General features: G+C 40.2%; 1 protein-coding gene across 2 annotated transcripts; it reads right to left on the bottom strand.

The window, feature by feature from the left end:
* Positions 1-39,648: 39,648 nt before the first annotated feature.
* INSIG2 (insulin induced gene 2) lies at positions 39,649-60,598 on the bottom strand. 2 transcript variants are annotated; one of them, XM_003275183.4, is made up of 6 exons: positions 60,475-60,598; positions 52,843-53,231; positions 46,350-46,474; positions 42,780-42,946; positions 42,494-42,593; positions 39,649-41,402 (listed from the first exon to the last, which is right to left on the bottom strand). In XM_003275183.4, exons 2-6 carry the CDS (start codon positions 53,084-53,086, stop codon positions 41,361-41,363), a joined length of 678 nt encoding a protein of 225 aa, XP_003275231.1. In that variant the 5' UTR covers positions 53,087-53,231; positions 60,475-60,598; the 3' UTR covers positions 39,649-41,360. The 2 variants fall into 2 exon arrangements, with proteins under 2 accessions (XP_003275231.1, XP_030657005.1); XM_030801145.1 differs by having other exon boundaries at positions 53,224-53,231.
* Between the last annotated feature and the right edge of the window lie 11,491 nt (positions 60,599-72,089).

Genomic DNA, 72,089 nt, shown 5'->3' with positions numbered 1-72,089 from the left:
ACTATGAATCTTGTATCACATTTTTAAGATATATAAACCAGAGTATCATCTGCACAGATTTAAAAACTAGCATAAATATCTGTGTGACATTATATATTAAGCATACAGACAATATTTGATGTATAAATGGATTTTCAGATCCCTTGAAATAATTTCCATCCTTTGTTCCTTATTCTCTCCCTCCATCCCCTTTGCTCACACTTCCTTCATCCTGTGGCACTCTTCCTCAAGGACATCATCTCCCTTGCGTTTCAACCTGATTCTTTTCTGCCTCTAGAAAATATCAGGCCTCTTCTCCCTTTTTTGCCTGGCCTGCCCTTCCTGCTCCTTTCCAATAGCCATTGCTTAGCCATCCCTTCCTTTGAAACCAGATTTTTCCCTCTGACCTTTCAGAGGCCTCTCAGACTTCCTTAGCCTTGTGCAACCTTCGCCTGACTCCTGGCTATCAGCATCTCTCACTCACCCTGAGTCCACCGAGCATAAGAAGAGGTTTTCTTAAACTATCCTTGTTTGATTGCCTGTTCTGGCCCCAATTAGTTCTGTTTTGCAGGTCCTAATTTTGCAGGAATTCATCAGTGAATAGGTGGAGACCTCTAGTTATAACTATGTCTGTCCTTTGTGAGCAACTCAGGTCTAGGCCCTGCATCTTGAGAGGTTTCCATAAATATTTACTGGAAGGGATAACATTATAAAGCGAGTGACATTTGTATTCTCAGATAACCACTATTTACAGAACCTAATGAATCCATGCAAATTAGATGAGCATGAGGCCATTTTGTGGCCTTCCAGGGAAGCTGCCCTGGTTTTATTGTCTAGGCCAACCCCAGACCAAGAGTGTGATAGCAAAGGGCTGAACTTTGCCATCTGTAAACTTCACTCCTGTAGGTTTTATTTTGTCTCATGGACCCCACAGAACTAACCTGTCCCCTCTTTCAGAAGGTAGTCCTCCACAAATTAGACAACAATTTTTCCCCTTTGTCTTCTCCCACTTCTGAAGTTGGTGATCATATGGTCAGACCTTAGTGGTCTGACTGCTGACCTGATCATTCCCCAGTGAACATTCCCTTGTTCACCTACATCCCTCTTAAAGTGCAGGGCCCAGAATGGAAAAGTACTGCTCAAGATGCAAAGAGGTGATACAGAGTGTGAAGAACAATTGCCTCCTCCACACTGATCATTATGGCCTAAACCCACACCTCAGTTTACAAAAGCAGTGTTGGCACAGGGTGTCATAAGAACCGCCATTTATGATTACCTACTGGTTGTATGTCTTTGGAGAGAACTTTAGCTTTTCTGAGCCGCAGATTTCCAAGCAAAAAATATGGCCAATTCTATTTGTCACCAAGGAAGTATAAATTTAAATCCATAGTGCAATATACTAGAACTACTAGAAAGATTAAAACAACAGAGGTAACATCAAGTGATGGGGAAGATGTAGAGCAACTGGAATTCACAAACATTACTGGGAGAGTAAACTGGTCATCGCTTTTGAAAAACTGACATCTTCCATAGCTGATCCAGCAATGCCATTCTTAGAGATATGCTCAAGAGAAAAAACTACACAGGTCCATGAAGAGACATGTCCAAGGATGTTCACAGAAGCACTATTCACAACATCCCTAAATGAAAAACAACCTGAATATCCTCCAACAATGAACATAGTGATGTAGTCACATGATGAAATACTACAGGAAGTGAGAGTAAATGAACTCCATGTACAGGACTTAGTATGAATGAACCTCATAAACAAATGCTGACTGAAAGAAGCCAGACACAAAGGAGCATGTGGTACATGGTTATATTTACATACAGCCCAAAAGCAAACAAATTTAATCTCTGCTGCTAGAAGTCAGAATACTGGCTACTCGTAGGGTAGGAATTTTGATGAGAAGAGAGCATTACTTCACTGTATCTTCCCAATAACTCTGTAAGATGCATAATCTCCACTACCAATGAAGAAAGTAATACATAGAAAGATTAAGCTATTTGCACAAAGGTAGAGATACTGAATTAGAACTTGCATTAGAGGTGGGACTGACTCATGCTCTTACCCACTAGACTTTTTGTCTTGAATCATGTCCCAGAAGTGTTTGGATTGATGAAGTCTGACCCAACTTGCATGCCTTGCAGGACTCCTGAACTTTGGTTTGCTTTTTGCCCACATGTCTGCCTGCATACTGCCCATCTAGTACTGATGCTCTGCCTTTTCCTGATCTCCAATGACAGCACAACTCTAGGCTCCTGGCTGGAAAACGAGGATGACTGTGTGCGGAATATTCTGCTCCTGCCATTCATCTAGTGGGCCCTGTTCACAGGTCTGGCATTGACAAGATGCCAAGAAGAAAATGAATAAAAAGAAAAGGTCATCCCCTGAAAGGAAGCCTTTGTATACTACAGGAAGCTCCAACTTTAAACCTGCAAATCTCTGTGGAGTTTTCAACCTTCATGGCTGAGTCCAGAGAAGAAATCTGGCTGAGCGCTTGAGACCACCCCTCAAAAAAAATTAAATCAAGTTCTCAAATGTTCCTGGTTTTGGCTTTCAGCTGTATGGTATTTCAGAGATTTCTGGCTCTTCTTAAAATCTGTTAGCAATCCCCAAATCTACAAACAGGCTTTAGAAGACAGGGATGGGGAGGGCAGTGAGAAAGATTGTTTCAGGAGCAATCCATCTGTAAGGAAAAGCTGAAACTGAAATTAGATACAGCTGAAAATATCTCAATCCTACAAGACGAGTCTTGACACAAGTCCTGCGGTAGAAGCATTCTGTGTGCCGAAAGAATTACTCTAAAATGCTTTTCCCTTCTTATTGCCCACTTACTTGCTTGAAAAGTCCTCTTTTGAAACTCTGCATTTTACATCAACGCAACACCTTTTTGGGTTACCGTCCTTGATGGATTCTAACAGGAGACATTTTTTTCGGCTGGAGCGGGGGGTGTCCCTGGAATTTTGGCTGACCTGAGCCAACGTGAATCATCAACACTCTGAGAAGACTCAGCCGCAGCCAATCAGACCAGAGTGACCACAACAAGACTAAAAATCATCCAAATTAAAATTGAACAGGACCAATGAAGTCATTGGTTTTTCCCTCCAAGAAGCAGTCCAGATTTTCTGTTTTACCTCTTTGGGCTCATAATGATCAAATACTTGACTTCTCACCACCTCCTCTTTGAAGTTCCTACAAATTTCAGAGTTTTGCAGACAGGGATAATGTTTGCTGGGTACTGATCCACGTCAGTGAAATAATCCATGCACTTTTATTCTCAAGAATCCCTGTTCTCATCTCTGGATTTCAGTTTTCCAGATTTGTAAAATGGCAGCTAACTAAAATGGGTTTGAGTTAAAAATGAAAGCAATGAAACTTCAGTTTATCGGGATGTTTTCTCTTATTTCAAAGAAGGTCTGGGTGACACCAGATGACTTAAAACCAAGTAGACCGCAGGATATCAAGAAATTAAGGGACAATGTTTGGGGATCCAGTAAAACTCCAACCCTCCCACACGGTTTAGTCTCTCAAAATGCTGGTTCACTTCTTCCATATGCAAAAAACAAACAACAACAAAAACAAAAACAAATTCTATTTGCAAAATCAGCCAAATCTGATCTGAACTCTCCTGTTTGTCGCAGCTATCTAGAGTTATTGTGCTCCACCAACAGACCATTTCCTCAGACACATTCTTCGGGAAAATCATATAATTTATTGGCATAATGGTCTTTTTTCTAAAGAAGTATTTCATTTTAATAAAAATGTGTATCACCATATTTAATCAATCAGGCTGATTGACAACAGCAATAGTTGAGTCTTGCAGCAGATGCTGCTGCTACCTCATTCTTATTCCAGTTTCATTTCTCAATCAAATCCATGTGTAAAAAACATAATGTGCTGCCAACACAATGTAATAAAACCTCAACTGAAATGCACACCAGCACGTCAGAAACTGATAACTCAAAGTATGGGAAAAATTAACTTCAGAAAAATCACTTATGACACCCGGGTATTCAAGTTTTATGGACAAGAGATGCATCATCTCACTATAGCTAACATGAATAGGCCAAATTCATGGATTTGTCCTGAAACAGAAAATAATAATCTCTAAAGCAAGACTTTCCAAAAGCTGGCAGTAGAAGCCTTTTTAAGCAGCCCAGAAATCATCCTTAAAATTGGCTGAGTTTGTAAGAGATGCACCATTTGTGTCGTGGAGCAATAAATTAGGACTTAAGCAATATTTTTTTTGTGTGTGGTGGTACAGACTGATTAAAGATGATGTATCACTGGTTGTCACAGATAGAACCAGCAGTTTTCAAAGTTAATGATTCATAAAGGAATAAAGGTAACCTAATTATAGCAATACCAGGGACAGACCCAGTTACTCAAATTCTGAACTCCTCCAGATTTCAGACTGGGGGATGTACTTCTGTAAGACTTTATTCTTGCAAAACCTGAGTTAGGGAGCAGAGATATGAGTCCCTACAAAAAGTAATAGATCCATAGTCCAGAGACCTGTAAGTGTACTGGGTTGAATGATGTCCCTCCAAAATTCATGTTCACCTAGAACCTCAGCATGTGACCTTATTTAAAAGTAGGATCATCATAAATGTAATTAGTTAAGACGAAGTCATACTGGAGTAGAGTGGGCCCTATATACAGTGACTGGTGCCCTTATAAGAAATCCACATGAACACATAAACATAATTGAAGACAGACATGTGAAGACAGAATCAGAAATTGCAGTGACACAGCTACAAGCTAAGGATTGCCAAGAATTGCCAGCCAGCAACCAGAAACTAGGAAGAGGCAAAGAAGGATTCCTAGAGCCTTAAGAGAGAACATGGCCCTGCAGACACCTTGACTTTGTACTTATGGCCTCCAGAACTGCGAAAGAATAATTTCCTGTTGCTTTAAGCTATCCAGTTTGTGGTTGTTTGTTACAGCAGCCCTAGGCAACTAATACAGTAATAAGCAAAAACGAAGACCAAATGTCCAAGACCAAGGCAGGGGGCAAAAGTCAGCCACAGGGATCAGAACGCCTTTTAAGGATAAGAAATGTAGGAAGCTGGTTTCCAAGGATGGCTTTCATCATGCTGTTTCCTTACCCAGAAATATGTCATGGCCCACATAACCTAGGGAGAAACTCTTAATTCTTCATTTAAAAATTCAAACCTTCCACAACGAAGGTTCTCAAACCACATGTCTCAACATGATAAACAGATCATAACACAACGTAATAATGTAAGCATTTAAACAATATCCACAGCTCAGCTAAGTAAACCATTTGTTTGTTTGTTTGTTTTTTGAGATGCAGTCTCGCTCTGTCACCCAGGCTGGAGTGCAATGCCATCACCTCGGCTCACTGTAACCTCCACCTCCCAGGTTCAAGCAATTCTCCTGTCTCAGCCTCCTGAGTATCTGGGATTACAGGCATATGCCATCATGCCTGGCTAATTTTTGTATTTTTAGTAGAGACGGGGTTTCACCATGTTGGTCAGGCTGATCTTGAACTCCTGACCTCATGATCCATCTGCCTCCGCCTCCCAAAGTGCTGGGATAAGCAAACCTTTTATAGAAAAATGAAGCCTGAGACCTTTTGCTGTGTTAAAGAACAGGGATGTGAGTCATAGATAAGAGAATGGATCCACAGTCTATCAGGGAAAACCACACATCTACAGCTGATTGTAATCCCTTTGTGCACGATCTGATCACACAGAAAGACACAGATATATTTCAATATTTATACAGATGTATAATCTCCTGCCACAGCTAGTTTCTGTGTGTAACAAACTCTTACTGAACACTAGCCAGGCACTGCCTGGGACTTTCACAGACATCTGACAGTGCCGACTGGCTTCACTCCCTTTCTGTGACACCACTGGTGTTCACAATAAGCATCTATCTGAGGGCTGCCTATGCTCCCTTCTGGAACCAATGGGAATCAAATAGGGCAGTCTATAAAGAGCCTCAAGTTCACAAACCAGCTGTGTTTTGCAGTACATTTTGGTTGACCTATGCCCAAGGTCCAAGGTTCCAGCATGCCCCTGCAGTAATGTCAGGTGTAGCCAGGCCCTCCTGTTCTCATTTTCTTGGGTCATCCAGACCTGTTATCCAGGGCATGTGAAGGCTACCTGTGGAAATAGGCATGACTTTTACACAACTGGGGACTTTGGTCAGCATTTATTTGCCAGTCTTAGGTTCTCTATTAAAGCTACCAGCACCCCTGATGCATGCACACACCCATGCACAAAACATTCGTACGTGCCTGGAATCATTTTTTCTGGACTTTTGTCCCCTCCCTTATCAGATGTATCCCCTTGGGTGTCATCTTATGCCCCACTTTTCACGAACCAGACTGGTTGAACCACAGTCTTTGGTGGGAGAAAGCTCTGCCTCCACATTCCACTTGCTTAAAGTTTTGACAGCCCCAACGGGATGAACAAATCTCCAAAAAGAGGAAAAGCCCAAGAGACTTTGTCCCTTCTGGGCTTCAATAGGAAGAAAGAAAGTCTAACTCAGAGGCGAAAGAGAAAATCTAGAGTCAGAGGCTTAAATGGACAACTCGCGTTAGAATAGGACCAAGAAATATAAGAACAAGGTAAAAGCCAGGACACAAGGACACCAAGGGCTCCCTGCACAAGCACGGCCCTGGAGCTCCTACTTCTTACCTTCCTGCCAGAGGCTGCATTGAGCAAGGGACAGGCATGCAGATGACTATGCATCCTCATCCAACAGCATGCATGAGAGCTGTGCCTGCCACACACACAGACAGATAGGCATCACCTGTGGAGACCACCGCGGCCTAGAAAGATTTTGTCAGAAAATAGGAAGGAGGAGAAAGTTTGGAGCAATAGTTGGGGACCAGGAAGGAGATCACTGAGTTTATCACCCTGGTCGATGCCTTACCTTGCTGGAGTTCAGTTTCCTCACAAATAAAAGGAAGTAGTACTTGTCCAAAAAGGATTGTGCAGTGAAAAGAGCTCAGCGTTGGGGTTTGATAGACCTGCTATTGCACTTAAGCTCTGCCATTTCCTAGCTTAGTATCTTGGACATTTTTTGTAATTTCTGAGCCACAGTTTATTCATCTAAAAGTGGAGGTTATAAGAAAACACAATAAATCATATATGTAAAGTTACTGGCTTTACAGAGTAGGTACTGTTAATGACAACTTTCATTATCTACCTCACAGTGATAATTTTTATAAACAGCAAAAAAGGTAACGCATGCTGGGTGATTATAAAACAGTGAGGCTCATTTTGTACATCGACTTCAGTGTCATCCCTTTTATAGTGCACACCTTGGGAAAGAAGACACTTCAAATGATGCTGCCATTACTCACCAAAAAAAAAAAAAGGAGATCCCCCACAAGAACAGAAAACCAAACATCACATGTTCTCACTCATAAGTGAGAGCTGAACAATGAGAATACCTGGACACAGGGAGGGGAACATCACACACCAGGGCCTGTCATGGGGTTGGGGGCAAGAGGAAGGAGAGCATTAGGACAAATACCTAATGCATGCAGGGCTTAAAACCTAGATGATGGGTTGATAGGTACAGCAAACCACCATGGCACATGTATACCTATGTAACAAACCTGTATGTTCTGCACATGTATCCCAGAACTTAAAGTAAAATTTAAAAATAAAAAAAGGAGATCCTCTCTTGTGGTTTTTATTCACAGCCTACAACTTTGTGTGAGAGTTTCAATAGCTATTTCAGAGACGTTCAGAAAGCAGTAAGAGAGAAATTAGGGAAGGAATTTAGCAAAGTAACAATTAACATAATTCCAGGGGCTGAAGAGAAACACAAATATTGATCAGAATTAATTAAAAGAAGGCTAAGACCTTGCCATGCCATGGTTAAATAGCAAATCACCCAAGATAGCACCCCTGAGATACTGGATGGCCATGGGGAAATAAACAGGTAACTGTAAAGAAATTTGAATCTAACTGGACTGGACTTCTCACTAGCAATGAAGTATGCTAGAAGACACTAGAATACAGGCTTCAAAATATGAAAGTAAAATTATTTTGGACCTAGAGTTCTATATCCAGCTTAAGAATGAGAAAAATACATCTTCAACATCTTATGGCTGCAAAAAAAAAAAAAGAAGGAAGAAAGGAAGAAAAAGAAAGAAAGAGAGAAAGAAAGAAAGAGAGAGAGAGAAAGAACCATAAAATAAGAAAAAAAAACATAATTTTCAGACAATCAAGGGTTCAGAATACTTACCTCACCCATACATTTTCTAAAGAATTTACCTGGGCTAGGCATGATAGCTAATGCCTATAATCCCAGCACCTTGGAGGGCCAAGATGGGACAATCACTTGAGCCCAAGGATTCAAGACAAGCCTGGGCAATATAGTGAGACCCCCGTCTCTAAAAAAATAAGAAAATTAGCTGGACACAGTGGTGCATGCCTGTAGTCCTAGCTACTTAAGAGGCTGAGGTAGGAGGATTGCTTGGGCCTGAGAGGTTGAGGCTGCAGTGAGCCGAGATTGTGCCACTGCACTCCAGCCTGGGTGACAAAACAAGATCCTGTCTCAAAAAAAAAAAAAAAAACTATATCTATATCTATACCTATAAATTTACCTGAGGATGTACTCCCTCAAAAAGAGGTGGGAGGGAAAAATTAGCAAAAACCAAGAAAGAGAGAACTATGAATTATAGAAAAGCGTACAGTCAACCAGAATGTCGATGAAAAGAATTCCCTGGATAGGAAGTCTACTGAAAGTCTTGAAAGCAATTATAGAAAACTACTGAGTTTCAAGAAGATTGTCTTAAGGAGAACAAGTCTAAGAAATTAATAAAATTTCTACAGAGCTGGATGATATTTGGAATATAGTCAGACAGATGTATGTTCTTTCTTCTACAAGAAAATATGGAAAGAATCAAAACTCATGGAAATAAAATTTGTACAAGAGCATTATTATATAAATAGAATACCAAAGGAAGATAAATTGTTATATCAAAAAGACACCTGTACTCATGTTTATTGCAGCACTAGTCACAATAGCAAAACAATGGAACCAACCTAATCGGCAACCGATAATTAGATAAAGAAAATGCAGTGTATGTACACCATAGAATACTATGCAGCCATAAAAAGAATGAAATCATGTCTTTTGAACCAAAGTGGATGGAGCTGGGGGCCATTATTCTAAGTGAACAAACTCAGAAACAGAAAATCAGATACCCCATATTCTCGCTTGTAAGTGGGAGCTAAACAATGGGTACACGAGGATATAAAGACTAAAATAATAGACATTACCTGTAATACCAGCATTTTGGGAGGCTGAGGCAGGCAGATCACTTGAGGTCAGGAGTTCGAGACCAGCCTGGCCAACATGGTGAAACCCCGTCTCTCCTAAAAATATAAAAATTAGCTAGCCGTGGTGGCAGGTGCCTGCAATCCCAGCTACTCAGGAGGCTGAGACAGGAGAATCACTTGAAGCTGGGAGGCGGAGGTTGCAGTGAGCTGAGATCGCACAACTGCATTGCAGCCTGGCCAACAGAGCGAGACTCCATCTCAAAAAAAAAAAAAAAAAAAAATAGACACTGGGGACTCCAAAATGGGGGAGGGAGAGAGAGGTGAGGGTTAAAAAATTACCTATTGGTTACAATGTTCACTATTTGGGTGAAGTGTTCATAAGAAGCCCAAAACTCACCATTACACAATATACTCATATAACAAACCTGCACATATACCCCCATGAATCTAAAATTTAAAATAAATAAATAAATAGAAAGAAAGAACAAAAGATCTTTAGTTCTTTAGGAAGAACTAAAATATGGTATAATTTTGAGCAATTAGAGGAGTGGGGGGAAGTACATTTGGCCCTGATGCTAGAAATGTTCTCTTTGACTAGCAAACGGATTGTGATATTATTAGGCCTGGAGAAAAGAAAACACACGCTCCTTAGTCCTGTACTAACCAATATCAGTATAACATAGATGTTCATTTCTGGCTCTTAATTTTCAGAAACTCTCACAGACAAAGCATAGAAAACTGAGTGGCTACAAAACAAAATGTACATGTTCTCCACACTCACTGTGTAAAAAATTAAGGTTTACCTTAACAGAAACATGGAGGTGAGGCCGGGCGCGGTGGCTCACGCTTCTAATCCCAGCACTTTGGGAGGCCGAGGCGGGCGGATCACGAGGTGAGGAATTGGAGACCACGGTGAAACCCCGTCTCTACTAAAAAATACAAAAAATTAGCCGGGCGTGATGGCGGGCGCCTGTAGTCCCAGCTACTCGGAGAGGCTGAGGCAGGAGAATGGCGTGAATCCCGGAGGCGGAGCTTGCAGTGAGCCGAGATCGCGCCACTGCACTCCAGCCTGGGTGAGAGCGCGAGATTCCGTCTCAAAAAAAAAAAAAAAAAAAGAGACACGGAGGTGAAAAGGGAAGAAAGAAGGTTGGGAAGGAAATACCTTCATTTTGCAAAACGGGGGGTCAAGAGATGCAGTTGAAAGCAACAGAACAAGAAATAGTAGTTTATATCTACTCTTTAAATGTATGTGGTAAGCAGTAGAGGAAGTTTAAAATACTAATATAGCTATCAAAAATTGGGAGGAGAGAGGAAGGGAAGGTAGGGGTGGTGCAAGTGAGGCAAATCCTCATCTAGCCCATCAGGAGAAATGGATAATGTCTCCAGTTGACATAGCACTAAGAGTGGCCTTAGTGTATTATTTTGAGGTATGGAGGTAACCATCAAAGGTAAAACTGAAAAGAATTAAAAGTTCTTGCCTCTAGGCATTGATTGGGAGGAGGGACAAAGAGTGTTTAGGGAAAAAGATTGGTGATTCTTGTCATAAGTCCTTTCTGATGTTTTCACTATTACTACATGAAAATAGTTTTCAAAATTAAAAACAAGTTTTACTTCACTGCTTTAGACTAGGCAGGGTTCTGGTAGGAAACAGATGATATTCTCAACCCAAGTAACTGAGCAGAATTTTAACAGTTTGGTGGCAGCTGTGTCCTCACTAGACCAGGTCCATGGAGTGATTTTTCACTCTGGCTCCTCCTGCCCTTCCTCCCTGGTTCCTACCCATTTTCTAAGCCTCGCTCTAGGAATTCTCTGAACTTCCAAACAGCCAAAAGATTCCCTTTGCTAAACACCCTTATGGATGCAGTGACCATGGGGAAGTTGTTTAACCAATTTTGGAGATAATATTACTGGCTCATTGTTTGTTGTGACCTTTAAGTGATAAGTGCCTATCCAGAGTTCAAAACAGTGCCTGGCAGGTAGTAAGTGTTCTATACATTTTAGTTACAATTTCTTTGTTTCCAGGTAAGGGAGGAGGGAATTTAGAGGCTTGAGCGCGTTTGACCTCTACAGCCTCAGTGAAAACGAAGCCAAGTTTCTCTGTTGTGTCAGGGATTAGGGCTTGGAGAAAATGGGCAAGATCTCGAGAAGCCCCTGTCGGGCATGGAGGAGATACACTGGGCAGAAAGCTGTGAGGGGGGACCTGCGATCAGGGCTGGATGGCCCAATAGGAGGACTGGGCACCTGCCCAGGCTCAGGGCACTGGCAAGGCATGGGCCAAAACAAAGTCAGAAAATCTAAAGAACCCCCTTTAATTTCAGCAGACAGGAATGTTTTGTATCATTTCACAGAAGTAAAATTTTATTTCAGAAAAAAAAAAAAGAATTTTAACAGGACCATTTGCAATTGTGTGGGCGGGCTAGGGTAGGCAAACCTACAAGGCTGGCACAGTAGCCACCAGCATTAGGTTGCATTGACCACCCCTCGTCCTCAAAGGCCAGGAGAAGGAAGTCTCTGCTGAATCTGGCAAGAGAGTGGCTGTATGGCAAGGGATGTCTGACAAGAGCTGAGGCCTTTGCAGAGGACATGATGACCCATGGTAACCACACAGGGAGAGGTCCCAGGGAAATAAATAACCTTCTTCACCCTCGTTCTCCTCTCCAGGATTCTCCTGTTGCTTCTTACTGGCCAGACCCAACCAGAAGCCAGAACTGTGCTGCCCAGTAAGAGAGCCACTAGCCACATTTAGCTATTTAAGTTAATCAAAATTAAATAACGTTAAAAATTTAGTTCCTCAGTGCTTAATAACTGGTGGCTAGTGGCTGCCATCCTGGACAGGGTAGACATAGGACATGTTCATCATCAGTAAAAGTTCTACTGGGCAAAGCTAATAAAGGGTAAAAGAGGGTCAAGACCTTGTTCATGAAGCTCATCCTCTAGGGCACAGAGGAAAAGGAGAAAGATGGTGAGTGGATCTGGAGGGACAAACAGAAGATGTACAGCATGTACAGCACATTGAAATGAATCTTGCAAGATGCTCTATTAAAATATAATAAAAAACTGGAGTTTGGGAGTGTGTGTCAATGGTCAAATAAATGTGACAAACTGTACATACTGTTTCTTGCTCATGGAGACTCAAGATATACATCAGCCTTTTAACAGCTCTGGGAAATCCTGGAAATTTATTTAATGTTTGTTTAAAAATAGGTGTTTCCCAAACATTTTTGGCTAAGAAACTTCTTTTCTTAATGAGAAGGGTTACAATATCAATTCACAGAGTTCTTTTGATAATGGACATTTATCATTTGTGGACTTCCAAGATCCAATCATTCTCCTTATTTGGGATGGAGGATCGCAAAGGAGACAGGAAGGTTGGATCTTTCTCCCCAGCACAGAAGGTGAATAGTAGCCAAGAAGCCTGCTACCAAGGGACCCGGGGTGGAGGGCATCAGATCCCCCTCAGCCATGCTGTGGTTATGAAAGGCACCACTCGGATCTCCTGCCCCGGGGGTATGATTGACAGCTCCAGCTGCTGCCTTCCTGATCCATCCTTGAGTTCACACTACCCTTGCCCTGCTGCTCCCAGCCAGCGACCGATGGCAGCAGGGATATTAAGAGGCTTGCCCGCTCCCGCAGACACGGGCTGCTTTGAAAACATCTTTGGCTTGAGGACTCCTCGATGGCCTGAGACCTTCCTGCAGCCTGAGACGCCCCTATACACTCTCTCTTCCCCTGCTCCATTTCCCAGGTGTTACACCTGTACCTCTATTTAAAAGCTCTCCCTGCCATTCTGGCTTCCTCTCCTTTTTCCTTCACAGGCATTTCCCCCAGTAACTCTCCCACAAGTCTAATCATGTCTTAGGGTCCGCTTTCTGGAAGACCAGAACCAACACAACTCAAGATCTGGATCTTGAGTAGTGACTCCAATATGTGGGAACACACAGAAATAATCCAGGCCAGAGTCTAACTACATGGGGGCGGGGGGGCGGGGGGGCGCGGGGGCGGGGTTCTTGGATGCAGCTTGTTTGGCACGTCCGGTGTTTTCTTTTAGTTTGCTTTCACGGAATCTGAGTGTCTTTAAGTGTGGTGTGTGTTCTGCCCCAACCCCCACTACCCCCTATTATCTTACACCCATGCAAACTAGTTGTTCCTATTACCTGCCTGACACATGCAGGTATTTGAACTTGAAATCTCTAACTTAATGTGTGCATCTGCCTAGGCAGTGAGAAATCACAACAGATTGCTCACAGCTTTTCGGAATCCTAGGCCAGTGACCCATGACTCCTACCCTCTGCCCACTATTTTACTATGATTTAGAGGCCATTATGTTTTAGGCAATGTAATTGCCCCAGTTATCTTTTGGCCTCTTCATTGGGCCTGGCTTCAGTTATTTTACTATGTTAGAGATTCTCTTTGAGACACCTCTAAGTACCTCCTTCCCCCTCAGAACCTAATTTCTGGTTTCCAAGCCCTGGAGACATCATCCCTGAGTATCTTCTGTCTTCTTTTCTCATCAAGCCCATCCCTACTGCCCGCCTCATATCTGCCCCATGGTCTACTCCTTCAAGCAGCCCCTGCCAATGAAATTCACCTCACCATGGGCAGCTCATATCACTTTGGCCCTTAGCATGAATCCTAGTGGTCTAACTACGCTCTCATTACATGGTATGTGCCTTTATATGGAATGGATATAATTTACCTGCAGTGAAATTTAGGCAGAGCTTGGACATTATATTAAACATCGTTGAATCTTATGTTGAGAAAATATTTTTTCAATTCTGATTATATCAAAGAGAAAGTCCTAGTTTGATGCTAATTTGGTGGTTAAAAACACCACTCCAACTCTTTCTAATTTCCCTTTTCAATAAAGAACAAGCTGGCCTCAGACTCAGGGGCTTGGGCCAACAACATTGGTCAGAATTTGATCATTTTTATTGTACTTATTTTTGTCATTGTACTTATTTTGTCATTACCTCCTATGGCAGGGATATTTGTTTTCCTTTAGAGTATTGATTTAAAGCTTATTTTTAAAGTAAGTTTATTTAGGAAAACAGTAAATCACTTTAAGAAGATATTGCTAATAGCACTAGTGGTATTAAACCGTTGCAAAAATCCTGAAAGGGACAGATAGATAAATCAAACAGGAGGAATATCACCCTAATCAACCTGCATAGCCACAGTTCCATGCCTATGTGCCTTCCATCTGGGTGCCACTAGGTGATCTTTATTGATGAAGCCTGTTTGAGTTGGGTTTCCTTTTCTTTCCTTTTTTTTTTCTTGTTTTCTTTTCTTTTTTTTTTTTTTTTTTTTTTTTTTTTTTTGAGTCAGAGTCTCGCTCTGTTGCTCAGGCTAGAGTGCAGTGGCATGATCTCGGCTCACTACAACCCCCGCCTCCTGGGTTCAAGCAATTCTCCTGCCTCAGCCTCCTGAGTAGCTGGGATTACAGGTGCCTGACACCACGCCCCACTAATTTTTGTATTTTTAGTAGAGAAGGGGTCTTGCCATGTTGGCCAGGCTGGTCTCGAACACCTGACCTCAGGCCATCACCCGACTCGGCCTCCCAAAGTGCTGAGATTACAGGCGTGAGCCACCATGCCCAGCTAAGGTTTTCTATAACTTATAACATAAACAGTCCTAATTAATTGAGGTTAAAGGAGTTAGAGTGCTTCTGCTCTCAGGGAGTAAGCAATCTATCTGGGAAGCTCAGAGCAGAGACTGGGTCTATCTACTGTTCTAACCTTAACGCCTAGCACTAGGCATAGAACAGGTGCTCAATAAATATTGTCAAAAAATAAATGTAACTACAATTTGGAAAGAATAAGAGAAGATGTAATATCAAAACTGTTATGTGCTAATACAGTCATTCCTCAGTATTCAGAGGGATTGGTTCCAGGACCCCCTGAGGCTACCCAAATAAATAGATTCTCAAGTCCCTTATATAATATGATGTAATATTTGCATATAACCTACACACAACCTCCCATATACTTTAAATCATTTTTAGAACACCTATAATACTTAATGCAATGCAAATGCTATGTAAAGATTTATTATATTGTATGTTTTATTGTTGGGTTGTTATTTTCATTGTATTGTTTTCTCGAATATTTTTGATTCACAGTTGAAATCCTGGATGTGGAGTCCGAGATATGGAAGGCCAATTGGCTGCCAAATAAATGGGAGAGACAACACGTGCGGTGGCTTCAAAGGAGGAGGGAGAGTTGAGTTTAAACTAATGAAGTAAAGGCAGGGATGGGAGACCAAAAGGAAGGAAGATGCTAACACTTCTTCAGTGTGATTGTATGCCACACACTGTGCTGGGTGCTGTTAATACAACAACCCTTCTGGCTATGTACTGTTTAACCCCATTAGAAATAAAGCAACAGAAGTTCAGAGAATTTAAGTAACTCAGTTAAGGTCACTCAGCAACTAGCCAGGCCAGACATATACCCAGACTGATGGATGGCCAAGCTCATTAAGTCAGGCAGCTAGAATTGAGATCAGTGGTGAAATAGAATGAAAGCATTGATATGAATGTGATTTATAAACTTTTAAGGGCTACAAACATCCTTCCAGAGGAAGATAGGAACAAGGAGAGAATTGTGTCAACAAAGACTGGCACATGGCAGGATTCCACTCATTTTCCACAAACTTCGAAGGAAGAAGTAGCTAATTGAATCTGAAGTTTCATTCACTAGAAACTAATAGAGAATTTACAATAATTTCTCCTGCATGGAAAGTAAGATCCATCATGTGCATGTTAGACAAGAGAAGCATTTGATCCCTTATCTTCCTAGTTAACATTCATCTTGAACACTGATTATGTGATAGTCTTCCTAATACAAATAGAAAGGGGGATGGGGTAGGGGAGCACACAGATAAGAAAAAAGTTTTGATGAGCTTTATGGAGACAGGAGATAATTTGTTGATATAAAAATACAACTATAATCCCAGCACTTGGGGAGGCTGAGGCGGTGGATCACTTGAGGTCAGGAGTTTGAGACCAGCCTGGCCAACATGGTAAAACCCTGTCTCTACTAAAAATACAAAAATTAGCTGGGCGTGGTAGTGTGTGCTTGTAGTCCCAGCTACTCATGAGGCTGAAGCAGGTAAATCGCTTGAACCAGGGAGGCAGAGGCTGCAGTGAGCTGAGATCACGCCACTGCACTCCAGCCTGGGCAACAGAGCGAGACTCCGTCTCAAAAAAAAAAAAAAAAAAAAAAAAGAGATCCTTTTGCATGTACTTCCTTTCCACCACCATCTGTCACCTAGGAAAACTTCTATAATCACAAAGCTTATCTGAAAATCTGACTATATTCAGGCAAGATTCAAACCAAGAGAAGTCAAACCTAGAGACGCACAGTTATGAACTATAAACTGTTCATAAGGCCCTGGGGTTTTTTGGACCACTCGTGCCCTAACCAGCCTGTGGGCTCCCACGTTCATTATCCTCCCAAGTGTTAAGGCACATGGTATCACGCATCGGGCAGTTTTTGTATTAGGAAGACTATAACATAATCAGTGTTAAAGATCAATGTTAACTAGGAAGATAAGGGATCAAATGCTTCTCTTGTTTAATATATACACGATGGCTCTTACTTTCCATCCAGGAGAAGTTATTGTAAATTCTCTATATTAGTTTCTAGTGAATGAAACTTCAATTAGCTACTTCTTCCTTCGACGTTTATGGAAAGTGAGTGGAATCCTGCCATGTGCCAGATTTTGTTGACACAATTCTCTCTTTGTTCCTGCACTCCTTTGGAATGATCTTCATAGCCCTTAAAAGTTTGTAAACCATGTTCGTATCAATGCTCTCATTCTATTTCAGCACTGATCGCAATTCAGGCAGTTTTTGTTGCACAAAACCTCAGAAGCTAAAACAATGAACATTATTTGGCACATGTCTGCAGAGCCCAGCACTGCTCTACACTGGGCTTAACTGGACAGCTCTGCTGATCTCGGCTGGGAGAATTGAGGCATCGGGGGCTTGGCTATGGGTTGGCCAGTCTAGGCCAGCCTTGGCTGCAGTGACTCAGCTCTGCTCCGGGTGTCTCTCACCCACCTCTGGAATCAGCGGGCTACCTCAGGCATGTCATTCTCACAATGATGGAAGCAGGGCAAGAGGAAAAGTGAAACATGCAGGAGCTCTTGAGGCCTAGTCTCCAGATTGGCACACCATCTTGTCTGCCTTATTCCACTGACCAACATAAACCACCAACTTGAGCCCAGAGTCTGGGTAGGAAACTGCTGCACAGATGCATGGCAATGGACATGAATATAGTGAGGGTGAAGATGGGGACCATTACCGGCTCCAATCACACCTAGTCTGAGAAAGACTTGGCTCACTGGTTGGGCTACCAAGAGGTTCCCTGAGGACAATGACTATATCTATTTATATTATTTCATCTTTTCAATCACTCTGCAAAACAATATCATGGCCTCCAACTTATAAAAGAGGATATCAAGTTTCCAAAACATGAAGAAATAAACTACTTAAAATCATCTGTCCTTTCACATTGGATAGCCCTTGAAATTGAACTCCAGCACCATTAGCAGTTGCTAAAGTTCCCTAACCATTCCAGGGAGGGACCTTCTTAATAGTCCAAATCTCAGCCAGGCATTATTATTGTGATTTCAGGGAGTGCGCAGCTCTGGGCTGAGGCCACTGAGACTTGTATTCGATGGAGAACCAGGCTTTAAGGAGAAGGAAACAATATTTTGAATACAAGTTGCTGCTCTTATCTTATATCGATAGATAAAGTTTTGGGATATGAACCTTCCACTAAGGCTCACAAAGGGATTGGCAGCATTTTGAAAGGGCAAAACAAGTTTTTCTTTCTTTTCTCTCTCTTTTAGGGTGAAGTAGTTGCATTGACAGCCACTCTTGGCTCCCTACAGTGAAGTCACCTCAGACTTTGAGGGTTTTTCTACAGAGGTGGAGGTCAGGATGGGTCCTGGGAGGTGGGAGGTGGGTGCTGTGTCCAGCTCCCCAGCAGGTGCACTATTGTGGCTGCTCTGGGGAAAGGCTGAGAATCTATGGGGAGGGTTGAGAAAAAAATTTCCAGGAGCTTCATGGTGGCACCAGGCAGGAGGGAGTCCAGGGCCCTCCTCCACACATACCATGCTTCTGCCTACGATCCACATCATACTCTACCCTGAGTGCATATCACATACTGAAGGAACCAAGCTTCAGTTCAGTTTGTTTCCAGCACCTTCAGCTGCTAATGCCATGTTAGGCATGGGAGATACTAAGATGAACCATAAATGGTTCTTGCCTTTAAAGAGATTACAGAGTAGTGGAAACATCAGGAAAAAAAAAACAGAAAGGAAAAGAGAAATGCAGTTGGGTGGCATAGATTGAATAGCCGAGGCAGCGTGTAAGAGGCAGTAAGATCCTCTGGAATGATGACTTCGAAGCTAGGAGTTGAAGTACAAGTGGAAATTTACCAGATAGAATCTGGAAGAGAGACTTCCAGAGAAAGAGAAAATGCTGACTCAATCTTGGCTATTAAAATGTCCATATTCCAAAAGCATGAGTATTGAATTCAGATGGCTGTCTAGAATCCTCCAACATATTGGACTCATCCAGGACTCTGAGCCTTAGTTGCTTCATCTGTGAAACAGGAATAATCTTAGGTACCTGACAGCAGTGTGCTGACAACTAAATGAAATACAGTATGTGAAAACATTTTATAGGCTATAAAGTGTAACCTCTGCAGATGTTCATTGCTCTTATCATCGTTAGTGCTATTACTATTAATCATTAACTAGGTACCGGGGCTTAGTTGGAAACTATGGATTCAGAGATAGATAAACCAGATCACCTCAAGATGATCACAGTCTAATAATAACGTCACATTATCGTAGGGCTTATTGTGTGCATGTCCTGTTCCCAGCACTCTATGGCTATTACCTCATTTCATCCTCATGCCCACCTGAGAAGCAGGTGCTATGGTCATCTTCATTATTCAGTTGGAGGAAACAGAGACACAGAGGGGTTAAGGAACTTGTAGAAGGCCACTCAGCTGATGGGTGGTAGTGCCCAGATGTGAACCCAGACAGGGTGGCTCCAGAGAATGCACCTTCACCACTACCCCACACAAGTAGACAGTCAGCTAAGAGACAACCACAATATGATGTCATAAATGTTGTGAGCCTGTTACAATGCAGCAAGTGTGCCTGATGTTCCTGGGAGAATAAGGGGGTGTGTGTTGAGTGAGGGGTTGGGGGAGTTGTCAGCAAAGTCTTCTTAGAGGAGATGGTTCCTGAACTGAACTGAGTTCTGGCTAAGAGGTGGAGCAAATTGTGCCCTGCAAGAAGAGCAATATGAGCAAAGCCCCCAGGGCTGAGAGCAGAGCTGCTGTCCTCAGTGTAGGAGGGACAGAGAGAAGGGGCAGGGTATGGCTGAAGATGTGGCAGGAGCCAGGTCCTGAAGGACTGGGGCAGCATGCTAAGAAGCTCCAACTGTCTTCTGAGGGCAGCACAGTGCAGAGGCGCACTGTGTGTGGAGGGGAACCCTGGATGCCTCCCTCCTGCTTGGTCCCACCATGAAGCTCCTGGGCATTTTTTGTCAAACCTTCCCATCAGTTCTCAGCCTTTCCCCAGGGTAGCCCCATAACACCTCTGCTGGGAAGCTAGACAAGCACCTACCTCCCACCTCCCAGTACCCATCCTGACCTCCACCTCTATAGAAAAACCCTCAGAAGACAGTTGGGCTTCCTTAGCATGTGTTGGAAGGCTCACTCCAACTACAGTGTGGATGACATACCAGGAGAGGGGATTATGGGCCATAGCTGGAGGCAGACAGACAGTTCAAGGTCTGATACAAAAATCCAGCTGCTAGGACTGGTATCTGAAGGTGGAGTTGTGGCAGAGGGGACGGAATGTTTGAGAACTGCTAAGATACAGCAATTGATGAAAGAGAAAGAGGGAGAGGAATCAAGAGTGACTACTAAAGTCCAGTCAACATAACGAAACTTTGTCTCTATTAAATGTGAAAATAAATTAGCCAGGATACATGGTGCATGCCTGTAGTCCCAGCTACTTGGGAGGCTAAGGTGGGAGGATCATTTGAGCCCGGGAGGAAGAGGCTGCAATGAGCTATGATCACACCACTGCACTCTAGCCTGAGTGACAGAGAGAGATCCTGTCTTAAACAAACAACAAAAAAAAGGTCCCTGTTCTGGGTGACTGGGTGGGTCAGGATGGCAGGCAGCAGGATCCAAAGGTGAAGATCTGGGAAATGCTGACATTTAAGGGAGGGCCAAGGAGGCAGAGCCCGGAGAAATCTGACACAAGCAAGCAGAAGAGAAGGAGGAAAACATGCGAGGATCCTCCAAGAATTCAAAGGAAGTTGAAGGGTGACAAATTTAGGTTAGACATCAAGAATTTACTTCCAACAAGAGTTCTGAGTCCTTAACCTAGAGGAGCCTTTTTCCTTGTGATAGAAAAAGTCCTTGTTTTTAGTCTTATTTTTTGTATTTGTCTTTGTCTTCCCAGACTTCACATTTCACTGCCTCACTCATTTAGTACTGATTAATTAATTTCTCAATATCTTTGTCTACTCATTACTGCTCTCTGCACACATAGACATAATGGGATGGAGGAGGAGGTTCTGCTGATTGGTATTTGGAATGTGCTGAGACTGATGAATGAACCGCTAAACACTGTCACCATCACCAATAATAGTAGCAACTGACTCAGCCCCCATTTATTGAGCATCTATTACGTACAAGGTGTTCTGAGTTGCAAAAACATGACCAATAAACAAGGTGGACATGATGACATTTCTCTTTTGCAGAGGGAGAAACTAAGCCTTGGAGAAGTTAAGTGAGCAGCTGAATATCACACAGCAAATAATAAATAACAATGGAATATATGCATATAGCCCTCAGGCAGCCCCCTAAAATTTTCACCAAAAGACTTCCTTGCCATCCTTGCTGATTTGTGAGCAAGAGTGAGTTATGTGTGGAACGCAGAGAGAGGGGTGGGGGTGGAGCAAAGCAAAGAGGGATAAGAGGACCCAGGTTAGGGAATGACTGTGCTCAACCCCAATATTCTAAGTCATTAGCTGTGCCTTCACACACTTAGCACAGGCTCTTTCAGAAAACAATAAGCACCTGAATGGCTTTTCATGCTAGCCACAGGAGAAACTGAATACACTGATGCAAAAATTCTGGCCAGCTTTCCTTCAAGAAAACAACTTATAAATCATTCATTCATTTAACAAATATTTACCAAGCACCTACTGGATTCAAGCATTGAACTGGGCCAGGGATACAAGGACAAACAACAAACCAACCAATCAGTGGGTGAGAAAGAAGAGGGTGTCTTCTTGGGTTGTCTCTGAGGAGGGGACACTTGGAGAGTGAACATGGTTGGCAGGGGAGGTGGAGGGCCCTTTGGGCAGAGAGGCAGCTTGGCAAAGCCCTCTTCTCACACTGGGTTTGCACCACTCCTCACCTCTTTCTTTATCTTGCAAACTCCAACTTATCCCTTAAAACTCTGGGAAGGTTTGCCTGACCTCCCGGGCTAGTTTTGCAGGTTTCCTGTGGGCTTCTTGTGCATCTTTAGTGCAGTTCTCTAGCAACAGGTATTTGCAGGTGTCCCAGCCTGTCTATCCCTAAGTCTGAGCTCTCTGGAGGAAGGGGGCGTATCTTCTAGCTCTATGTCTCCAGTTTGGGCTCAGAGTAGATCCTCGATAAACACAGTGGAATTACTGCAGCATGCTGCAATACATGTCTAAGGATACATCAGGACCCTTTGGGTGGTCTTGGGCAATACTGCCCAGTTAACCACTTTGCAGTTCCTTTTTGAGGAAAGTAATGGAAAGGTCCAGGCTCTGCCAGAAGGACTTGAGCAAATCACTCAAGGTTTTGTTTTCCTCTTTTATCCAATGAGAGTGTTAGACCAACATTATGGGCCTGGGATGGTATATGGTTTATCAGAACCCATGTGTAGGGCTGTTTGCACAAGAACAAGTCCAAGTTAGCCTGAAGTTATTGCTACTTTTTGACATTGTGATTTTCTTTGCAATGGTCAATGGTAGGATCGATTACTGTGGCAGTTCCATGGGCCCTTGAAACTAAAATATATTCCCTGTAGTCCACGTGGAGCAAAGAGACCTTATGGAAGGAAATTAACAAGCACATTTGGTCTTTATTTAACTCTGACCTAAAATTCTGTGACATAATACTGCTCTTGTCTGTGATTCACTTGGAGTTTAATTTTGCAACAAGAACACAGCTCAGAGTGCCTGGTATGAGCTAAAATGGCAGCTAAAATATTTAGCATTGGTGAGGAACTTCAATTTTTGAACAGGTAAAGTGATTACATGGCTCAAAAAGGAAAATGATATAAAAAGATGTACATTGAGAACCTTGCCCCACTCATGCTTTTACCTGCCCCATTTTGTGCCCCCATGAGTCACCAGCATCATTAGTTTCTCATCTGTCCTTCTAGAGCTTTTTATGCAAATACAAGCATGTGTGGGATTTTGTCAAATGCATCTTTAGTATCTATAGAGATTATTAGATATTGTTGTGGTTTTTTTGCATTCTTAGAATAAGCTGACTTAGTCACGAAGTATTATGCTTTAGGGACGCTGCTGCATTGTGATTGCTAATGTTTTAAGATTTATGAATCGATATTCATGTGTGAAATTCATTTATCATTTCTTTTTGTACAGCCTTTGTTATCAGTGTTATCTTTTCTTGATAAAAGAATATAGAAGTGTTTTTTTCCTTTTGTCTAGGCTCAGAAATGGTTGAAATAATGTTGGAGACATCCGTCTTTATTTATGTATTTATTTATTTATTTAGAGACGGAGTCTCACTCTGTCACCCAGGCTGGAGTGCAGTGGCGCGATCTCGGCTCACTGCAAGCTCCGCCTCCTGGGTTCACGCCATTCTCCTGCCTCAGCTTCCCGAGTAGCTGGGACTATAGGCGCCTGCCACCACGCCCGGCTAATTTTTTGTATTTTTAGTAGAGACGGGGTTTCACCGTGTTAGCCAGGATGGTCTTGATCTCCTGACCTCGTGATCTGCCCGCCTCGGCCTTCCAAAGTGTTGGGATTATAGGCATGAGCCACCGCGCCCGGGCCCGTCTTTAAAGATTTGGTTAAATTTGAGAAACTTCTAGTCCTGGTGCTTTTGAATATTAATTCCTTCTTAATTTTCTCCAACTTTTTCTATGAAAATCAGTCTATTTGCATGTTCTGGAGTTGGTTTCAGTGAATTATATTCACCTAGAAAAGTAGCCGTATCTTTCAGATTCGTAAGTTTATGTACATAAAATTGTGCAAAATAGTTTTAAATATTTCCTTTGTTTCTGCATTATCTTCTTCTTGTTACTATGTTTGTTTGTTATTTTGTTCTTGATTTTTGATAAGACTTATCTATGTTGCTGTTTTTATTCCCCCAATGACCCAGTTATTCACTTATCATTTAATTTGCTTTTCCCTCTGTTATTTAACTCACTTATCCTTCTATTTCTACTTTCTTCCTTCTGGTTTTCTTTGGTTTATTTTGTTCCTCCTTTTTTTCTAATTTTGAAGTTTCATTCTTAATTTCTTCAATTTCATTCCCTTTATAAAATTATGTTAGGCTATGAGATTTCCTATGAGTACTGCTTTCGTTCTATCCTCTAGATTCAGAACATAGTATGTAGTATTTTCATTATCATTGTCTTTCAGGAATCTGCAAATTGGATTTGTAGCCAACTTTGACCCAAAAGTTGTTTAAATAACAACTTTCATAAAATTCTCCAATTCTGCATTAATTTTTAATTTTACTGCATTGTGAACAGAAAATGATGTCTACATTATTGCTACTTTTTGACACCATGATTTTCTTTGCAATGGTCAATGGTAGGATTAATTACTGTGCCTGTTCCGTGGGCACTTGAAACTAAAATATATTCCCTAACTTCAGGGCACATAGTATGACATCTATCCATCATATCTACATTTATGATTATGTCACTTAGGTCTTTTTATATCTTTATTTTCAGTCGAATTGATTTGAGAGGATGTGCTGCTTTTTCCAAACTGAGATGTGGAGAGGCTGAGGAGGTGCCAGTTCCTGGGGGAAAGTAGAGTATGGAGAAATCACAGGGTCTCTAGATCATCTCCAATCAAACATCACTCTGGCCATAAAGAAAGGCCCCTGCCCCAAAATTCAACAAGGTCTATATTTTCTCATTTTTATTGGTATTATTTGAAAGGAGGAAGAATCAACTTTTTATTCAATCAGGTAATTTTTTATTATTTTCTATCTTTCTATACATAAATTTTGTTTTCCAAATCAAGTTGGAAAATTCAGTCCTCCTTTTATATCTCCATGGTGGGTAGAACCAGGTCCTACTCATGGCTTGGTGGGGGGATTTTAAATGGTGATGTTGCTCATAATTACACCTAAGCACTTACTATGAGACAAGTTCTCTTCTAGATATTTTGCATGTTTTAGATTATTTAATTCTTACATCAACTTATGATGCCACCATTTTACAAATTAAAAAAAAAAAAAAAGCAAGGAACATGGATATAAAATAACTTTCCCAGGTCAAACTGCTAGTGAGCGGGAGAGCCAGGACCCCAGCCTGAGCCACTGTGCTCTGTTGCCGCTTTTAGAGACCAACTCACCCACTGGCTTCACTACATGCGTGAAGAAACAGGGACCTGAGTCTGCTAAGCAAGCTGCCGGGAGAGCTAAAACTAGACCCCTGGTATTTGGACCTTTATCCAGAGCCTTCCTGCTGTGCATCACTGCCCCTCACAATGCACAGAAGCTGTATTTGTGGTAGCAAGAGGTTGTCATTTGCTGGATGACATGGGCTAATGGTTTAATAGCAACCCCTGCCTACCTCACCTCACAGGACTGCAGAGCCAGCACCATAGGAGAAATAAAGATGATGTAATCAAATATTATCTAAATAATGTATACTTTTTGAGTCCTGACTAAGTCACTCAGCTGTAGAATACATTCATGTTTAATATTACTAGGATATATAAAATGATTTAGGATTGGGGGGATTGTAAGTAAAGAAAACTAAAATTCCACAAGGGCTAAATCCTTCTAGGTGGGAAGACTTGTATTTTTTATAAGCATCTCCTCTCTCTCCAATTCCCATGCACATGACCTTCATTCTTTGTTTATAGATTGTGGGTGTCACTCTTGGAAACAGGCATTTTCCCAGAACAAGTAAGAACTAATGTTAGCCAGTAGGAGAGAATACTAGTCAGCCCTCAGGGGAGAGGATGGCCATTAAAATACAGTACATAAAGGGATGAGCTGCTGGTATTTATCTCCAAGTCCAGCTCGCAGAGCCTTTCTCTGTTGCCAAAAGTGATCTAACATCTCCCTGCATAGCTTGGCTTCAGATGGTAAGATTTTTATTATTTTTTCATTCCATTCCACATTCATTCCGGTAATTATGAAAAAAGAAAGGAGTTATGCATATTTGGGGAGACTGACCCAGTGTATCAACTTTACTAAGAAAGGACATAATGGTTTTGGCAAGATAAGAGAATTTCATTCGGAAATTCCGAAGACATCCTATCCCAATGGAATTACTTGACTTGCCAAAAATCAAAGTTGTTTAGCTGGGTGGGGCAGGGACCTAAGCCAGATGACTAAGGGTGACACTCCTGGACAATCCACACAAGAGGCTTTCAGAAAGGCATTCTGATGCTGCAGCTGGTGGTGTTCCACCTGCATTCATTCACGATGAGCCAGCAAGGTGAGATCAACAGCAAGCCCCAGAAACCTGGCCCTCTAGTGACACAGAATCTCTGTGAGGTACGGGAACAGAAACAGTGGTCTTTATCTCAAATCGTGACACTATAAAGTAGTCCCACTACCTGCCTACTTTGGTCCCTACAGCAGAAACTGAATAAAATGCATTCCTATTATCTTAAAGAACAAATTGACTCCCAAGCCCTCTAACCTCATATTAGTATGTGGTAAACGCCAGATGAAGATGAAAGCAGCTAAAAATCTGGGATGAATTTCCTGGAGAGATTCTAGAATTTCCTTTCCCAGTTCTCCTAGTTTTCATTTCAAACAAGATTCTGAAATGGTTTCCTTGTGGTTCAGCTCAGATTCAAGAGAATTGTTTAAATGGTGTCTCCAACCCCCATGGCCTAAATGTTCTCAATTGCAAAGAAGATTTCACCTAAGGGGATGTGCAGCCAGTTAATGCTTAACCACAGCAACTCCTCCTTCACACTAAGTGAGAAAGTTGGGCTGGGTGGAAAAATGGCTGAAAAATGGTTAGTTCTGCATGAAACTGAGTGTAGGTATTGTTTGAAAACCACAGAATCCCAGAACCTCAAATTTCATGGGCCTCCAAGATCATTTATTCCAAACCATATCTCTAATTACTCCAAAAAGGAAAAAGATCTCTGATCTGTTTGGCAAGCAGGTTTCTCTTCCCACAGAGGGACACAGTCAACTGTAGGGCCTCTACAACTTACATGTCACATGGAATCCAGCCTTACTTGGTAAAGGGAACATTAGCAAAACATCTCAGTCATGGTCATTTGGTTACAAAGAACAGAAAACCACTCAACTTTTAAATCATTTTTAAAGAGTTTGTTGGAAGGAAAGCACAGGTTTCAGGGGAAGTAGAAAGATGTCAGATGCTTTCTGTCTCCCTCCCTCCCTCTCGCTCTCCCCCATCCTCCCCTTTTCCTCATCTCCAACTTCTGTTTCTCTCTGTAACTCATGCCTTTCTCTTGCTTTTGCAGCTTCCACTTCATTATGATTTTTTTGGATTTAACATAGGACAGTTTTTTTTGTTTGTTTTCTGTTTTTTACATTTACCCTCATTTTTGTCATATATTTTTTTTTTCTGTGGAGAACCAGCCATGGGAATTGGTTTTCAGCAATGGACACCTGACCTGACCAAAGCCAATAAATCATGAGACTTTTGCTGGGACTTCAGAGAGGTGGGATGTGGAGGGGAGAGGACATGAGGCTGGAGCTGCCAAAGCCATCCTGCCACTGTGAAGCACAAGACTAAGGCCAACACAGCAGAAACGGCGAAGGGCTGGAAAGAAGATAAGTCCTGATGGAGGCTTTCTGAAGTCTGAATCCCAGCTGTCCACGAGACCAGTCCTGCTTTTCATTTCTTGAGCCAATCACTTTATCTCTTGCCTAAGTCATCCATTAGCACAGCTGTCAGCCTTGGATTGCCATTGAGTCAACCCCATTCCTCCACCTGGCCTTGTGCTCCAGTTTCATGACTAGCCTAGTTAGGAAGGATGTGCTCAGGGAGACGTGCAATTTAATGTGGTTTCTAGGATATTCTTTCCAGGGTAAAGGGGGACAGAGGAAGAAAAAATATTCTTTCCAGGGTAAAGGGGGGCAGAGGAAGAAAAAAATAACCAACCTCTTCCATTTATTTTCATTAATCAGAGTCCTTGATCTGACAATTAGCCTAATCATATTTTTACTGTCCTGTCTTCACTAAGGTCATGAATGTCAAAACATAAAAGATCAAAGTATGCAGAAATCACTTCAAACTTCATAAATAATGCTTGTGATTTTTTTCATATGCAAGTCTAATGAAAATTGAGAAAACGATGTGTGCATTTCATAGTTATTCTCTTGTGGACATGCCAACTTCAGTCTTAAAATTGAAGACTATATTTAATGACTTAGAGGTTCAAATTTAAGTCATAAATGAAATTGCATCTGGTAAGGTGTACCTTACATTCTGCTTCTTCATTGTGAGACCATATAACCCAATTCTTTGATTTAGAAATATTTCCACTTTAATAAGTCATGACGCAAATCTTTCTCCATACCTCTTGTTTCAAGACATCCAACTTACTGCACCACAAAATAGTAAATCTCAGGCTCAGAACTCCTTTCTTTGCCAAGAATTATACTAGTGAAGTTGTTCCTTGCCTCAATTAAAACTTACATTTGTTTAGAAAGGGCAAGAGCGTAACTTCCACATATGTGTTTAAGTTCCACATCTAACATTGCATAGGAATAAACCAGATTCCACCACCTTTCTGTGCTGACACCCACAGGCAAGTTTCACATCTAACATTGTATGGGAATAAACCAGATTCCACCAACTTTCTGTGTTGACACCCACAGGCAGTACAGACTGCATCCTGGGAAAAAGAACAAGGGCCTGACTCTATGCCCAGCTGTACATACTAGCTGTGTGGCCTTAGCAGGTTGTGTATAATCTCTCTAAGCCTCTGTTTCTTCACATATGAAGTACTGACCTTATACTTTATAGATAGTAATATCAACCTTATGGCTTGATTGGGGTCATGAAATGAGGTGGTATATGTAAAGCACATAGTAGACATTCCGTGTTCATTACCAGTTACTACTTAAGGTAATAATTGCCCTTCATAATAGAAACATTCATAATTCATAAATGCCCATTTCCTACCAGTTGTCAACATACATGCTATGTTGCTGTAAACCTTGCATAGTTATAAAATTAAATTTCCATCTTTCATAAATTGAAATGTTAACATCCTGCTAAAGCTACTGAAATGTCTGATTCTGCCACTGACGGGTTGTATAACTTAGGACAAACATGTAATCAATTTATGGCTTTGCTTCTGCAGTTGTAAAATGACAAGATTGGGCTGTTCTAAATGAATTTTAGTGTCTCTTCCAACTTTACCATTCTTCTGAGTCTTATATGTCAGTTAAATGGCTGTTTATTTAACTCATATATGAGTCATCATGGGATAATTGCATGTTTATTGTAAAGAAACCCATACTCCTCTCGGAGGAAGACAAACTGTTGACATCTAAAATTAGTCTCTCAAATAATATTACCTCATGAAAGAAAAAGAGGTGATGGTAGTACAATTCATGCTCAGATTTTGTAATTTGGGAAATCTCTAAAAATTGAGAGATGTAAGAGGTGATGACAGAACAATTCATATGCTCACATTTTGTAATTCTGGAAATCTCTAAAAATTATTCTCAAAGGTAGAAAGTGAAATTGAATTTAGGGACATAGAGATACTCACAGAAAAGTATGTAGCAGAACACACCATTAGGTTTACAATCTGCAACTCCATATATAAATAAGCCTCCAAACCCAAGTTGCCTTAGTTATTGGAAACCCAAATGACAGACGTATTTCTATTTTTCTAGAAATGCAAAACAGACTTGTGTGATTAACCATTCCTTTGGTATTTATTTTGAAACCAACTGTGCATTTCTTGGCCTCTTCACATACAAATAATGCCAACGCCTACGCAGTTCCACAGAATTCTTGAGCAGTTCTCACTCACTCTGCCCATTTTTTTCTTGTCCTCCTCTCCATTACCTCATAAATGGTGAACATTTCAGAAATAACGATCCCATTAGAAGAAGGTCTCTACATATTGCCTATAAGGCTTGAGAGGAAAAATTCAAAAGATGCCTTTGCATAAAAGTGGGAAAAGAGCAGAAATGAAATTTCTAATGGACATAGCAACACAAGAAAGCACTGTGCATGAAGAACCCAGCTTCTCTCTAACAGATGGTACGCCGTGCATGCAGCTAGATGAGCAGTGTTCAGGGGCTTGCTCCATTGCAAATACAGACGCAATAAAAATGCATGTTGATTTTTAAAGAGATGTGTAATTAAATATGACATTCTAACTGATAGAGGTTTACCAAGGCAGAACAGCTGGATGTGAGGGGTCCTAATATGGGATACTGTTTAAGTTATTTAAATGTGATTCCTAGGATGGCAAAACTTCAAGAACTTCAACTTGTCTGTGTGTGTGTGTCTTTGTGTCTGTGGGTTTATGTCTGTGTGTGCATGTGTGAATACAATGGCTTAAGGTGGTGCATACCCATTTGAAATTTTCTTGGAGCTTAGAAAAGCAAAGGTTGCAACCCTTATACTCAGTTGCCTTGGGCAAGCAAGAAAAATATCTGTCAAGACCCAGGTCTTGCTGTTAAGGCTGGAGTTGAGAAATGCCCTCCAAATGCCTTCAAGTCAACATTAGCTATGACAGAAGCAAGACTATTATTTAACAGTAGCAGCAAACGTCAAAAACAAACTCTGCCTGGCATTTTGACAAGACACTATTGAAAGAGAACCACTTTTTCAGCACTTGTGTAACCGTGGGGGAGAACTCGACAATTAATATCCTGAGGTCTGGTAACAGGATTTCCAGGCTGCTTGGTGGTTTCCTTCTGCTACAAATGAAAGGAGTAGGCAAGTGGGGGACATGGGCAAAAATAACCCGAAACAATGAGGCCTGGAGAAAAGGACTGATACATCAGAAATCAGGTACCTTGTGGCTAATTAAAATGTAACTCCTCCCTCAGGAGACTGCACTCTCACGGTGGTGACACTATAAAGTATGAGGACAGAGCCATCAGCCCTAGGTGAAAATAAGATGCTGACAAAACCTATCTCCTACCTCCCACCTCCTTTCCCCGCTCTCCAGCAGCCTCGTGCAATCCTGTGGCACCCTACCTGAGCTTCCCTCCATGGAAGCAGCCCCTGCCTGAACTGGTCAAACTCTCATCCCTGCTGTCAATCAATCAATTAATCAGTATAATAACAACCAGCCAGTTTCTGTCCTATGTCCTTAAGAACTTGCTCCCTGTTAACTAACCGATGAGTGGAGCTGTGGCAAGGTGTCAGCAAGCACAGTGATTCGTGTACTATGCTTCCTTTCATTTTGACAGAAACATTAGGGAAGCAACCTAATCCAAAGAAAAATGTCAATGTGCTGGCTCCACACTCATGAAGTGAATGAGGAGAGAGGGAAAGGAACTAATATTTCACTGGAAAGCCCTTATGAGCTAAGCCTTTGAAATGTTATCACAGTTAATGTTAACAGCCCTCAGACAAAAGTGGTATTGTGTCTCCATCTTACAGGTAGAAACCTGAAGTTTAGAAAGCATGAGGAACGTGCCCAGCATGCCAGTCTGTGAGTAACTCACCCAGAGTTAAAGCCTGTGTTATCTCTCTCCCACAGCTGACTCTTCCCTGGCTCTCTCCACCACAACCCAAGATTACACACCTTGATCAGACTCAGAATGTTTTTTTTTTTTTTTTTTTTTTTTTTGAGACGGAGTTTCACTCTTGTTGCCCAGGCTGCAGTGCAATGGCGTGATCTTGGCTCACCACAACCTCAGCCTCCCAGGTACAAGTGATTCTCCTGCCTCAGCCTTCCGAGTAGCTGGAATTACAGGCATGTGCCACCATGCCTGGCTAATTTTGTATTTCTAGTAGAAACGGGGTTTCTCCATGTTGGTCAGGCTGGTCTCAAATTCCCAACCTCAGGTGATCCGCCTGCCTCGGCCTCCCAAAGTGCTGGGATTACAGGCGTGAGCCAACGCGCCCAGCCTTCTTTTTACGGAAGAGCCTGGCAATGATGCTGCTTAATAAAGGGAACACCAGGAACTGTGGTGGATGTGGCAGTCTTACTTGCAGGCCTCGTAAAAGGAACCCCCATGGACAGCTGTAGATCCTGCCTGAGCAGAAGCATGCCCTGCCTGAGAAGAAACATGAGTGCAGGAGCCATTTAAATCCTCAAAGAGAAGCCAATCCCTATGTTTTAAAAGTCTTCCCTTCCACCCATTTCCTCTACCTGTGACCTTTACTACCACCAAACCAGACTTTCGGTTCTTGAGACAACATGCACGAATCTGTCCACATGGGTTTCCTGTCCATGGCCTCCTCCAGCTGGGTCTGCTCCTTCCTTTGAACCCCATCGGCACCTGTGTCCACACCTTTCGGCGCCTTCCTGACCAGCGTCAACACGCTGCTCTTCCTCTTACAGAATGCACCATCAATACAGCCCAGGCACACGGCTCCCACAAAACTAGCCACTTATATAGTATGGGTCACATCAAAAATGACACCATCCAGCACAATCATTCATACAGACTTCTCTCACACTAAACCTTTGCACAAGGTGAGAAGTCAAAACCTGTGAAAACTGTCTCTTCTCAGCTGGGCGCAGTGGCTTACTCCTGAAATCTCAGCACTTTGGGAAGCTGAGGCAGGAGGATCGTTTGACCTCAGGAGTTTGAGACCAGCATGGGCAACATAGTGAGACCCTGTCTCTTCAAAAAGTAAACAAAAGTAAACAAAATTAGCCAGGCACGCACCTGAGGTCCCAGCTACTAGGGAGGCTGAGGTGGGAGGAGTGCTTGCCCTGGCTGAAGGTTGAGGCTGTAGTGAGCCACGATCACACCACTGCACCACTGCTCTCCAGCCTGGGTGTCAGAGGAAGGCTCCATCTCTCAAAAAAAAACAAAAACAAAAACAAAAAACTATCTCTTTCCTATCTATCAGATTTCCACATGGGTCTGGGTCTCTGGAAGCTGCAGCAGGGCAGAACATCTGCTATGGAAAGGGGCTTGAGGTCCAAGTCAAGGACATTCCCAGGCTTTCTAGAAATGCTTTTTATTAACTTTCTAAAGAAACTCAGACTCCAGAGTGGAGGAACACATTCAACATGAATACGTCTACAAAGTCTTACACTTTTCTACTAAAAAGCTAAGATTGCATTCCTATCAGCAATGCCTACGATGCCAAGTCACTTATTCTAAGCGACGGCATTAGAATTCCATCAGAAATGCATATGCAACATGAGGCAGGAGCAGCGAAGGGACTTTCGGGGACAACAGACAGGTCTATGGTGATGAGGAAGGTCTTTGGTCACTGGAGTGAAGTCAAACCAGGGTTTGAAACTCTGCTGTGCCACCCAGAAAAATGTGGATGTTGGCAGCCGTAAAATGGGGTCAATACCCACAGAAGTGTGCTGGGGATATTCCCAGGAGGCACCAGAAAGACACTTGGTTCATTCCCTCCCACACAATTCTCCTTTTAGGTGAGAGGAAAAGATGAAAGTGAACCCCTTTCTTCTTTCTCACCACTCCAAGACTTAGATACAAAGTTTACCTTTTACGTATTTTAAAGACCATAATTTTGTGTTAAACTTTGCCACCAAAAAGTATTTTCTTATAGTCATGTTCACTATCAATCACTAAGGGAAAAAGGTATTCTACTGTGAACAGAGCACCGCAAAACGTTTTACAAATGTGGCAGACATTACCAGGGATCACCAATATTTGGTTCTCCTCTCCCTTTGGAGGAGGGGTTACACATCCCAGCCCCCTTGCAGTTAGGGCCACAGGATTAGTTCTGGCCAATGTGCAGAGCAGAAGTGCAGTACATTCCTTCTAGGCCCAAGCAGAGAAGAGTGAGTATGAGAACCCATGCCCATTCTTCCCCTGCCTTGGCAAGCGAGTGAGGCTGCCTGTCTGCAGTGGGGCACAGTCTCCCACAAACCGGACTGTACATGTCACGTACATGGGAAATAAACCTGGTTATTGTAAAGCCAAGTTACACATCAATGAAAACAAGCTGCCATTTCAAAATCAGATTATCAGACAATATTTAAGGATCACTAACTTAATTCTTTCTGGGGAAAAAAGCTGAACCAAACTCAACTTTAGTATGAATTTTACACATATTCTGGGAAGACACGCTTCAACATGCCCTGACGTGCCTTCTCAAGGACAGACATGATCTTGATATGCACTAGGATCTGGGACTTTGAAAATTCCACAAAGATTTGTCTTTATAAACATCTTTAAGTTTCATCTTAAATTTGTCAGTCTGCAAGCTTCTCAAGCCCAGGGTGTGAGACTACGCACCCCAGGTGCATCCAGCTGATCCTGAGGTGATGGGCCGGCACTCTGCCTCTCTGTAATGTCCTGCTGGAAAATCTCAAGCTTTTTTATTAATATAAGCAGAAAGAATTGTTTCAAAACAGAACTGCCACAGTCATACTTTGGTGGAGCAGACATTCCCAAAAGATCTAGGAGTGACATGTGATGACTATAAAGGGAATAGAAATGAGTTTGATCCAATGGCAGAAATTCCCAGGGAATGCATTTTAGAAACTTTTCTTCTGAAACAAACAGTTTTAGCACTTGAGTTATTTCTTTGCTTTGTCTACTCAACTGCTCATCACAATGAATTGGTCCATGATCACATTCTGTGCAAGTTTCCTCAAAAAGTGTTTCTAAAAGAGAAGCAAATCTTGCAAATGAAACAGTCTCATGGAAGCACAGTAGCAGTAGGTGGATTTATGGTTTTTGGAATGGCAATCAAAAATGATTGTTTTTAAATGGCAATATGTTTCCCAAGTGCTCATTACTTTTAAAGCCCACCTTCGGGGAGGCCACAGAATGATTAGCAGCTACAAATGCTGCCATGTGAAAGCAGCAGAGGACACAGTTACTAGAGCACAATTTTGATTTGGAATCAAAACTGCCCTTGTTCATGAAAATTCTCACAGAAACTGAAACCAGGGAAACAGTGAAAAGGAAAAATCGCCCATATATGGCAATCAGTTTTGACACGAGGCTCATCAATAGCCCAGTCTTTCCAAGGCACAGCATTATCTATCCGATCTGCCAAATCTGATACTTAACAACATTGTCTTCAGAACAGTTGACACAGCCTGGAAAAGTCTATCTTGTAAATCACAAAGAAAGATGACAGGTTTCACAGATCTCATCAGTGATAAAAAGAAGGGAGGCATAAAAGAGCAGATGCCAGTATACTTGCTGGCACAATGAACTGAATGAACTATAAGTATTTCAAGGAGGAAAAAACCCCTCTACATCCCAATTTTTGTTGAGGCCCAGTAAGAAACCACTGACTTAACCTATTTATCTCAGCTCCTAACTAAACCGAGTTTTTGAAAGGTAAAGACAAATGACCAGGGAGATGGCATGATTTTGTGGTATAAAAAACTGGTGGGGAAAGCTGAAGCAGGTCAGCCAGGTAGGCATGCTGCAGCTTCTTCCAGCTACCCTAAATCCATAGAAATAACACAAAGAAAAGAGATTTTTAAAAAGAAAAGGAATCCACAACTATACTGCAAAATAAGTACATTCTGTGAACTAGAAACTACAAGGAATCCCTGAAAGCAAGAGTGAGTAGCTGGATGGAGGGAAACCACAGCTTGAAATATTCAAGGAGAGGACTTGCTAAATATGAAACCAGCAGCATCCTAAGCTCAGAGGTAGCTGATGCTGGGAGATGGAAATGTCAAGGGCAATTGACCTTGTGGGTTCGACCAGGCTTCTGTGAAGGCAGCCAGTCTGGCTAACCCTTCTACACTTCTCCTACTTGCCAACCTTGGACCAGGCAAAGACAGCATGGTATCTACCCCATGATGTAAGTGTTAAGTGTGGACAGTCTCAAGAGGCATTGCGATGTGCCCAAGGCAAACCAGGGGCACTCACATTTGGAGATCAGCTGGTGGCAGGCTCATCCCACCCTTCCCTGCAATGGCTCTTTAGAAGTGCTTAGAACTTTAGAAGAGCAATTAATATCCTTAGAAAAATACAAGAATGGCAATATACTTCCATTTCAAAGTACAGTAATCTTAGAAATTAAAATTGTTATAAATAAAATTAAAAACTCAACTGACGGGCTGAATGGATGGATACAGCTGAAGAGCAACTCGCTGAGCTGGAACAACAGTTATGTAATTCTTCTAGAAGGTTAACACAACATAGAAAAGCTAAGGGCTATATAAAAAAACAGAAACAGAAGGTCAAATATGTCAAGAATAGAGGACTTTTAGAAGAATAGAGAAAGTGAAAAAAGGAACACTAACAGCAAATATAGAAGTAAATTTCCCAGAATTCAAAAGATGTATCTGACTGAACATGATTAACAGAGAAAGACTCACTCCTAAACATATTGTGGTAAAATTTCAGAACACCTAGGATGATAAATATCTAAAAAAAAAAAATAAATAAATACTCAAGCCTGTAATTCCAGCACTTTGGGAGGCTGAGGCGGATGGATCACCTGAGGTCAGGAGTTCAAGACCAGCCTAGCCAACATGGTAAAACTCCGTCTCTACTAAAAATACAAAACTTAGCCGGGCGTGGTGGTGAGTGCCTGTAATCCCGGCTACTGGGGAGGCTGAGGCAGGAGAAACGCTTGAACCCGGGAGGCGGAGGTTGCAGTGAGCCGAGATCGTGCCACTGCACTCCAGCCTGGGTGACAGAGTAAGACCTTGTCTCAAAAAAACTAAATAAAAATAAATAAATAAATAAAAGAGGGGGAAAGGGATTCTAATTAAAATCCCAATACAGTCAAGGCACTGAGATAAGTACCTGCTCAAATGGTCAAAAAGAGTATAGATGACACCCTTCCTTCCCACCTGACCTTTGAGATCACTTCAGGTAACATCAATACCAACATCAAAATCTGTTCACCCACGCATTGGACCTCTACTCCACTGCTGTTCATCTCTACCCACTTCAGTGAACTATGTAAATACAGTTGTTTAGATCACTCCTTGGACCTTATCAAGATCTGGAAATGTTCCACTACATTCCTCTCTGCTTACAAACCCCAAACTTGCCACCTTTACCCTTAAACTGGATTTTTAATCTCAACACTTGCAATCATTTGACTTCACCCTATTTCCTCATGCCATCAGGTCAGCACTGCTGATTCAACTTCCTTCCCCAATTTGCCTGGATCCCATGATAACGTCTGTGGATATTTCACTGGGAGCCTCTATTAATTTTTCACGTATCCTTGTGCCATGCCTACCAGTGAATTCTCAGCCACAATCAATGTATTTCATCACGACAGGTCTACACTCCTGGGCTGCTGAGCCCACTAAGACGTGGCATAACAATATCAATTGGCTCTACTGCAAATATCTGACCTCTATCCTCACATGGATCTTTGATGGCCTCAAAACTGTCTGGCAATTCTTTCTTCATCTTTAGTCAGTTACTATGTCCATTCTTCATAGACATTGTCCAAACATCTATCATTCTTTCAAAGTTCCCTAGTTGCCCCAGATCCCCTCACTCCCAATAAAAGACTCAGTATAAAATCAGGCTTTTATTTTGTGAGCTATTTTATTAGTATACAGGGAGGTATTTTATATGTTAAGAAACAGCAGCAGGTTAGAAAAACATTTGCAATGTAAAACAACACCTTCTCTTTTATCATCAGGATTAATTCATCCTTCCAATTGTACTTCATTGTACCAGTTACTCTCTGCCTGAAACTTCCTCCTACCGTGGCTTCATCCCGTCACTCTTTTGGTTTTCTTTTTGTTTTTTTTTTTTTTTTTGAGACTAAGTCTCACTCTGTCTCCAGGCTGGAGTGCAGAGGCACAATCTCGGCTCACTGAAACCTCCGCCTCCCGGGTTCAAGTGATTCTCCTGCCTCAGCCTCCCGAGTAGCTGGCACTACAGGTGCCCGCCACCATGCCCGGCTAATTTTTGTATTTTTAGTAGAGACAGGGATTCACAATGTCAGCCAGGATGGTCTTGATCTCTTGACCTCGTGATCCACCTGCCTCGGCCTCCCAAAGTGCTGGGATGACAGGTGTGAGCTTTCCTCCTACTCTTGATCGCTCTTCTCTTTTCACCATAACATGTTCCCTATGTGATTTCATCCACTTCTAAGGCATCATTTATTATGGTCACATGCTGATGACTCCACATTTACATCCTACAGCCCAGACTCAAATATCCAAGTGTTTATGATACCTTTATCAGATGTGCCCTACATAACTCAACCTCAACATATCAAACCAAACTTGTTAACTTTACCCATTCACCTGCTTCTCTACATTCTCTTTTAGTTTATGGAAATATCATCCACCTAGTTTCTCAAGATAAAAATACGAACTTACCACTGACTCTTCCTCATCCTTAACCTTCACACCCAAGTCGCCAAGTTCAGGTGATTTTATTCCAAAATGTGCCCCTCATTCTTCATTTCCAATGTTACTACCCATCTCATCTCTCTCACCTGGACTCTACCCCTTATTTTATGCATAACCACACCAGTGAGTGGCAACCTGGGTTGCACATCAGAATCACCTGGGGAACTTTTAAAACTCCTAATACTGAGGGCATACCCCAAACTAATTATATCAGAGTCTCTGGGGGTGGAACCCAGACACCAGAATTTTCTATAGGTCCCCATGTGTTTCCAATATGCAGGCACATTTAAGAATTTTCCAGAATTGAAAACATGAGCCCACACATTGAAAGTACATACCAAATACCAAGCAAAAAAAATAATAACAAATCTACAACTAGTCAAATCATAATGAAGCTGGAAAATGTTAGAGGACAGTGAGAAAATCATGCAAATATCCTAGAGTGAAAAGATAGATTATCTACAAAGGAGAGAAAATTACGGTAATGGCAGACTTATCTGTAACATTAGGTGACAGAAGACAATGAGTTAAAAATCTTCAAAGGGCTGAGGGAGGGAAAAAAACTATGAACCTAGAATTCTACAGCCTGCTAAATTATTCTTCAAGAATGAAACAGACCTTTTCAGACACACAAAGCTAAGACTCTACTACTCAGACCATCACTGGAAGAATTACCTTACACAGAATATACTTCATTATAAAGGTAAGTGAGCCAATAGGATTACAGAAGTATGTATTGGTATTAACCAAGTCTGGCTTCTGCCTGGAAAATACAAGATATATGAAACATATGCATCACTGAGAGGTCCCAACGGCCTTAAAGAAGGTAAAATAGCTCAGTGCAAATAAATAAATTTTACATTAAAAGTTTTAGCAGGGCTCTGGCTAATTTGAATTGTTTTCTTGCACTTTTGTAGAATTTATCCCCAGTTTTCAACTGTGCAAATTTCCATAACTTGAAATAATAAAAGAAAGCACTGCCAATCTAGCAATGTTAAAAAATGTTTCCCATTTTCTTTCATTGAAAAAAATAGGTTCTATACATTTATATATTTATCAAAATATCACAATTTTATTTTTTGCTATAATTATCTTATTTTCTAGATGACCTAAAAATAATTTAAGAACACCAACGATAATCATTCACTCTCACCAATACTATATACAGTTGACCCTTGAACAACATGGTTTTCAACTGTATGGGTCCACTAATAACACAAATTTTCTTCCACCCCTGCAACAGCAAGACCAACCCCTCCTCCTCCCCCTCAGCCTACTACGCAACATGAAGATAGTATGAGTGAAGACTTTTATGATGGTCCACTTCCACTTAATGAAGAGTAAATACATTTTCTTTTCCTTAGCTTACATTATTGTAAGAAAACAGTATATAATATATATACCATACACAATATGTGTTAATCAACTGTTTCTTATTGGTAAGGCTTCCCATCAAGAGTAGGCTATTAGTAGTTAAGTTTTGGAGGAGTCAAAAGTTATACATGGATTTTCAACTATGTTGGGGAGTGGTGCCCCTAACTCCTGTTGTTCAAGGGTCAACTATATTTAGTTTCATCATTTCTTGGTAACTTCAACCACAGTAATTTCATTAGATTAATCCACAGTACCATATTCTAAGACTTACCACAAAGAAGAAAAACAGACTCTTAACCCAGATGATAATTACATATTTAATACATGTTGCTTTTAATAGCAATTTTTAAAGTAAACACATCATAGACCTTATAACTTATTAAAGATTTTATAGTGCTTACAAAGTTGATTCTAAAAAATATACCTTATTTGCTCTAAATGAATAACATTATCTGGAAGATATAATAATAAATTATAGTAGTATGTTTTCCACCACGACAGTTAAGATTGTGTACACATATTCAATATGAAATCCTCTTAGGATTTTCACTCCTTCAGCCTGAAAACATAAAAGCAGATTAAAGTTTGGCATACAAGATCTCAGTCTGATAGTAATTGTTTTAAAACTCAAAGTGTAAAAATATCTACTTGACATTCTAGGAAAGCATGGCCACATGCACAGACACGTTCTCTCACTCACTCCAACACACATGCGTGCACACATACACACACCCCAGAGTACTCAGAAGATCTTGCCCTTGTGGATCAGACAACTGCCATCAATTTCAAAAACTAATGGAAAAAATTAGCTAAGAATATGTTTAAACCATACTTAAGAGGTGCTGGTTGCCATCAAGATCTTTAACATGCAGAGAATGCCATCTCAATACATTCTTAAACAGACTTGAACTATTCACTAATGGATACACGAATACATAAGAAATTATGTATTCATCTACTCCCCAGACTGCATGTAAGATGAAAAACTAGGCATTCCACTAACAATGAGTCATATGACTGAACCCAGCTAAAGCTACAGTGGTTTGCTTCATAGAACCCAATAGATGACAGAACCCAACAGAATTAGAAACTTCACTGTGATCTGTTTGGAGTTTCCTATATGCTCCATGTGCAAAAGCAATGAGATTCTGTATTGCTGATGACAGCTAGTATCACTTTGCACTTTTGTGGCACTGCAAGAGGTCACTGTATTTCCAAAACATGTATTTATTCTAATTAAATCCTCTAATGGTCCTTACTTTTAATTATATATACTGTTCCAAATTTAGAACCAATACAATTTAATGCTAATGACCTCTTCTGCTCATCACATATACTTCCAGTAAAATCTGTCAAAACAGAAAATTACTCTTTGGGCTGTCTCCAGTAATGCAGGTTTGAAACCAGAAGTTCATTTTCACCCTGTATCAAAACACTCCAAACTCTATGAAACAACATTAAATTAGAAACTAACCACAAATTAGGGCACTCATAACTCATACTGCTGTGATTAGAAAAATAAAAAGGCACAACAGTAAGCTAAAGAGAAAATACCAGCTCCCCATATGCTTTTTGTTTGTTTGTTTGTTTTTGGCTTTCCTCTTATTTTATTTCACTAAGTTTACAAATTGTTCAAAGGATTCTTATACTCTGCATGACAGGAACAATATTTTGGCACATTAACATTGTGATACAATGTATGGCATGTTTAAAAAATTAATTTAAAAATTTCATCTATTAATCAACACTTTTTAATGTAGTACATATATATCTTACAGTTATTTAAGTCAAATACGTAAAGGTTTGCAACTGATTTACAGATGAAGCAATCACAGATTGCAGTAATATGTGTGTGTATATATATACTTATCCATATGTACACACACGCCAATCAAGGGGAAAACTGCATCCTGGCAATTTTACAGTCTGAAGTTTTGTTTGTATATCTACCATTTCACATCCTTTTCATCTTGTTTTTCTGTACAAACGATATTTTTTGCCTTCTTCATTCCTGATGAGATTTTTCTGCGATAACTTTACATTCGTACTGCAAAAATTAAAAGGTTAAAAGGTTAACAGATTAAGATTTCTTTTGAATAGCAACTTCCAAATAAACTGAAAAGCTCTAAAAATGAACGTTTTATTACTATGTGCCCATTTATTCCTCAAATAATCCAAGAGTTAACATAATTACTATGATTAAATGACAAATGTGACAGGGAAAAAATAATTCACATTCTGGAAGTGAAAAAGCCACAGCCAAAGGCAGGAGAAAGACGAGATTTCTGCATTACAAGCAAATAGTGGCAGTATATGATTTAGAATTTAGATCAATCTTTTAATATTGAAAGGAAGCAAAGCAGATTTCTTTGAGTACTCAATAAGGCAAATTAGCAAAGAATAGTTCATGAACTTAAGGATAGGGCTGTTGTGGTGAACTCAGATCACTGTATTTTCAAATTACTATATGATATAAAGGAAAAAATCTATTACATTAACAAAAGCTTCCAGTCAAAACAGTATTTTTAAAGTACAGCTATAAAAATGTACACCCACAATTCAAAATAAAGGAAACCAACAGGGTAAGATAATTGGTTGGCTATTTTACCAAAAATACAGCAAAGTAAATCACTCAATTCTCCTAACCTGGCTAAAAAGGTAAAAGTGACAGCATTTATTCATAAAACTGCTGTGGCCTCTGAACGTCACTCCCCAACCTTTTCTTTCATAACTAAAATGATCAAACGTCTTGATTTGTTAGAGATGGTCCTAATGTATACCTATTGTAGCAACACACTTATCAATAGTGACCTTTTTAACTTTTAAAACTGTCCTTTTTTGATATAGTGGAAACCTGTAGATTAGTTTTTTAAAAACCACTAATATCCCCCATATGGTCAATAAATCATATTGCCCCATCCATAACACATTTTGAGCTTTTCTCTCCAGTGGCTCCTCAACTTTTAAAACACCTGTGATTAAATTCTTCCAAATGACTTATTTCAATGGAAGTGCAAAAAAGCAATCAAAGAATGTTGTCTTTACAAATTGCTTTCCCTTAAAGGACTATCTTTTAGAGAAAACTTGTCATTTGTCATACATCTCATTCAGAAAAGTGATTAATAAGCATCAGCTTACCATTGCCAGTTGTCGACCAATGTTTCCCATTGTTATGCCTCCAGCAAAAAATATACATGGTAACCAAGAACGAACATAGAGGAAATCTGGAGATGTATATCTAGAATAACAGACATGTCTTTAATACCCACAGAGGAACTGCAATGACACTTAAGATAATTACAATGAAAATAAACTACTCTGTAGATTAAACTGGCTAACCTCATTTCATAATCTCAATTCTGAAAGCAGTTATCATTTATTTATCTAGCAAACAAGCACCAAAAATTGAAGGATTAATACTTACTGATAAACACCATTATATACTAGCAATTGGGTGACCACAGTTGCCAAGAAGGCGATTCCTACTCCAAGGCCAAAACCACTTCTAGATCTATCAAAAGTCCACCACAGTCCAATGGATAGTGCAGCCAGTGTAAGAGACAACTGTATGTTGTTATCAAAATCCACTTTCTGAGATCAGTGTTAAGAAGTCATCTTAAAATTTGTAACCAAATAATATCACCTGTTCATTTTTCTAAATAAGAGATGCCTCCGTTGAGAAGGGAATTAATTGCTTCTACTCAAGTACATTCAGTCTCTTAGTACAATGTATGAAGCTAGGTGGGATTAAAACTGTCTCCAGTATTTACCCAATACCAGATACACAAAAGACATTAATCAATAGATCCTACCAACTGTAACCCCTTCAAAACAAAAAACAAAAAGAACAGTCTACATACATTCCCAATTACAAGCATTTAAGAAATGCTTTCTTTGCTAAAAATGTAACTGGATGCCTCAGAACACAAGTATCGCTAAAGGAACACACTTTTGCAAAAAAGGAAACCAATATTACTTCTCCAACAAGTTTAGAATTACTTGAGAATCATACAGGAACTTGAAAATAGAAGAGTTGACAGCTATTTAACAGGGTACCACATTCTCTCTATGATTTACTGACAGACACATTTTATAATAACGCAGTTCAGAAACAAGAGTACCAAGGACACAGTATCCCTTTCTATTATGTCAACTGTTCTAGTTTTAATTTGTTGAGTATAAAGCCTTGAAGAGAACATTATCTTACAACCTGCCAAGCTATTTTGGTGCCTGAGACTTTCTGGTATAGGACAGTTTGCTCAAATGATATTTTATTTTCATCACCTACTTAAGCATCTATTCACAAATGTATGGCCCTTTTCTACACCAAAATCTCTGGGTAAAATTAAGCTTTACAAATTCAGTTTTCTCATCTCTTTGCTAGAGGATTACACTAAAGGAATTAATTTCAAGTGTCATTAAAAGGGCATTATCTATGTCCCAAAGGCCACATCTTGGCTCTATAACCAGCTACTGGGGAAGGCAGGGGAGGTTTGAGAGAACACATATCACCAAACTGACCATGCTGCAAGTATAGAGAAGTCCAAAAAAAAAAAAAAAAAAATGCATACGAAGCCATTTTCCACTTCCTTTAACACTCTTTTTCACCATTTCCCCACCCCTACCAAGCAAGTATCCTAAACACCCAGCTTGCTTATTTCTCAGAATCTCAGGACTATCGTGGGCAACTCTCTCAAGGTCCTTCCTTGTAAAGGCTTGATCTAAAAAGAAACCTACAGTTCATATGGGTATGCTTCTGGAAAAGCTTTTCTTATTCTTTTGCTGTTATTATACTTAAAGTTCAAAGAAAAGGTTTAGAGCTCTGATTTCCCTATGAAATAAACACTCATGTAAAGAGTGGGATTTGGTATTAAATGAGTTTCATGTTTGCTAACTAAACTTAATTAAAAGTCACAGCGAAGTAAGGAGGCTTCCAGAGTAAATAGATATATCAATCTTAAAATAGTGCCATATGGGCCAGGTGCGGTGGCTCATGCCTATAATCCCAGCACTTTGAGAGACCGAGGCGGGCGAATCACAAGGTCGGGAGATCGAGACCATCCTGGCTAACACGGTGAAACCCCATTTCTACTAAAAATACAGAAAAATTCACCGGGTGTGGTGGTGGGTGCCTGTAGTCCCAGCTACTCGGGAGGCAGAGGCAGGAGAATGGCGTGAACCCAGGAGGCGAAGATTGCAGTGAGCCGAGATTGTGCCACTGCATTCCAGCGTGGGCGACAGAGCAAGACTCCATCTCAAAAAATAAAAAAATAGTGCCATATGATTTTGTAAAGTCTAAGTAACCTAATATTAGAAGTGTATGCTATAAATTTAGTAAAGCTTTTGGGCTTAAAGGACAATAGTATATCTAAGATTGCTATATTTAAGTATTTCATTGAGAAAGAGAGTGAACAAAAGCAAAGAATTTGAACTTATTAAGTTTTCAAAATTTCAGAAAAGGCCTTTTAAATTTCTCTACTTAAAAACAAAAATCAAAGTGGAAATGTCTGAGAGAAAAAGATCTAATCCACCAGACAGAGAGGAACTGACACAGTTATGAGGCTCCTGGGTAGGAAAATGAGATGTTTCTACACTTTAGTCAGGCTGTCTCGGGTCTGTTCTCAGCTCTGCTGCAATGTCGCAGTATAAATAACTTAGTAAATTACCTAACCTCTCTAGCTTCCATTTGTTTTATTATCTTTACAAAGAAAATGTGGAACTACGTGATTTCTAAGTTCTCTTCTAGATATAATAGTATATGATTTTATCTTTTTAAGCCCTCCTGACCACTAGATTTTTTATAAAATCTTAAATCTCAAAAAGTTCACCAAAATAAACATGTGGAAATGTCCTCAATACAAAAGGAAATTAAAAATAGTAACAGCCACTAAGGGACTTCCAAATTCACAGACCTGCAACAGCCAGCACAACTGTGCAGAGGAAGGCAGATGTGTTTTCAGAATCTAGGACCTTGCTCTTTTCTATGGTTTCTGCCCCCAAGCTTATCCAAAACACCTCACTACTTTTTGTGAAAGACACAGGGATCTACTTGACACATGACCCACCCTCTCTCTCCAGCTAGCTAACTCTGCCAGCCCCGAGTCCAGTGCAGAGTTATAAGAGCAAACTTTTGGCAGCCTGAGTCACACTTCTTGCTTTTCCAAGTACCCAAGGCTCCTGCCACCTTCATTGTCTAAACCACATCTCCTAGAAAAAGACAGGAATAGCATTTCCTAGTTCCTCTTCTACCAAGGAAAGTCAGAACGAATGAGGAGGAAGTAGAAGAGAGGAAATAAGGAGGATGACAGGAGGAAAATCTTATGAGGGCAAACATTTTTTTCTGGACACAGAAGGTAGAAAGGAGAAGGGGAATAGGGGCTACCTGAGACACTGTAAAAATACTCATTAACCACTAAATAAAATGTCTGAATATTCAAACAATAAAACTTTAAAACTATGTACTAGGGAAGAAACTTATTTTTGGCCAAGGTCTAAGTTGGTATTTCTACTTATGCCGTTTACGTGGTTTGTCGGTATTGATTAAAACCAATGCGTCTACCTTTAAAAAAAAAAATAGCTTCTTTAAGTTAAGAAAAACAAAAGACAAAATAGCACCTGAAGCTACATGTCCTTATTAGCAAGTCTTAACAAAGAAAGAGAGGAAAAAACTCCTCTGAAAATGTACCTGTTCCATTTTTGGATTAACTACACAAAAGTAATTAAGTAACCAAATTTAAGAAAAACAAGTAAAGCTTTTAAATTTGCAAAGTTTCTAAGTGATAGTGAAAAATACGAACTGAAATGAAAGGCTATAACCCCACTTTATAATTGCACAGCTGCTACACTGATGTTTCAACAATATGGTTCACATTCTTCTTCTGACTAAGTGGGCATATCATAATTCAACAACAGTGAATTTGTAAGGGGCTGTTTAACCTTTGGTTTGTTGGAAGCTGCTTTGTTATTACGCATTTCATTACAGAGTAAAGGATACAGCACTGGCATGATTTATACCAACAAAGACTGCTACACACCGCATTACACTGGACCACTCTCTTTTAAATTTATGTGGTTCTCCTAGATGTCTGTCAATGCAGGGGTATAATAACCCAATCACAGCTGTGGGGAAAAAAGAAAAAAATTAAGTTACCTCCAATGTTATACTGGCAACACTTATGCTAAAAGAATCACTACCACCGCCACAAGCATTTTAAAGATTCTTAAAAAAAACAAACGAGTTATTTCACATCAATCACCGATATTTTTTAACTTACCTTCCAAAAGAAATGAAATGAGGATAACACCAATGAAGAAAGTATTGCAAATGATTACCACAACATTCTAAATTATAATCAACAAAATACTCTTCAAATGTATGATTCACAATTTAGCAGCCTGGACTAAATGATTCATGCTACTTTTCTACTACTGATACCTACGAGACCTGAAAAGTATCAAACCAGTTAGCAGTTAAGTAATGTTCTCTCTAAACTCCAAACCATAAAATATGTATTATATGCCACAAATCTAAAGAGAATCTAGAAGCATAAAAGTATACAACAAGCTCATCATACACACAGTGTTCTGAAGGTTCTGACTGGCCTCTTACGTAGATCAGTCTCGCCCCTGCCAGCTTCCTGTCTTAGTCTTCCGCATCTAGCACCTTTTACTGACACTCCTTTCCCCTCTAGCCCTTTAATGAGGCTGTAGGTCATATTGTCAAAGCAGGAAAACTCACAACAGAAATCTACAGGTAAGACTCATTCTGCACATAGAAACAATGGAGGAAACAAAGTGTAGAGTAGAGGTATTTAAAATTTTCAGTTAAATTTTAAGTGCACTGTTAGAAGAAGAAATCATCTTAGTACTTCTCTTAGTTTTGGAAAGAACACCTTGAATGTTGTGTCATTAATTATATATAACTGTATATAAAATGTCAATAATTGAGTCCCAAAATATTCTCATCCCTTTCTTAAATATTTCTCAAACCTCAACATTTTATTCATTTAGTGGGAAAGAATTTTAAGTGCTAAATTAGTTATTAAAAAGACGAATGAAAACATTCTAATCTTCCTAAAAACAGGATGATTATGTTGTGCCATTCTGGCAATAAAGACACTACTGTCACATCAGTTGAAAAGCATGTTTAAAGTATCCAATACCACTTAAGAGGAATCATGAAATTACAATGCCAAAATCTAAGTGCCTGAGGGAAAAGAGGCCCTCCCCCTACCCAGTATTAGCCAGCTATATCTCACAGGCAATGCATTCACTCTTCGAAGAAAAACAGAAACCAATTAGTATCAAAAATCACAGCCTAGCAGACCAATGGTGCAGCATTTGAAAAAGGCTGTGTGACCACCCTTCTATCTCGAGATGAGATGCTGCAACACTGTATGCATTTTCTAGTCCACAACTCTTTTGAGTTAGGCATTTGCTGAGTATAGATGGCTCACAGAACATCAAGAGATTAAGAACATATCTCGGCAATGCAGAGCTCCAATAACTATTAGTAAATCTAGAAGTTTCACACTATATTCCTATTTAAAAGACTGCTCCAAAATCCTGAAAAGATTAACTGACAGGATTTTTAAATTTCTATACAAATAAAACGGCCACAAGCATCCATAATAGTTGAAATGTAATTAAACGAATATCACCTCTTTTTTTCTCAAGGGGTCATAAAACTAACAGCTCATTTGTCAACCCCGTCCTCCCACCATATATATCCTCCCTTTGCCTGTTGCTGAGTAAAGTCAACTAAGAGCAGACATTCCAAGTCAATTTTCCTGAGCAACTGATGCCTAGGTAAAGAATTATTACATAGAGAATACTGACATGTATGTGCAAAGATATAAATAAGTAAAATTGACTATATTTTTATGCATGTGATGTCAGACTTGCAAGTGAGAGACAACTGAGGAGAGAAAACAAAAACACAAAAAGAAATTTAAACTGCCACACTGCCAACCCTGGGATTTGCCAATAAAAATCAAATCCATTGAGTATGCATGGTTCTCAGTTGCTCACTGAGAGGGAGAATTCGAAGAAGCTTGTCACTTCCCATTAAATGTCTTCTTCCTTCCTTTAAGTAAAGGCATGGCAGAGTCTGATAGCAATATATACAACACTGTGAGGTTCCACTGTTTGAGAGCTCGACAGAATATGTCTGGGCCTCTTTTCCTCTTCCTGTACTTTTTTTTAAAAAAAAAACAAGAAAGACTGTTAAAATCATGCGTGTGTTAAAATCATATGCAAACACAGTCCTGCTTATAAATCAAATGGTTCTCTGATGCAAAAATCACATTTCTTGTGATATCTTTAAGTTATTTCCCAGTGACTAGCTACAGTCTATCAAAGCTAAACACTAAAGAAGTTTGTAAAACATCAGTAGTGAGTCATCTCTTTTTTATGGGAGTGTGCTTAAATGCAGGGAGGCACTAAAAGGAACATAGTTAAAGCCAGACATTTTGTAAGAAAACAGGAACTGAATAAACGAAAACACTCCATGAGGTATACTTCGATGGAAAACTACAAGATAATATTTTCCTTCAACAAATACTTAAGCCCTGACAATATGTCTGGTTCTTGGTATTTGGTGGAGATTTAAAAAGGTAAGGCCAGGCGTGGTGGCTCACACCTGTAATCACAGCACTTTGAGAGGCCGAGGCAGGCCAATCACGAGGTCAGGAGTTTGAGACCAGCCTGGCCAATATGGTGAAAACCTGTCTCCACTAAAAATACAAAAAAATAGCTGGACGTAGTGGCAGGCGCCTGTAATCCCAGCTACTCGGAAGGCTGAGGCAGGAGAATGGTTTGAAGCTGGCAGGTGGAGGTTGCAGTAAGCCGAGATGGCGCCACTGCACTCCAGCCCAAGTGACTGAGTGAGACTCAGTATCAAAAAAAAAAAAAGGCAAAAGAGTAAGACATGATTCCAATTGCAAAGTGACCACAAAAACAATTAAATACAATCCTGCATTAACGGCAGCTGACAGGACAGAGGGGTCCCAGGCTTCTCCTTGCCTGTGCTAGGGGAAGGCAAGGTGCTGGGCTGTCAGAAAAGCTTCATAGAAAGAGGTGACCCTTGAGACAGGAGCATTCAGCAGTAAATGGCGCAGAAATAGTGCTCTCATTAAAGGGAGGTGACTGAGGACAATCATGGACAACTGGAAACTGCTGGTGTTACGAGGAAGCTGTAAGCTTCAGACACAAAGGGAGCTGCAGGGTCCAGAAAGACTCTGAAGAAGATAAAAGCAGTCAAGGGCCATATTATAAAGACTTTACCCTGCAGACAATGCGCAATCAGGAAAACAATGTTCTCACTGTTGTACCAGAGAGAGGCCATCTTCTTAGTAGTGAGGGTACCACACAAGGGGGCTGAGAAAAGGGTGGGTGCAAAACTAGAGGCAGGAAGAGAAAAAAGACTTCAAGCATAGCCATTGAGGGATGGACCAAGAAAGAGATAGAGGAAAGATGTAAAACTTGGAAACAGGATGTAGAAAGGGAGAGAAAGCAAGGAATCTTACAAGGCTCTACAGGAGTAGGGCAATGGACTGCACAACTAAACAGGAAAGATTTTTCTTTTCTTTTTACATTAGATATTATTTTCATACGTTTGGACACAACCAGGCTACTTGTGATTTTTGAGGCAACTTCTCTACTTATTTTATCCACACAAGTTGTCTTTTTCTATTTATTCTTTAGAAAGATTTCTTTGTGGCTCTCGATAATGCTGAAAAGGTTTCTAATTCCAATTCTGGTGCATGGCATACATAAGGAAGCTAACTTGTAACATCAGCATTATCAAACTAAAAATATGGAATTAAGAAAAAAAGTCATCAAAATTAGTTTACCAAAGTTCTCTATTAGTTGTCCCACCAGAACCACCACTAGCAAATTTTCCAGGATTGTGCTATAGAGAAAGGTGGCAAATAACAAGGAGCACTTTCTACACACAGAAGGCGGTGATTCTGGAGCCCCTCCAAAAGGTAGCTGCTCTATGTAGGAATGTTAGTTGAACAGGAAAATCAAAGGAAGATTATCAGTTTTTCTGACTTAAGATGGTAAGACCCTAGCGAGGTCTTGAAAATCCACGCCAACACATATACACAAAAACATATGCATATTACATACACATACAAACTCAAACACACTATGTTTCTTAAATCATTTACTTCTTTTCCCATGATACTTTCCCTAAAATAATGATGCAGGGGATGGCAGAGCAGAGATTTTGCAAGAATCCATTTTCCATCTCTGGCAACTTGGACAAATCTGATATCTTTCACTCTCATCTACTAAACACCATGACTTAACAAAATTGGTAGCAGAATTGGCTGGAATCTAGATTTCCTAATGCCTCTCTACTTTCTTTTGCCCAAGTAGCTTATGGTACAAACTGCTTTCAGAAGAAATACTTAAGCAAGAAATGTAAATGCAAATTCCCCAAATGAAAAGGTATGAGGTTAAGTTTGTAAGTGTGACAAACCTAGTGGCTGGGAATAGGAAGGAAAGTAGTGGCTGAACTGTGGTATTAGCATTTGAAATTTTCCTTCCTAAAATGTAAGTTTATGGCAAAAGTGCTGACATTAAAGGGGCAGAAGGACAAGACAGCGGGTGCAGCCCTGTTACTCTTCATAGTGGAGGTACAATGAAACCTCAGTTAAGTTCTCCTGCCCCAGCCCAAATGCACAACACATGCCAGGGAATTCCATCTAGGTCTGGCACCCAGTCTGGAGGCTTGAAAAGAGGCATCCTGAGTAGGGGGGAAAGTGTCAGTAGCTTCCTTTTCCCTTCCCCAGCATGTGACATGTGGACCCAGTCACACCACTCACTGGCTCTGGGACCCTGGGCTCACTGGTTTTCTTTCTTCATCTCAGTGAGTGTCCTCATCTCCCCATAACAGGCACAATGCCAAACATCTCTCTCCCAAAGTTGCTCTACAGAACCCTGGGATTACAGTATGTACTTAGCACATTAGCAGACATTCAACAAGCAACAGTTTCCCTTCTCTGACCTTCCCTTTGTTCTATCCTGAAAAGACATGTATGTTCTTCCATGTCCCAAAAAGATTCTACTGGCAGCCAGACTACACCATAGAAGAAAAGAAACAAAGAACTAGAAAAGTTGTTGAGAAAACGTTTTCTCTTCTGAATTTAAATGAAAGAAAAATGCATGAGGACCAGTACATACAGCAGAGAGTGATACAATTTAATTTGTTTTTTATTTGGACTATTTTGCCTTTTCTCTTGGAGAATGATAACCCTGGGGAAACTAGGAATCACTGCCTTCATGACTTCACTTTTAATGTGAATGCTGTAATAGTGAGACATCAGTATATAAACACTGAAGCCTTACTATACTACAGTGCCCCTCTAACTGTGCAACAGGATTCTATAATTGTCCAGTAAGTTTCACAAGGCCATTCTAACACTTCTGTAAAGCGCAACCTCACCCTTCAACCTCCAGCTCTTGGATGGAAGCCAAGAAGGACATATATTATGTTGCAAGATATTCATTCATATATGTTAAGTATGAGACACCAAATGGGTATTTAAGAAGCAATTTTCTCCTTCAATCAGAATTATCTTCTACCACATGATTATGGTTTCCTTTTATTACTTTATTATTAAAAACAGTATTAATCTATTGGTCTTGGTCATTAGAAAACACTAAAGTGCTATCCATTGTGGAAGTATGGCAGCAATAAAGTATTGTGAAATGCTCTACTCTATGCATTACACACTGCCCACCACCAAAAAAATATCTAAAGTAACTAACAGGATAATAATTTTAAGCAAAGAGAGTCTACCTTATAGATGTCTTTAAATATTTATTATTCTAAGGTACTTATAAAAACAAGACACCAAGGAAAAAGGCATTTACAAAAATATAACATGAAGCTTTAAACTTTAATTATTCAAGTTTTTATTACTTCAAAAACAAGACCACATCATACGCATCAAACCCTTAAAACCAAACGGTGGTGTTCGTCATCAAAATAACTTAAAATAACACTTAGATGAGATGGGTTGAAGAAAGAACAAAATTAAGGGGTTAAATGCTTCATCCCTAAGGGAAACAGGATTGTTTTTCAGAATTAAATGTTAAAAGTTTACAGGACAGATAGAAATGAGACAGAAAGGAGTACATACATTATGAGTCCATTTATATTGCATTCTAGAACAGAGAGAAATAATTTATGGCAACAGAAAGCAGATCAGTGGTAGCCTGAGGCTGGGGAATGGACTGCAAGAGGACACGAGAGACTCTGGAGGGTGATGGAAATGTTCCACAGCTGGATTGGCAGTGGCCACGTGACTATACGCATTTGTCTAAACACATCAAGTTGTTCAATTCAAACAGGTCCAGTGTATTATATCTAAATTATATCTCAATATATTTTAAAAAGGTTTATTGCTCAGACAACGTCCATACTTATTTACCCTACTTCCTTTCTAAGCATTACAGAAACATCCTACACATACCTGAAGCCGTGCCACAGCATGGGGGTACCCACCATGCAGAAGAAAAGATGCTTGCAATCACATCAGGTGGAAAGAGCGTCACATTTCTCTGAATCTGAAGTAAATTTAACACTAATGCAAGAAATACTCCAATAAAAAATAGCACTACTCCTCGAATCATCAAGTTCACACTCTGGCTAGTGACAGATGAAATATATGGGCCACACTTTTTGGGCCCAGGTGACTCTGTCTCTCCTTCTGCCATGGTTTCATAGGTTCAGTAAGCCATTAAAAAAAAAAAAAAAAAAAATGGAAAGGCTTCCCAGCTGAAAAGCTCAACTGTCTGTGAATCAAAGACTGACGCTTCAACAGTACCACATCTTGTCCTAAAGTAGGACCTACCAGAAATCCTGCAAGAGATAAGAAAAAAGAAATTAATGTGTATCTAATACATGATTATTGTAATTTTACTGATTTCAATACTAGTTAATTTAAATGGACAAATAAAATGACAAGCTTGTATACTAATTTATTCAAATTACTAAGTTATTTATTGAATAAGAAAAAGTTTTAAAAGTATTTTTATATTCAAGACGTGATAAAAAATAAAGTACTACCCTTACATTTCCTAGGACAGAAAACGTGACCTAAGAGAACTGAAGGTTAGAATCATAGTAGAAACAGCTTGCTCCATCTCTGAGAAAAGCACAACAGGTAATCTGACACTTCCACAACAATCTGGAGGGTAAAACTCTGCTCTCTGTTTCTTCTTCCTAAATCTCTAAGCCTATCAGTTACAATAGTGTATTTTATATTTTACAGATAAGCATATTCTGACTGAAGACGCTGTATTTTTTGCAATAAAATGTGACTTGCTTACAAGGACAACCTCCACAGAAGAACAAAATAACCTGCTTTAATGTTTATTATTTGGTTATCTGCACAAAAACATTCTACAAAACCAGACCACCACGCACACACCTACATATACACCAAACACAGAAACCAGACCTGACTCACTCTCCCCAGGGGTACAACTGTATCCCACTCCTGCCTCAACAGTCTGCCCTTGTTGCAATCACAGAAGGGATTGTAAGAAAGCTGGAGGACAAAGCAAAAGAAAGGAAGTGAAGAAAATGAGGAACAATCAATCTAATGGCTAGATTCTAAGGAGTTTTATCTGCTTGGTCTCTGACTCCTAAAACCTAAAACTTTGCTACTACAATCAGTCTAGGTATTTGTTCATTCCTCTAACCAAAGTGATCTTTCCTTTTGGGGCTTTCTATGTGCTGTTTTAAGCACCTGACATGTGGTAATTCATTTAATCCTCACAATAACCTTCAGAGGTAAGTGCAATTATTATGTACATTTTATAGGTGACGCAAAAAAGCAAAGAAAGGTTAAGTCGCTTGACCTGGTTCACACCTCCAGTAAGAGGCCAAGCTGGGATTCAAAACCATGCAGTCTGACTCCAAAGCCCTCATTCTTACCATGATATTCAGTCTCCCAAACTGTCACATATTCGATGTGTTTTCTATGAATACTAACAGTTTTTAAATGGGAAAAATACTACACAGGTAATTTACTTTTATCCCATCCAACAATATATCTTTGGCACTTTCATAAGTTGGTACAGAAATGATATTTCCTTCAATCCAAAAGCAGTTTATTTTAAAAAGTGTAGCACTTATAATGACTACTTTCTAATTAAAGGTATAGTTGCTTTATGGATTGTAAATGTTTTATGAAGGTCTTATTGACTATTATATTAATATCACTGTGCCTATGCACCCAGAAAAGTTCCTGTTTAGCCCACAGTGGGAGCTCCACATAATCATATTTGCTTAATTAAATTGGGTTACCTCTTCCTGAATCAAACCATATAGGGTAAAGGAGGCCTTTTTGAGAGCAAACCTAGCTCCTAATCATCACTTAAAATTTATACATTTCCTCTGAGTTTTTCAGTCTCAAACAACCTTTGAATGAATTTTGGAACAAAGCCCTCATGTAAACTGCAGAGAATGGGGCTGAATTACAAATAACTAGTATGAAAATGAGAATATCTGTAAGTACTAGTAACCTCCACAACCTATCAGTTCCATGTGATAAACACTTAGACAATGGGCCTTTTTACTAGGGCTATGCCACATCAAAGCTCTGTGTTCAACATTCAAGAGGAAATTCTGTTCCCAAGCTAGTCCTCACTGACCTACTTAGTCTATAATGTAATTGAACTCTATGGCTTAAAGGACTAAAAAAACTAATCCACAGTATAGCTAATTCATGGGAAAACATACTCTAAATACCAACGGAAAATGCCCTGAAACATCTCCTCCTGACCTGATCCTGCAGACCATTCCTTGCTGTGGAATCCAGGCATATGAGCATGCCGTGCATTCTGGTTGCTTTTAGCAAGGTTCAGTAGCTACAGAACTCTCCTTCATCATCATCATCATCATCATCTGGTTGCTTTTGGCAAGGTTCAGTAGCTACAGAACTCTCCATCATCATCATCATCATCATCATCATCATCATCATCATCTGGTTGCTTTTAGCAAGGTTCAGTAGCTACAGAACTCTCCTTCATCATCATCATCATCTGGTTGCTTTTGGCAAGGTTCAGTAGCTACAGAACTCTCCATCATCATCATCATCATCATCCAAATCTCATCATCATCATCATCATCATCATCATCTGGTTGCTTTCGGCAAGGTTCAGTAGCTACAGAACTCTCCTTCATCATCATCATCATCATCATCATCATCTGGTTGCTTTTGGCAAGGTTCAGTAGCTACAGAACTCTCCATCATCATCATCATCATCATCATCATCTGGTTGCTTTTGGCAAGGTTCAGTAGCTACAGAACTCTCCATCATCATCATCACCTGGTTGCTTTTGGCAAGGTTCAGTAGCTACAGAACTCTCCTTCATCATCATCATCATCATCATCTGGTTGCTTTTAGCAAGGTTCAGTAGCTACAGAACGCTCCTTCATCATCATCATCGTCATCATCATCATCGTCATCATCATCATCATCTGGTTGCTTTTTGCAAAGGTCTGCAGCTTCACTCCTGAGCCAGCGAGCCCACGAACCCACCAGAAGGAAGAAACTCCGAACACATCTGAACATCAGAAGGAACAAACTCCGGACACGCCACCTTTACGAGCTGTAACACTCACCGCGAGGGTCTGCGGCTTCATTCTTGAAGTCAGTGAGACCAACAACCCACCAATTCCGGACACAATATGCAGTATCAAAACTGAAATTTCACTTCAGGTCTAACTGATTCCAAAACCCATCCCCTTTGCCTCTATACCTTGAATTCCATTCCATCTCAACTGCTCAGACTTCTTTTTCGGCAGATGGTTCTATATAAAAGTGTTTGGTTACTGAAAAGATGGTTAGATGTTGAAATACCATCTCAACTATAATACACTCTCAGATAGTAAGCCAAAACAAGTAGGTGACTATACAATTGCACAAAGACGATGAGAATAAATGCAAAATCACCTTGAAATTTTCTTTAATAGTACTAGATCAAGGTGTAAAAATATGTTTTAAAGTAAAAAGAAAAAATAGCAAACTAACACTCTGTATGAGAACATTAGTTGACTCTTTTTTTTTTTTTTGAGACGGAGTCTCATTCTGTCGCCCAGGCTGGAGTGCAGTGGCACGATCTCGGCTCACTGCAAGCTCCCCCTCCCGGGTTTACGCCATTCTCCTGCCTCACCCTCCCGAGTAGCTGGGACTACAGGCGCCCACCACCACGCCTGGCTAATTTTTTTGTTTTTTAGTAGAGACGGGGTTTCACTGTGTTAGCCAGGATGGTCTCCATCTCCTGACCTCGTGATCCACCCGCCTCGGCCTCCCAAAGGGCTAGGATTACAGGCGTGAGCCACCGCGCCCGGCCTTTAGTTGCCTCTTTACTTCCCCAGATCCAGTAGACACAGCACGTTGCCCTCAAGTGCTGCTAACAGCTGCTAGAAGATGGGCATACTTTCTGAGTAACCCGCATTGGGAGTGTATCATTTGTTTCTGTTTGTGATTTTTCCAAAAGGGAATTAATGGAAAGGGGTATTTTATGTTTAATAGTATTTTTAAAAAGGAAAATAACTTCAGTTTAAAAAAGCTATTTCAGTCATGCTAGCCCCCATCTCACACTGACCAGCATTTGTCAAAGGGCACTGATATTTTAGGCAGGACAATTATTTGCTGTGTGAGACTGTTCTAAGCATTGCAAAACATTTAGCATCCCTGGCTCCCACCCACTAAATGCCCTCCCCTATTTGTGATAACCAAAATTGTCCCCACAATGAGAGCCACTGATTGCTACAGACTTCATTCTATTTCAAGACAGCTGGAGACATTCTGTTTATTTATGTTTTCTACCACAGCTGCTTATTTAACCTTTCCTGGCAGTGCTTGTTTAGTTTCCTACTTCGCCCCAAAAGTTTTCCTTAAAAATAACACATTTGCTTGGTTTATTTGAATGAGATTCAAAAAGCTAATTTTGTAACTACATCATAATACAATAGTATATAATTACTGGTGACAAAAAATAAAAGCTTTAAGAAATAGCAGGGAACTGGGAGATCATCTATTCCAAGGGGTATGAGACCCCCATGCGAAACAAAACAAAAAAGTTGTATATATACGCATTTTTTTCCTGGGATGAAAGTTCCATAATTTATATAAAGTACTCAAAAAAGTCCATGATCCAAACAAAGTAAAGAATGAGTAATCTAACAGTTCTCTCACTCTATTAGCAAGGCCAGTGACATGCAAAGTGGTCAGCTGGATTAACAAGAATAAGACAGTACCATCAGTTCTTATTACCACAAACATGTATAGTGAATGCCAGAAAATGACCAGACTCATCAAAGGGATAGAGGCTTCCACAAAACCATTTCACCCCCTACCATGCAACAGTGAAATTCCTTTAAAAGCATGTTTATAATACCAGTTGCACACTAGAGGAGTCAGAGGAGTGGGTTATTTTCAAGGGAAAGTAAGCTCCCTTAGTTTACTTTGAAGTTTGTTTTTCTGATTTTGTACTGATACCATTTAAAACAAAGTGGATCTATATCTTTAAATATTAGTCTTACATTAATGATAAACTTGATGCTCCAAAATTTTTTTAAAAAATCTATATTTGAAAAATTTAGATTACTTGACAAATAATTTGCTGACCAGGGAAAAAGTCTCTGGTATAAAGACACTGTTTAAAAGACAATATGTCAATAGATTCTTGAAAACAAGCCTGGTTAAATAGGCAGGTGCTGCTAGTTTTCATTTTATAAAATAAAATAGGTTAAGTAACTTTCCAAGATCACAACTGTTACCAGGTAGCACCAGGACTAGGCTCACCCACTCTGACCCCATGTCCAGAGTTCTTCCTGCTTCACCACACTGCTTCCATTCACAAACATGGTACAAAACAATTTAAGTGCCACACAAGAAACCGTTTTTAAAATCATGTTGGTAAACTACTATTAATACCAAAATAATGTTTTCAACAATTCACAAAGAAAAACTTTCCACCAGACTTGAAAAATTCTATGCTGAGCCCTGGCCTAAAATTTCTGGAAAGTACAATACTAAACAAACAGAAAAAAGTTGAAATAATTTGCATAGATCAATGATGAATCATCAATACTGGAAAAACATTATTCCAGGTGTATGGCTGCCTATTAATGGATTGATATTATTACTTTTAGGTTAAAAAAGATTTATAAGTGATTATGGGCTTTGTGAATAAAAATCAAGGTTCATGTTGGCCACTGAAACAACTTAGAGGCAACAAGCATTTGAAAACAAACACACATACGAAATCTTCTAGTAACCTTAAGAACCTGTTGCATTGTAACAACTGCAACACCCCCTAAAACCAAATGACAAGACCATCCCTCTTCCAATGATTAGCAGTAAAAGAAGTATTTTTACTCCCTCAGATAACCCTGTCTCTTCAGGTGCTTAGGTCATGTAAGCTACTAAATAATAAAGTTAAATTACTACCTCACATATTTTTCATCATATGCTCTCTTAATTAGAACAGCATTCTTGAAGTAGAATAAGCACTAACATTAGAAAAAAAGACTTAAATCAATGAAACAGTTTAATTCTCCCTAAATAAAAACACATCTACATGTATCATGGGCTAGAGACGTTAAAAATTTCTAGGAAGAAAAGCAATATTTGCCTTATAAACACTGCAACTCTTTCCTCTTGACATTAAAACCCAAACACAGAAACCAGTAAGTTAGCTGCATTTACAGCCCCTTACAGCTTTTAAATGTCACATCTCAGTGCCTAAAAAAGTTACTCCATCGTTTCAAGTTTCTGAGAACAAAGAAAACTGTCTTTAAACTACTGAACTGCATTTTATCCTTTCCTTTTCCGTGTGACCATCTGCAAAAGCAACAGTTGTCAGTTAAACAGAATCAATCTCTTTCCCAAGTGTACATGATTCACAGCTTGGTCACTGTACAGCAGATATGAACTGAGAACTACGACATAACACACAATGACAAAACACAGTACTGAGCACAAAGTACAGGGAAAGAATGAAAGAGAGAAAACAGGAAGAGCACACGTCTAATTTTTGTTTTCTTTGAGGCCCCCATTAGTAAGTAGCATTCCCTTCATCCATCTTCATTCAGTGGTTCACTGTCAGGGCCAAATCCAAAAGTTACAAAACACCATCTAGCTACTGTTTGGCTGCTTTTATTTTTTCTGCACCAGGACCGGAGCACGCATTCCCCTGCAGTCCTCAGCTCTACCGCAATACTGATACCAAACAGTTTCAGTGGCCCAGCTGCCAAGCCTAACCATTCCTTTTTAAAGCATTTCTTCATCAATCCTACAAAACAGCAAGTTCTTCATGGTATATTTTCCTAGAGCATCTAGCTAATATCATACTTTAACAACTTTTTCCAACGTTAACTGGACATGGGTCATTATCACTTAAGTGTTAGCGCCATTGCCCGCGCCCACTCCCATAATCCACACTGCTTTCCTTCTCCATATTGCCAATCCCCACTAAGCAACCCTAAAATCTAGTAATTATCATCAAATCCACTTCTAGGCCCTGGCAAGAATTCTTTGGCTTTATCGAAACATCTATTCCATAGGTAACCAATTCCAGTCAAAAATGCCAGAGTCTTGCTCCTCAACCCAATGCCCTATCTCTTTAGTGGATTATAAACTTACTACGATAACCTGTCTTCTTTGGATCCAACCCCCGCCCAAGCCTGAGTCTTCTCTCCCAGGCTACAAGTCCCCAAGTCCTGGCAGCTCTATGCTTGACAGCTCGCTGACCTCCACCTCATCAGACCTCTGGGGTCGCCCTTCTCGCCGTCCTCCAGCCTTCTTCCCGCTCAGACACTCATCCACTGTCCGGGGAGCCTCCACGCCTCCTATAACCCCTCCTCGATCCCGCAGTCCCCTTCTGGACCTTGCGGACCCCTCTCAGGTAAGCGGAGCCCCTTGCCCTGCAGGCCCATCAGTGGTCCTGGCTACCCGCACCTGCCACCAGGGTTCCCAGGCTGCAAAAACACAAGTAGTTCTTCTTCCCGAGGGCCACCCTCCTCCTCAGGCCGCTTTTCTCAGCACCACGTCACCCGCGCTTCGCCGGGAGACCCCCAACTCACCCCCGCCTCCGCCATCTTCTGGGACCAGCCCCCGTACCCCCTACCGCCTCTTCCTCCTCCACTCACACAACTCCGCCCGAGCGCCACTGCGCCTGTGCGGCCAACGAGGCCGCGCGCAGGCGATCGGGGCAGAAGAGCTTCCGTTTCCTGCTGTCAATAAGGGGTGGACCTGCGAGCCGGGGCAAAAGGGCTTCCGGTCTGCGGGAAACTGGAGGCTAGCGTTGGGCGTGGACCGTCGAGGTCACTGGAGGCTGTCGGATCAGCTGTTGCTTGCTGACCTGGCAGCCATGGGTAATGACGGATGCCCAGACCCTGTGGGCGGAGTAAAGGAATCCTGCACTGATACACGCACACTCACCGAGGGGCGCGGCCGTCTGCGTGGCCCTCATCTCGTAGCCGAAAGGAGCGCGTTCCGGGGCAGGCCTCCGGGTACTTCCCACAGAGGACCGGGCTTTATCCTCTTTGCTCCTTTTCCTCCCCTTGTAAGTCATAACTTATTTTGGGAGTAGAGCATAGTTATTTGTCTCTCGTCTCCATGCTACAGCACTTTATGTGCTTTTCATTCAAAATCGTTCCTCGAGGACGACCAAGTAATGTGATTTGGGGGACAGTTTTCATAGGAAGGGCTTTATAAGTTTACACCAATATAGAGAAAATTTAAAAACCTTATAACCGCTTATTTTTCAGAAGTATTATTTTTCATTTAATCTAAAACCATACTTTTAGAACATGAAACCAAGCCAAACAGATCTTTGCAGATTGTGCAAGCGAACTTTTTTTTTTTAATGAAAGTGGTGCCATCAATGCAAAAGCAAGCCCATGTAAGTGCCGAAAGGTACCCTTCATAAGGAGGAGTTGCTTCCCTATTCTGAATTTTTATTTATTTGTTTGAGACGGAGTCTCGCTCTGTCACCCAGGCTGGAGTGCACTGGCATGATCTGGGCTCACTGCAACCTCCGCCTCCCGGGTTCAAGTGATTCTTCTGCCTCAGCCTCCCCAGTAGCTGGGACTACAGGTGCACGCCACCATGCCTGCCTACTTTTTGTAATTTTAGTAGAGATGGGGTTTCACCATATTGGCCAGGCTGGTCTCAAACTCCTGACATGATTCACCCCCCTCATCCTCCCAAAGTGCTGGGATTACAGGTGTGAGCTGCCCCCTGAATTTTTTTTTATTATCCTTTAGGTTTTAGGGTACATGTGCACAATGTGCAGGTTTGTTACATATGTATCCATGTGCCGTGTTGGTTTGCTGCACCCATTAACTCGTCATTTAGCATTAGGTATATCTCCTAATGCTGTCCCTCCCTCCTCCCGCCAACCCACAACAGTCCCCGGAGTGTGATGTTCCCCTTCCTGTGTCCATGAGTTCTCATTGTTCAGTTCCCACCTATGAGTGAGAATGTGCGGTGTTTGGTTTTTTGTTCTTGCGATAGTTTACTGAGAATGATGGTTTCCAGCTTCATCCATGTCCCTACAAAGGACATGAGCTCATCATTTTTTATGGCCGCATAGTATTCCATGGTGTATATGTGCCACATTTTCTTAATCCAGTCTATCGTTGTTGGATATTTGGGTTGGTTCCAAGTCTTTGCTATTGTGAATAGTGCTGCAACAAACATACGTGTGCATGTGTCTTTATAGCAGCATGATTTATAGTCCTTTGGGTATATACCCAGTAATAGGATGGCTGGGTCAAATGGTATTTCTAGTTCTAGATCCCTGAGGAATCAACACTGTCTTCCACAATGGTTGAGCTAGTTTACAGTCCCACCAACAGTGTAAAAGTGTTCCTATTTCTCCACATCCTCTCCAGCACCTGTTGTTTCCTGACTTTTTAATGATCACCATTCTAACTGGTGTGAGATAATATCTCATTGTGGTTTTGATTTGCATTTCTCTGATGGCCAGTGATGATGAGCATTTTTTCATGTGTTTTTTGGCTGCATAAATGTCTTCTTTTGAGAAGTGTCTGTTCATGTCCTTCGCCCACTTTTTGATGGGGTTGTTTGTTTTTTTCTTGTAAATTTGTTTGAGTTCATTGTAGATTCTGGATATTAGCCCTTTGTCAGATGAGTAGATTGCAAAAATTTTCTCCCATTCCGTAGGACTTACATGTTAGACCTAAAACCATAAAAACCCTAGAAGAAAGCCTAGGCAATACCATTCAGGACATAGGCGTGGGCAAGGACTTCATGTCTAAAACACCAAAAGCAATGGCAACAAAAGCCAAAATTGACAAATGGGATCTAATTAAACTAAAGAGCTTCTGCACAGCAAAAGAAACTACCATCAGAGTGAACAGGCAACCTACAGAATGGGAGAAAATTTTTGAATTTTCTTTTTAAGTAACTCTTTTTAAAAAGAGAGAAAAAATAATCTCTCTTGAGTGTATTAGTTATTGAGCTATTCCATTTGGAGGGGCTTAACCCAAAATATGTATGGATGTGGTAAGATTACAATGGACTCGAATGTTCTAGATGAAATCTGGGCCAAGAGTAATTGCATAATAGTTTTCCAAAGGACTGTCAGATGGTAAACTCCATTCATTTACTTTGAACTGATAAACAATAAGATGGATTTTTGTTTTTTGACCTTTTTATCTACATTTATTTCTGAAAATTGAAAAAGAATCTGAATTTCCAACAAAATGTTTCTAGGCAAGTATTTGCATGATGCTTCTCTAATATTTCCTATATCTTAGTGTTTTCTCTAATGTTTTCTGTAACTTTCAAATTTCACTCCTGTAAGTTTTTACACTACCAGTAAGAAAGATCTCGGCCAATTATACAGAATGGATGATGATTTTTAAAAGAAAAGAGAAAGCACTCAGAAAAGAGACAATAATTTGAAAATGTTCTGACATCATGTATTTCCTTAAAGCAATACAAGTCCTGTATGTCCAGTTCATGCCTACTCCAACCGAGCTTTTTTCAGACACTTAGAAATTGCCTTCAAGAAAATCCTTATGGAAAATTGTAACCTAGAGGGGCATTTATTTTCATTTAAATATGTATTAATTGCAAGTAGTGACAGAACCTAAAAAGCAAAAACCATATAGCCCCAGTTCCAAGGTTCCTACATCTAATGCAGTTATTCCTATTGCAGTACAAGGAGGCATATAAAATCCCTAGGAGAAATACAAAGGGCCATTGTCTTCTTTGACCAGATTTGAGGACAGTTTTCGTGGAAGATGTGGTCTTTCAGCGGGCATCGAGGATAAATATGCAGATATGGTTATCCTGTGCATTCTGGTGGAAGCTCAGAGTTGGAAAAACATGAAACAGATTGCAGAGTCTGGCATGTAGAAAGAGGTATGGTGAGACATGTGAGTTCTAAACATCAAGCTCGTGAATTTGGACTAAATTTTTGTTATGGAAACATGGAAATCCTAAATTACTTGATGCCAGAATATAAATTAGTTAAGAACATCAAGAAATCATAATAACTGAGTTATTTTGAAGTTGGTATAATGTGGTCAATGGAACGCTGGTGAATGATCCTTGAAGCCTGGATTGTATTTTAGCACTAAGAGAGTATGTGTGTAATCACTTCCAATAAATTCATTTTTTTAGGCTTTCTTCTTTTCATCTGTAAAATGAGAGATTGGTTTAGATGATTTCTGAGGTCTTTTTCATAGGTAGAAGTATCAACAATTTGATAATTCTTGACTTCAAGAAAGGTTTTTTCCATTAGCTTTATATATTGTTTGGTCTCCCAACCAAGCAGATCAAAGATAAGTTAGAAAAGAAAAAGCCCTTTACTTAGCTAATACAAACACCCACAAAAGTTTATTGACTTTGTTGGAGTGAGATATTGTAGGAATCACATTAATTATTGCCTACAGGTTGATGACTAAGCCATTCAGTAAGCCTCTAAGAACCTTGGACTTGGAAACATTACCCAAATTAAAAACATCCAAGATAATTTTTGTACTATTGCAATTTTCCTATTCAGTAGCTAGAACCCCACACACTACAGACCATTCTACTTTTTTGGTTTTTGTTTCTGTTACAGTGTTTTGATGTGAGATACGGTTGAGGGACATAGAAAGTCAAGGAATTTTGCTTTTTTGAGAGATCAGAATGGATTATTTACTAAGCCAGCTATTATTTGAGCACCTGGCAGGTACCAGACACTTGGCACTGGACTTTAGGAGGAAATCAATACAGACAAGCCACATTCCTTTGTGAAGCTACAGTCCTGTGGGGGAAACACAGTATATGGTGGAATTAATATGTAATTACAAACTGAGACAAACGCCATGAAGATGGAACATCTCCATATTGTGATGGAGAATAAAGGGGAATACCTGGAGACCATTCGTGAGCTGAAGATTGAGAGGGATCTTCTAAGAGCAGGATGAAGAACAGGTGTGAGGGCACAAAAGCTGAAAAACTTGGTGCATTCTGGGAATTGAAAGAAAGGCAGAGCTGGGGGTAGCAATTGAAAACAAAATTGCAAATTGAAGTTGTATTTTAACATCAGGATTGATGTTAATCACTTTCTGTGTGCCAGGCACTGTGCTAAGTTAAATCTCATTTCACATGCTCAAAACCCATTTGAAATAGATACCAAATAGCAGATGAGAAATTAAGGCTAAAAGCAGTGATTCTTAACTTTGGTTGCATATTGGGATCACCCGTAGATTTATTAAAAGTTCTAGTGCCCGAGCCCCACCTGAGCGTTGAGAATCACTGACTTAATATTAATCAGCCCAAGGTCACTTCGTAGCTAAGTGTCAGAGAAGGCATAAATTGAACCTAGATCTATTGGATTCTAAACCCTATGCTCTTAGCCACTCACTAGTGCCCTGTCAACATTCAAAAGCACGTAGTAAGCAGCAGTTACGTGTGGGAACTCTGTTAAACACTGAGACACAACAATGAATAAGACAGAGCTCTTGCCATCAATAAATTCACAGCCTGGTAATGCAGAAGTTAGGTCAGCCCACATGTACAGAAGCAAGTCAACTGAGAACTCTCAATGAGATTAGATATATTTTTCCTATTTTAAGCTAGATTGATGTAGGTAACTGATGACAGGGAATCTACGTGGGCAGCTAGTGCGATTGTCTGCTGAGAGGTGGTGCAAACTTAACAAAGGCAATGGCAGAGGATGCAAAGAATCATCAGGACTTGATGACTGCTAATGTTAAGAGTGAAGAAAAGAAAGTGGAAGATGATTTCAAAGTTTTGAGTCTGAGAGACTGAGTGAAAGTAACATCATTGATCTAGAACAAGAGTACAAGAATTGAATTTCAGGTTGAATGAGTTTGAAATACTTGTTGAACATTCAGGTAAAAATGTCCAGTAGAGCAGTGGAAATGTGCATCTGGAGTTTGAATCAGCAAATTGGTCTAGAAATGAAGATCTAGAATTATTGACTTAATAGGAGGTAGTTGAAACCATGCCTTACATAAAGTATATGCTGTGTGTGGAATTTTTAAAAAGACAATAGAGATAGGAGAAAGAAAAGAAAAACCCTGACGTTGCCATACTTGAATATGTCAATAAAGCTATTTTTTGTCTACAGTGGTATTAAACACAATCAATTCATGATTATCCATGATGAGTTTTTAATACTTTCTAGGCTTTCCTTGGCCACATAGCAAATGTAATAGATGAGACATAGCCAGAGAATGCAAGCCAATTTTAAATATTGGCTAAATATTTAAGAATAATGCTATATGATGCATTCAGAAATGTAATAGGAATATCCTAGAACAGTGTTTTCACACAAATAATTTTTATGTGCCCCTCATACTGACTTAAATTATTTTGATCATAATGTTACTTAAACCTAAAAAATTTACAATGTTCCAAACATAAAACTAGAGAGAGAATTCTTAGGCTTAAGCTCATATACATCATAAAAGCAAAATATTTGCAAAATCACTATGAAGAAAAGCATAAAGTAAGTAAGCTTAAAAGTATAGTCATGTAAAGGACATCTTGAAATTGATGTATAATGTCATCAATATTGAGGTGGATGATGGGGGCAGGGGGAGGTTTGCACATCAACAGCTCCAAAAAAAGAGAATGAGGACATTTATCTTTTAGTGGCATAGCACTTTGGGGGCATTTTTGGATGGGTCTGTATAGAAGCAATGACACCTAAAGTCAATAAATTGAATGTATATAAAGTTAAATCGTCCCTGTAAGGCTTGGTATGTATCATCAGGCAACAAATAAACAAAGCCCAAGCGAGGTCACTATGGATGAGCAAGCAAATGCAAAATACACCTCTAAGACAAAGCTACTGAGTTGTAAAACATCAGAGTGAGAAGACAACTGGAAAGATTATAGACTATAAACTCTTTGTCACAGAGGCAATGATAGAGACCCAGAATATAAAAGCGACACTAGCTATTAATTATTACAAGGGCCTATAAAATTTGAGGTCAGAAAACATAACAAGATGTTCTCTAAGAGATTTTTGTCCTGCTAATTCACCTTACTGTTGTTTCAGCTCTGGGACACTCCATGCAAACTGAACTCACACACAGTGGGGTTTATATAATGTTAGGTCCCTCCCGAAGACAGTGTATGTATTCTTATCTCTAACTGAACTTAAGCTAGATTCATGGTTGTCTAAGAGTGTATGTTATTTTTATAAGACACTGATGGAAGTAGCAGAGAATTTCCTCTGACTTGCTAATTATATGTATGTATACATTTATATGCATTGGTTCACAAAAGCAGAGGGTTTCATTTGATAGCAGATGAAGGACATGATGATCCAATAATTAAACTTACCCAAAAGAAATATGTATAAAGCTAGCTCATGTAACAGACATAAAACACACTATAGAAACTCAATGACTTGAATTTAGATTTGTTCTGGGATTGAGACTTGCCAAAACCAAAAACTGTCAAAAGAATTTCTCATCGAAGTAAAGAAATTATGTGAAATGATTTTAAATTTAATCCCCTTGGAATTTGAGAAGGATTACTTTTTTTTAAAGGCTAGGAATTAATACTTTGATAATGATTGGAGAAAACTAAAAGAACTTTAAGAAGCAGATCTTAGATTTATAAAATTAATTTTGGTATTGAGCTATGATAGAACCATCATCAGAAAAGCCATTCCAAACTGAGAAACAGTATGTGTAGCTCATCGATGGCCTGAAGACTCCTGGTGATGTTTAATATTCTCAGAGGATGTATTAGCTACTCTAGCTTCAGTAGATCCCATTTCTCCTTGTAGAGATTGATCCAGTGTCCTCTCCTGGAAATAAGAGCTCAGTTTTATTTGAGGAAGCCTGGGGCATGTGCACTGTTTAGCATAAGGCATATCTGCCTTGCAGGCTGTGCTCTCCACTACCAGCTGCATATTCTTGGACAAGTTATTTCTCTGTTCTTCGATTTCTTCATCATACAAATGCCTCCTGTTGTAAGGAGTAAGTGTGATAAAGTAGTGGTAAAAGGTCATAGCTTTGCAGATTTATTCTTATTCACTTTGATATTATCCTTGACAAATGACCTTCCTATGTCTGTTGAATGCCTTCAGTCTGGGAATTCCTCTCCTCTTGAGGAAACTGCCTTTATCTTTGCATAGGTCCAGGTACAAGAGAGTTTTTCCTAGAGTTCAAGTCTCCCCAGCTTCTTTGTGGCTCCCACACATTGCCACTCAATTCCGTATGCCAGACTTTAAATTGTTAAATCTGCTTCTAGCTCCACGTTCCCCGAAGATCCTTGTCCTGTCTAAATATACCCAATTTCTTTAGTCATTTTCCATATGACTTGTTCTCCATCCCTTAACCATAATGGTTGCTTTCTTCTGGATATGCTTCAGTCTGTCACTATCCTTTCATAGGACCACTTTCAGAACAAACAGCTGCACCATCCCATCTTTTGTTCTATATACTTCTTTTAACATAACATCCCATCACAGTAGCATTTTTGTCAGCCATATCCCATTATTAAGTTGTACTGAGCTGTTAAATTTAGACAACTCTTAAATCCTTTCCATGTGCACAAACCACATTCTTTCTATCCTGTTCTTTTATTGTTGGGGTAAAACTTTGGGGGCATTGGATTTTTTTTTCTATTGGGAGTGAGGGGTAGGTCCTAAACAAAAGGGCTTCCCTGTTGAATCTCTCCTTATTATAACATGTCCATAGTTATTACCTATCAAGATATTTTTGGTACAGATTCCAGCATTCAGTATAATAGTGAGCCCTGCAACCTGTGTCAGCACGCCATCCTGCCATCAGAATCTTATTTGTAATAAACATTTTCAATAATGCAACACTAAGGACAGGGGCCTGTGGTGAACTCTGGAGGTGTGCCTTTTGGTTAACATAAATCCATTCATCAGAAATCATTATTTGCCTACAGCCATTCTCACTATGTGCCCAGCCCGTATTCAGAATCATGTCATTAGAGATTGGTAAATTCATATAGAAATTCAGGTTAACCACTTCATCTTCACTAACTCATGCTGACTCCTTTGCTGAGGGCTTATAAATCATCTCTTTGAGGATTTGTTCTGAAAGATAACCCAGATCTGAAGCCCACCTACCTAGGGTTCACAGGATTCACCTCTGTTTTTAGAAGAAGACATTTACCCATTTTCAGGATTCCCTAATTCTCAAGATTCTTCGTGGTGATTGACAGGAGTTCTGTTTTATCCTAAAGTTCTTTTAGTGTCTGAGACACATACCTCATCTAGGTTATGAGACTTACACACAGCTTCAGTAGCCAGTGCTTACTTATAGATTCCTCACCTACCTTATTTTTTTAAATCCAATGTTAATGTTGCCCTTCTCTATGTGACAATTGTTCATCTGGAGAGAAAATAGGAATTAAAGCTTTAGGGAGTTCTCTTTTCCTCCTGTTATCTGTTAACATTGTGAGTGTCTAGGACTACCAGGCTCCTTTGACCTTGGGAACATTTCTGTGTCACACATAAAAATGCGCCCTGTATGGCTCATCACATCAGTTCTGACCCAATTACACTGGTATTGTTCGTAGAGTGCAGTCATGAATGCTTGCACTCCACAGCCTAACCTGTTTCCAGCCTGACCTTAATACTTACTTTCATCTTTCATCCTTACTTCACTCCTTAGACCTGATACTTATCACACTTTGAATTTGTTCTTTGGTCTCCCAGGAGTAAATGCCTCACATCAGCAAATGTGTGCTTTTCTCTGCTCTGACATTCTCACCAGGTATTTCAGTTATTCGTTGTTTTGTATCAAACCAGGTAGCAGCTGTATCACCTCTTAAGTTACACATGGGCACTTCTGCCATACTGTGTTGGCCAACCAGTCACTGAGATTATCCCAGACAGGAGAAAAGAGGAGATCTGGACTCCACCTTTCAATGAGAGGAGAGTGAGAACATTTGCAGACAAGTTTTAAAGCCTCCACACTAGGATTAGCAGAGCCCAACAAACAGAGCCTAGGCTCCATGCAGTAAAGATATTCGTTGCTTGTTCTCCCTTCTCCATAGAGGTGTAGGCTTCCTTTTACTAACTTAGCATTCTTCATATAGCTCACTTACATTCTGGACATTAGCATCTAATATTCTTACAGGCTTATATTGCTACTTTATCTTTAAATGTGATTACTTGTCTATTTTCTGTTTAAATTCACCAGAGAACATCCTCTGAGCCCATATTATTTTCTTAGGAGCTCCTCCATTGCTTCCACCCCACTGTATTGCCAAAAATTTACCTTTGAAAATATTTCTTTTCTAATGGATTCTACCAATCCTTTTCTTATTCTCTCTGCACAATCCACTTTTGCGCACTAGATATTTGCATCTTGTTAATGCTTGCCATCCGTTTATTAGGCTGAAGAGGGTATAATGGAGTGGTTAAGAGTCAGACAGACCTGGGTGTTAATTCCTTCTCTCCCTTACTATCTGTGTAATCTTGAGAACATTATTTTACCTCTTTGAACTTCAATTAATTTTATGTGATAATTGGAGATTATGAGGGGATTAAATGACAGTGGTATTGAGAAAATATAAATACATAGTAGGCACTCATTAAATGGTAGCTCTTAACAATATTCATCTCTTATCTTTTTAATTGACAACTGCAATAGTCTCCTCCATTCCGTGCTTCAGTTCTGCCTAAAACATACCAAACACCCTGGCAGGTGATTTTGTAATGTCATGTTTTTGTGACATTTGTGAGTTGTTGCATATGTTTTGCCTGGTTTTTGGGTTTTTTTTGTTTGTGTTTTAGATAGAGTCTTTCTCTGTCAACAGGCTGGAGTGCAGTGGTGCAATCTTGGCTCACCGCAACCTCCAACTCCCTGGTTCAAGCGATTCTCCTGCCTCAGCCTCCTGAGTAGCTAGAACTACAGGCACGTGCTACCACTCCTAGCTAATTTTTGTATCATTAGTAGAGACAGGGTTTTACCATGTTGGCCAGGATGGTCTCAATCTCCTGACCTCATGATCTGCCCACTTCGGCCTCCCAAAGTGCTGGGATTAAAGGCGTAAGCCACTGTGCCTGGCCTTGCCTGGTTTTATCAACAATTTTAGGGAGTTCTACTAGGGTCAGATTCATCCACTCTTTCTTGTCTTTTGTAATCTTTCTAGCCCCTAGCTCAGGCCTGAGCTAAAATGTCTAGAGGTGCATCCTAGATTATATAACTGCCCCCACATTCAACAATTGAGTGTCAGAGCCAAGACTGACTGTTGCCCCGAATTCTCTCTGCAAATAGCTCTGAGACACCTTCCTACAGGGAAGCTAATGTAGAGGAATGTTGCTTGTCTGGAATGATTGCAGTCCTTGCAGGTGTATAATTAGTCACTAGTCAGTGTATAAATACGCTGTAAATTGCTTTATTTGTTAATGTGAAAAGCTCTGCAGAAATACAAGGTATTATAGGAACCAAGGCTGAACATGGTAGATAAGGTATTGTGGGAGAAGAACAAGTGAGGGAGGCATCAGTGTGTGTCACGTATCCCTCTGCCGGGACGAAGCTTATAGGTTCTCCCCGCCTCATTTTCTAAGAACACCGACTCCCCTGGGCGAATAATTTAAAGGACAAATCACCACTCTTCTGGGTACCAAAGCCAGCCATAAGCTGAAATTAAATTAAATCATAAAGCCCTACAAGAAACTGAGGGAAGAGTCAGAAATGTAAAACCAAGGGAATCCAGAGCTAAGGATGAAATATGAGAGTCAGTGCGATGTCCTTGCCTTCCTGTGCTGATGAAGTAAAAAACTGAAAACCACCCTGGTACAGACTTGAAGGACCACCATCAAATATCCATTGTTAAGTATTTGGCAGTGGCTATTGCAATGATTTCAATTCCGATGGAGTATTGGAGGGAGGTAGGAGAGAGAACACTAGATCAACTTCAAGTCCTTGTACTTCAGCTAACTAGCTAGGTGACCTTGAGCCAGTTAGTACCCAATCTGGGCCTTTGTTTCCTTCATCTCTGGATTGAAATAAATGTAATCAGAGTTTGTGTTTCTATTTTTTCCTCATATCAGCTCAGCGATCATAGTGAGCTAATAAAAACATGTATACAATTTGCCAATTAAAAATATAGAAAGCTCATTATCTCTTCTCAGAGCACAAGCCCTATTACCACAATGAAAAGTTCCCTGTACTCCTTAGTAAGGGACCAGGAGATAGAAGGGCAA

The sequence above is a fragment of the Nomascus leucogenys genome, chromosome 20, assembly GCF_006542625.1.
Source record: "Nomascus leucogenys isolate Asia chromosome 20, Asia_NLE_v1, whole genome shotgun sequence".
NCBI classification, from domain to species: Eukaryota; Metazoa; Chordata; class Mammalia; order Primates; family Hylobatidae; genus Nomascus; species Nomascus leucogenys.
This window is presented reverse-complemented; position numbering and strand designations above follow the sequence as displayed.

Coding starts and splice junctions, on each gene's coding strand:
- INSIG2 (XM_003275183.4), bottom strand. CDS start 53,086: ATGGCAGAAGGAGAGACAGAGTCACCTGGGCCCAAAAAGTGTGGCCCA. Junction 42,594..42,779: donor GTATATAATGGTGTTTATCA/GTAAGTATTAAT, acceptor CTGTTATTCTAG/ATATACATCTCCAGATTTCC. Junction 41,403..42,493: donor TTGGTCGACAACTGGCAATG/GTAAGCTGATGC, acceptor TAATTTTTGCAG/TACGAATGTAAAGTTATCGC.